This window comes from Bufo bufo, chromosome 7 (genome assembly GCF_905171765.1).
Source record: "Bufo bufo chromosome 7, aBufBuf1.1, whole genome shotgun sequence".
Classification (NCBI taxonomy): domain Eukaryota; kingdom Metazoa; phylum Chordata; class Amphibia; order Anura; family Bufonidae; genus Bufo; species Bufo bufo.
The window spans coordinates 3,726,436-3,798,524 of NC_053395.1; the positions used below are offsets into that span (position 1 = coordinate 3,726,436).

Below are 72,089 nucleotides of genomic sequence, written 5' to 3' on the forward strand. Positions count from 1 at the left end.
ATACACTACAGAGGACAGTATACTGTATATATACTACAGAGGACAGTATACTGTATATATATACTACAGAGGACAGTATACTGTATATATACTACAGAGGACAGTATACTGTGTATATACTACAGAGGACAGTGTACTGTATATATACTACAGAGGACAGTATACTGTATATATACTACAGAGAACAGTATACTGTATATATACTACAGAGGACAGTATACTGTATATATAGTACAGAGGACAGTATACTGTATATATATACTACAGAGGACAGTATACTGTATATATATATACTACATAGGACAGTATACTGTATATATACTACAGAGGACAGTATACTGTATATATATACTACAGAGGACAGTATACTGTATATATACTACAGAGGACAGTATAGTGTATATATACTACAAAGGACAGTATACTGTATATATAGATTACAGAGGACAGTATACTGTGTATATACTACAGAGGACAGTATACTGTATATACACTACAGAGGACAGTATACTGTACATATACACTACAGAGGACAGTATACTGTATATACACTACAGAGGACAGTATACTGTACATATACACTACAGAGGACAGTATACTGTATATACACTACAGAGGACAGTATACTGTATATATACTACAGAGGACAGTATACTGTATATATACTACAGAGGACAGTATACTGTATATATACTACAGAGGACAGTATACTACTACAGATGGATCTGGATAGATTGGAGTCTTGGGCAGATAAGTGGCAGATGAGGTTTAACACTGACAAATGTAAGGTTATGCACATGGGAAGGAATAATGCAAGTCACCCGTACATACTAAATGGTAAAACACTCGGTAACACTGACATGGAAAAGGATCTAGGAATTTAAATAAACAGCAAACTAAGGCTACTTTCACACCTGCGTTCGGGTGTCCGCTCGTGAGTTCCGTTTGAAGGCTCTCACAAGCGGCCCCGAACGCATCCGTCCAGCCCTAATGCATTCTGAGTGGACGCGGATCCACTCAGAATGCATCAGTCTGTCAGTGTTCAGCCTCCGCTCTGCTCAGCAAGCGGACACCTGAACGCTGCTTGCAGCGTTCGGGTGTCCGCCTGGCCGTGCGGAGGCAAGCGGATCCGTCCAGACTTAAAATGTAAGTCAATGGGGACGGATCCGTTTGAAGATGACACAATATGGCTCAATCTTCAAACGGATCCGTCCCCCATTGACTTTCAATGTAAAGTCTGGACGGATCCGTTTAGGCTACTTTCACACTTAGAATTTTTTCTACAATATAATGCAGACGGATCCGTTCTGAACGCTAGTGTGAAAGTAGCCTAAGCTGAAAAAACCAGTGTCAGGCAGCTGCTGCCAAGGCCAATAAGATAATGGGTTGCATCAAAAGGGGCATAGATGCTCGTGGTGAGAACATAGTCCTACCATTTTATAAATCACTAGTCAGACCACACATGGAGGACTGTGTACAGTTCTGGGCTCCTGTGAACAAGGCAGACATAGCAGAGCTGGAGAGGGTCCAGAGGAGGGCAACTAAAGTAATAACTGGAATGGGGCAACTACAGTACCCTGAAAGATTATCAGCATTAGGGTTATTCACTTTAGAAAAAAGACGACTGAGGTGAGATCTAATAACTATGTATAAATATGTCAGGGGTCAGTACAGAGATCACTCCCATCATCTATTTATCCCCAGGACTGTGACGAGGGGACATCCTCTGCGTCTGGAGGAAAGAAGGTTTGTACACAAACATAGAAAAGGATTCTTTACTGTAAGAGCAGTGAGACTATGGACTCTTTACTGTAAGAGCAGTGAGACTATGGACTCTTTACTGTAAGAGCAGTGAGACTATGGACTCTTTACTGTAAGAGCGGTGAGACTATGGGCTCTGTACTGTAAGAGCAGTGAGACTATGGACTCTTTACTGTAAGAGCAGTGAGACTATGGACTCTTTACTGTAAGAGCAGTGAGACTATGGACTCTTTACTGTAAGAGCAGTGAGACTATGGACTCTTTACTGTAAAAGCAGTGAGACTATGGACTCTATACTGTAAGAGCAGTGAGACTATGGATATTTTACTGTAAGAGCAGTGAGACTATGGACTCTTTACTGTAAGAGCAGTGAGACTATGGACTCTATACTGTAAGAGCAGTGAGACTATGGACTCTTTACTGTAAGAGCAGTGAGACTATGGACTCTTTACTGTAAGAGCAGTGAGACTATGGACTCTATACTGTAAGAGCAGTGAGACTATGGACTCTTTACTGTAAGAGCAGTGAGACTATGGACTCTTTACTGTAAGAGCGGTGAGACTATGGACTCTATACTGTAAGAGCAGTGAGACTATGGACTCTTTACTGTAAGAGCGGTGAGACTATGGGCTCTTTACTGTAAGAGCAGTGAGACTATGGACTCTATACTGTAAGAGCAGTGAGACTATGGACTCTTTACTGTAAGAGCAGTGAGACTATGGACTCTATACTGTAAGAGCAGTGAGACTATGGACTATTTACTGTAAGAGCAGTGAGACTATGGACTCTTTACTGTAAGAGCAGTGAGACTATGGACTCTTTACTGTAAGAGTGGCGAGACTATGGACTCTTTACTGTAAGAGCAGTGAGACTATGGACTCTTTACTGTAAGAGCAGTGAGACTATGGACTCTTTAAGAGCAGTGAGACTATGGACTCTGTACTGTAAGAGCAGTGAGACTATGGACTCTTTACGGTAAGAGCAGTGAGACTATGGACTCTTTACTGTAAGAGCAGTGAGACTATGGACTCTTTACTGTAAGAGCGGCGAGACTATGGACTCTTTACTGTAAGAGCAGTGAGACTATGGACTCTTTACTGTAAGAGCAGTGAGACTATGGACTCTTTAAGAGCAGTGAGACTATGGACTCTTTACTGTAAGAGCAGTGAGACTATGGACTCTTTACGGTAAGAGCAGTGAGACTATGGACTCTATACTGTAAGAGCAGTGAGACTATGGACTCTTTACGGTAAGAGCAGTGAGACTATGGACTCTTTACTGTAAGAGCAATGAGACTATGGACTCTATACTGTAAGAGCAGTGAGACTATGGACTCTTTACTGTAAGAGCAGTGAGACTATGGACTCTCTACTGTAAGAGCAGTGAGACTATGGACTCTTTACTGTAAGAGCAGTGAGACTATGGACTCTTTACTGTAAGAGCAGTCAGACTATGGACTCTTTACTGTAAGAGCAGTGAGACTATGGACTCTATACTGTAAGAGCAGTGAGACTATGGACTCTTTACTGTAAGAGCAGTGAGACTGTGGACTCTATACTGTAAGAGCAGTGAGACTATGGACTCTTTACTGTAAGAGCAGTGAGACTATGGACTCTTTACTGTAAGAGCAGTGAGACTATGGACTCTTTACTGTAAGAGCAGTGAGACTATGGACTCTTTACTGTAAGAGCAGTGAGACTATGGACTCTATACTGTAAGAGCAGTGAGACTATGGACTCTTTACTGTAAGAGCAGTGAGACTATGGACTCTATACTGTAAGAGCAGTGAGACTATGGACTCTTTACTGTAAGAGCAGTGAGACTATGGACTCTAAACTGTAAGAGCAGCGAGACTATGGACTCTTTACTGTAAGAGCAGTGAGACTATGGACTCTTTACTGTAAGATCAGTGAGACTATGGACTCTTTACGGTAAGAGCAGTGAGACTATGGACTCTATACTGTAAGAGCAGTGAGACTATGGATTCTTTACTGTAAGAGCAGTGAGACTATGGACTCTATACTGTAAGAGCAGTGAGACTATGGACTCTATACTGTAAGAGCAGTGAGACTATGGACTCTTTACTGTAAGAGCAGTGAGACTATGGACTCTATACTGTAAGAGCAGTGAGACTATGGAACTCTATACTGTAAGAGCAGTGAGACTATGGACTCTATACTGTAAGAGCAGTGAGACTATGGACTCTTTACGGTAAGAGCAGTGAGACTATGGGCTCTTTACTGTAAGAGCAGTGAGACTATGGACTCTTTACTGTAAGAGCAGTGAGACTATGGACTCTTTACGGTAAGAGCAGTGAGACTATGGGCTCTTTACTGTAAGAGCAGTGAGACTATGGACTCTTTACTGTAAGAGCAGTGAGACTATGGACTCTTTACAGTAAGAGCAGTGAGACTATGGACTCTATACTGTAAGAGCAGTGAGACTATGGACTCTTTACGGTAAGAGCAGTGAGACTATGGAGCTCTATACTGTAAGAGCAGTGAGACTATGGACTCTTTACTGTAAGAGCAGTGAGACTATGGACTCTTTACTGTAAGAGCAGTGAGACTATGGACTCTTTACAGTAAGAGCAGTGAGACTATGGACTCTATACTGTAGGAGCAGTGAGACTATGGACTCTTTACGGTAAGAGCAGTGAGACTATGGACTCTATACTGTAAGAGCAGTGAGACTATGGACTCTTTACGGTAAGGGCAGTGAGACTATGGGCTCTTTACGGTAAGAGCAGTGAGACTATGGACTATTTACTGTAAGAGCAGTGAGACTATGGAACTCTATACTGTAAGAGCAGTGAGACTATGGACTCTTTACTGTAAGGGCAGTGAGACTATGGACTCTTTACTGTAAGAGCAGTGAGACTATGGACTCTATACTGTAAGAGCAGTGAGACTATGGACTCTTTACTGTAAGAGCAGTGAGACTATGGACTCTTTACTGTAAGAGCAGTGAGACTATGGACTCTTTACTGTAAGAGCAGTGAGACTATGGACTCTGTACTGTAAGAGCGGTGAGACTATGGGCTCTTTACGGTATGAGCAGTGAGACTATGGACTCTTTACGGTAAGAGCAGTGAGACTATGGACTCTTTACAGTAAGAGCAGTGAGACTATGGACTCTATACTGTAAGAGCAGTGAGACTATGGACTCTTTACGGTAAGAGCAGTGAGACTATGGAGCTCTATACTGTAAGAGCAGTGAGACTATGGACTCTTTACGGTAAGAGCAGTGAGACTATGGGCTCTTTACGGTAAGAGCAGTAAGACTATAAACTATTTACTGTAAGAGCAGTGACACTATGGACTCTATACTGTAAGAGCAGTGAGACTATGGACTCTTTACTGTAAGAGCAGTGAGACTATGGACTCTTTACTGTAAGAGCAGTGAGACTATGGACTCTGTACTGTAAGAGCGGTGAGACAATGGGCTCTTTACGGTAAGAGCAGTGAGACTATGGACTCTTTACGGTAAGAGCAGTGAGACTATGGACTCTTTACTGTAAGAGCAGTGAGACTATGGACTCTATACTGTAAGAGCAGTGAGACTATGGACTCTTTACGGTAAGAGCAGTGAGACTATGGACTCTATACTGTAAGAGCAGTGAGACTATGGACTCTTTACTGTAAGAGCAGTGAGACTATGGACTCTTTACTGTAAGAGCAGTGAGACTATGGACTCTATACTGTAAGAACAGTGAGACTATGGACTCTTTACTGTAAGAGCAGTGAGACTATTGACTCTTTACTGTAAGAGCAGTGAGACTATGGACTCTTTACTGTAAGAGCAGTGAGACTATGGACTCTTTACTGTAAGAGCGGTGAGACTATGGACTCTTTACTGTAAGAGCGGTGAGACTATGGACTCTTTACTGTAAGAGCAGTGAGACTATGGACTCTTTACTGTAAGTACAGTGAGACTATGGACTCTTTACTGTAAGAGCAGTGAGACTATGGACTCTTTACTGTAAGAGCGGTGAGACTATGGACTCTTTACTGTAAGAGCGGTGAGACTATGGACTCTTTACTGTAAGAGCAGTGAGACTATGGACTCTTTACTGTAAGAGCAGTGAGACTATGGACTCTTTACTGTAAGAGCAGTGAAACTATGGACTCCTTACTGTAAGAGCAGTGAGACTATGGACTCTTTACTGTAAGAGCAGTGAGACTATGGACTCTATACTGTAAGAGCAGTGAGACTATGGACTCTACTGTAAGAGCAGTGAGACTATGGACTCTTTACTGTAAGAGCAGTGAGACTATGGACTCTTTACTGTAAGAGCGGTGAGACTATGGACTCTTTACTGTAAGAGCGGTGAGACTATGGACTCTTTACTGTATGAGCAGTGAGACTATGGACTCTTTACTGTAAGAGCAGTGAGACTATGGACTCTTTACTGTAAGAGCAGTGAGACTATGGACTCCTTACTGTAAGAGCAGTGAGACTATGGACTCTTTACTGTAAGAGCAGTGAGACTATGGACTCTTTACTGTAAGAGCAGTGAGACTATGGACTCTATACTGTAAGAGCAGTGAGACTATGGACTCTGTACTGTAAGAGCAGTGAGACTATGGATTCTTTACTGTAAGAGCAGTGAGACTATGGACTCTTTACTGTAAGAGCAGTGAGACTATGGACTCTATACTGTAAGAGCAGTGAGACTATGGACTCTTTACTGTAAGAGCAGTGAGACTATAGACTCTTTACTGTAAGAGCAGTGAGACTATGGACTCTATACTGTAAGAGCAGTAAGACTATGGACTCTTTACTGTAAGAGCAGTGAGACTATGGACTCTTTACTGTAAGAGCAGTGAGACTATAGACTCTTTACTGTAAGAGCAGTGAGACTATGGACTCTTTACTGTAAGAGCAGTGAGACTATGGACTCTTTACTGTAAGAGCAGTGAGACTATGGACTCTTTACTGTAAGAGCAGTGAGACTATGGACACTTTACGGTAAGAGCAGTGAGACTATGGACTCTTTACTGTAAGAGCGGCGAGACTATGGACTCTTTACTGTAAGAGCAGTGAGACTATGGACTCTTTACTGTAAGAGCAGTGAGACTATGGACTCTTTAAGAGCAGTGAGACTATGGACTCTGTACTGTAAGAGCAGTGAGAATATGGACTCTTTACGGTAAGAGCAGTGAGACTATGGACTCTTTACTGTAAGAGCAATGAGACTATGGACTCTATACTGTAAGAGCAGTGAGACTATGGACTCTTTAAGAGCAGTGAGACTATGGACTCTGTACTGTAAGAGCAGTGAGACTATGGACTCTTTACTGTAAGAGCAATGAGACTATGGACTCTATACTGTAAGAGCAGTGAGACTATGGACTCTTTAAGAGCAGTGAGACTATGGACTCTGTACTGTAAGAGCAGTGAGACTATGGACTCTTTACTGTAAGAGCAGTGAGACTATGGACTCTTTACTGTAAGAGCAGTGAGACTATGGACTCTTTACTGTAAGAGCAGTGAGACTATGGACTCTTTACTGTAAGAGCAGTGAGACTATGGACTCTTTACTGTAAGAGCAGTGAGACTATGGACTCTTTACGGTAAGAGCAGTGAGACTATGGACTCTATACTGTAAGAACAGTGAGACTATGGACTCTTTACTGTAAGAGCAATGAGACTATGGACTCTTTACGGTAAGAGCAGTGAGACTATGGACTCTTTACTGTAAGAGCAATGAGACTATGGACTCTTTACGGTAAGAGCAATGAGACTATGGACTCTTTACTGTAAGAGCAGTGAGACTATGGACTCTGTACTGTAAGAGCAGTGAGACTATGGACTCTTTACTGTAAGAGCAGTGAGACTATGGACTCTTTACTGTAAGAGCAGTGAGACTATGGACTCTTTACTGTAAGAGCAGTGAGACTATGGACTCTTCACTGTAAGAGCAGTGAGACTATGGACTCTTTACTGTAAGAACAGTGAGACTATGGACTCTTTACTGTAAGAGCAGTGAGACTATGGACTCTTTACTGTAAGAGCAGTGAGACTATGGACTCTTTACTGTAAGAGCAGTGAGACTATGGACTCTTTACTGTAAGAGCAGTGAGACTGTGGACTCTTTACTGTAAGAACAGTGAGACTATGGACTCTTTACTGTAAGAGCAGTGAGACTATGGACTCTTTACTGTAAGAGCAGTGAGACTATGGACTCTTTACTGTAAGAGCAGTGAGACTATGGACTCTATACTGTAAGAACAGTGAGACTATGGACTCTTTACTGTAAGAGCAGTGAGACTATGGACTCTATACTGTAAGAACAGTGAGACTATGGACTCTTTACTGTAAGAGCAGTGAGACTATGGACTCTGTACTGTAAGACCAGTGAGACTATGGACTCTATACTGTAAGAGCAGTGAGACTATGGACTCTTTACTGTAAGAGCAGTGAGACTATGGACTCTTTACTGTAAGAGCAGTGAGACTATGGACTCTTTACTGTAAGAGCAGTGAGACTGTGGACTCTTTACTGTAAGAACAGTGAGACTATGGACTCTTTACTGTAAGAGCAGTGAGACTATGGACTCTTTACTGTAAGAGCAGTGAGACTATGGACTCTGTACTGTAAGAGCAGTGAGACTATGGACTCTTTACTGTAAGAGCAGTGAGACTATGGACTCTATACTGTAAGAACAGTGAGACTATGGACTCTTTACTGTAAGAGCAGTGAGACTATGGACTCTATACTGTAAGAACAGTGAGACTATGGACTCTGTACTGTAAGACCAGTGAGACTATGGACTCTATACTGTAAGAGCAGTGAGACTATGGACTCTTTACTGTAAGAGAAGTGAGACTATGGACTCTTTACTGTAAGAGCAGTGAGACTATGGACTCTTTACTGTAAGAGCAGTGAGACTATGGACTCTATACTGTAAGAGCAGTGAGACTATGGACTCTTTACAGTAAGAGCAGTGAGACTATGGACTCTTTACAGTAGGAGCAGTGAGACTATGGACTCTATACTGTAAGAGCAGTGAGACTATGGACTCTATACTGTAAGAGCAGTGAGACTATGGATTCTTTACTGTAAGAGCAGTGAGACTATGGACTCTTTACTGTAAGAGCAGTGAGACTATGGAGCTCTCTGCCTGAGGAGGTGGTGATGGTGAGTACAATAAAGGAACTCAAGAGGGGCCTGGATGTATTTCTGGAGTGTAATAATATTACAGGCTATAGCTACTAGAGAGGGGTCGTTGATCCAGGGAGTTATTCTGATGCCTGATTGGAGTCGGGAAGGAATTTTTTATTCCCCTAAAGTGAGGAAAATTGGCTTCTACCCACAGAGTTTTTTTGCCTTCCTCTGGATCAACTTGCAGGATAACAGGCCGAACTGGATGGACAAATGTCTTTTTTCGGCCTTATGTACTATGTTACTATGTATCATAGCCGATGGCTATCCATTTTCTTTAGTCCCTCTATTTGATCTAAGGGATAGGAGGCGGAAAAATTGTAGTATTAAATATAGATCAATACATGAATGAAGATTACAGACAGCTCAGTGACATAACTACTTATTTGCCCCTTAAGGCAGATCCGACATTTAAATTACAACAATCTCTGCGTTCTCTGTTATGGAAATATGTCTCATGCCAAGTGCTATCTGAAAAAACGGCAGAAAAATTGTTTCCTTTATATCCAGTAAAACCAGTTTGGTATTACAGGCCGAAAATTCACAAATCATTGGTAAAACCACCCGGGCGACCGATAGTTGCAGGTATTGGGTCCCTTTCCGAACCTCTATCCCAGTACTTGGAGTGGTCACTCCGCCCTCTATTATCGGGTGCTCCTTCCTTTTTACAGGATACCAATGATTTTTTAGAAGCACTTGGTGAGACTACATGGCAAAAAGGTTTTTACTTGCAACAATTGATGTTGAAAGTTTATACACAAAGATTCCTCAAGATCTAGGTGTAACAATTGTTGGAGATTTACTAAGTAAGATAGGAAGAGACAAACTTTACACTGAATTTGTCACTGAGGCGCTGTCTTTTGTGCTTAAAAATAATACGTTCATGTTCAATAAGCAATGGTATATACCGCAATGGGGACGCCAGTTTCCTGCACCGTTGCAAATTTATTCCTAGCTCAATTCGAGGAGAGATATATAGTCACTAAACCCCTATGTACAAGAAATCAAAAGCTTTTTTAGATACATCGACGATGTGTTTATTATTTGGGGGGGTGATCGAGATCAATTCAGCTCTTTTGTTCAGTATCTAAATGATAACTACACGAATACGAGTTTCACAAGTAAAATAGAGGTACAAGCCATCGAGTTCCTAGATGTCCAAATTAGGGTCATTAACGAGGAACTAGACACTGCTATATATAGAAAACCCAGTTCGACGAGTTCTCTTTTCCATTATGACAGCTTTCACCCGCCACATGTAGCAGCAGCCGTCCCATATGGTCAATTTGTTAGACTAGCAAGAATAATCAAAAATGATGTGGAGTTTGAAAATCAGAGTTTAGACCTGATTTATACAGCGTGGATACCCGCCCCGTTTAATTGACAAAGCTTATGATAAAGCATATGCGCGCAGGCTTAATAAGGATGCATGGAAAAAGCAAACTATGGCGAAAGATCGCAAGATACTAGAGCAGTGTTCACATTTGAATATTCTCCCATGGCTCAAACTATCAAAAATGCCATTTTAAATAATTGGCATATGTTACAGCGAGATGAGCAATTAATCGACAAAGTGATCAACAAACCAATTGTTAGAGCAAAAACCATAGGGGACATGGTGACCAGCAGCAATCTCCCGGATACGAGTCCTACCTGGCTAGATAAATGGAGTCCCACGGGAAACGTCAAATGTGCACACTGCGCTGTGTGCAATGCTATGCCAACGGGTAAACAGATCCAGATTGGACACATAACACTATTAAGCAGTTCATTAATTGTAAGTCAGCTCACGTAGTATATGCGATTTTTTACCCATGCAAAAGATCTTACATCGGCAAAACCCATAGACCTTTATATGTGCGATTTAGAGAGCATAAAAGATCGATTGTTACAGGCGTTGGAGCTACACGCTTGATAGAACATGTCAAAGAGGAACATAAGAATAATAAGGAAGTGTTGAAATGTGCAGGGATTGAAAGAGTTAACCTGCCAATGAGAGGTGGAGACAGAAAGCGTATTCTATTGCAACATGAAGCACAATGGATGACAAAAAGCCTCAACGATAAAATGTATATGATTTTATGTTTTTATAACTACATGAAGGTGATCCGAATATTTGAATGATTGATGCACCTGTCCAGCAGTGACGTGCACGGAGGAGACAGGTATATTGGGCGCTCCCCTTTCACGTCACAGTAGGCTCGACAAAGCGCTGTTGGAGCGCGAAACGGCTGTTGACTTTCTTTCTGCTATGTGACCCGCACCCGCTATGTTTTAGACTACGATGTTATGAAGATTCGGTGAGTGCCGCCTTGTTTTTCCTTTTTCTTCTACTGTTGATGAGATTTGCCTTGTTACATTCACAATATTGACCCCGAAAGTGTTTGTCTGGTTCCTCTGTATATTAGACCAAACCTTCTATACTACAAACCGGATTCCAAAAAAGTTGGGACACTATACAAATCGTGAATAAAAACTGAATGCAATGATGTGGAGGAGCCAACTTCTAATATTTTATTCAGAATAGAACATAAATCACGGAACAAAAGTTTAAACTGAGAAAATGTACCATTTTAAGGGAAAAATATGTTGAATCAGAATTTCATGGTGTCAACAAATCCCCAAAAAGTTGGGACAAGGCCATTTTCCCCACTGTGTGGCATCTCCCCTTCGTCTTACAACAGACGTCTGGGGACCGAGGAGACCAGTTTCTCCAGTTTAGAAATAGGAATGCTCTCCCATTCTTGTCTAATACAGGCCTCTAACTGTTCAATCGTCTTGGGCCTTCTTTGTTGCACCTTCCTCTTTATGATGCGCCAAATGTTCTCTATAGGTGAAAGATCTGGACTGCAGACTGGCCATTTCAGTACCCGGACCCTTCTCCTACGCAGCCATGATGTTGTGATTGATGCAGAATGTGGTCTGCCATTATCTTGTTGAACGATGCAGGGTCTTCCCTGAAAGAGATGACGTCTGGATGGGAGCAGATGTTGTTCTAGAACCTGAATATATTTTTCTGCATTGATAGTGCCTTTCCAGACATGCAAGCTGCCCATGCCACACGCACTCATGCAACCCCATACCATCAGAGATGCAGGCTTCTGAACTGAGCGTTGATAACAACTTGGGTTGTCCTTGTCCTCTTTGGTCCGGATGACACGGCGTCCCAGATTTCCAAAAAGAACTTCGAATCGTGACTCGTCTGACCACAGAACAGTCTTCCATTTTGCCACACTCCATTGTAAATGATCCCTGGCCCAGTGAAAACGCCTGAGCTTGTGGATCTTGCTTAGAAATGGCTTCTTCTTTGCACTGTAGAGTTTCAGCTGGCAGCGGCGGATGGCCCGGTGGATTGAGTTCACTGACAATGGTTTCTGGAAGTATTCCTGAGCCCATTCTGTGATCTCCTTTACAGTAGCATTCCTGTTTGTGGTGCAGTGTCGTTTAAGGGCCCGGAGATCACGGGCATCCAGTATGGTTTTACGGCCTTGACCCTTACGCACAGAGATTGTTCCAGATTCTCTGAGTCTTCGGATGATGTTATGCACAGTTGATGATGATAGATGCAAAGTCTTTGCAATGTTTCGCTGGGTAACACCTTTCTGATATTGCTCCACTATCTTTCTGCACAACATTGTGTGAATTGGTGATCCTCTACCCATCTTGGCTTCTGAGAGACACTGCCACACTGAGAGGCTCTTTTTATACCCAATCATGTTGCCAATTGACCTAATTAGTGTTAATTGGTCTTCCAGCTCTTCGTTATGCTCAAATTTACTTTTTCCAGCCTCTTATTGCTACTTGTCCCAACTTTTTTGGGATTTGTTGACACCGTGAAAATGTTTTCCTTTAAAATGATACATTTACTCGGATTAAACGTTTGATCTGTCATCTACGTTCTATTACAAATAAAATATTGACATTTGCCATCTCCACATCATTGCATTCAGTTTTTATTCACAATTTGTTTAGTGTCCCAACTTTTTTGGAATCCGGTTTGTATTTCTTTATTTGATACAATTTGGATTTTAGAAATCTCTATATGAAATAAAACCATTGAAGTGTGTAGATATGCAGGGAAAAGGGATCTTTCAAACAATGAACCAGAGGTGTCCCTGTTTGACCATCCAAAAAGTTGAGAGGTATGATACCACCAGGAAGGAAAGGTGCGAATCCACTCCTCTAATCCTGAGAAATGCTGAATATTTATGCAAACAAGGAAATTGGTGCCCCGTGGCGGGGCTGATCCATTTGGTGCACCACCACCTCACCAGTAAGCTTCTCCTAATTGACTGACCGTCCTTGAGCCAGTAATAATGACACAAGGGAAGCCAGGTTCACCGAGCAGAGCGCCCCATACATAGTGCACCATCCCTGTGGTGCACCAAAAACCTATTTATTTCCATAAAAATACACATTTCTTAGGATCAGAGGAGCAGATTTTCTATGAACAGTATGGTTGCGTTTCGAGACACCTACCCTACATGGCGGTATGATTTCTTTCAGACTGATTTTGGAGGAGACACACTCATTCTAATATGTGATTAAATCCTTACAATAAATCTGACATATTAGCTCTACAGATAAAAATCTTTAGCTGGAAAAGGTCTTCTATGGCAGTGGAGGCTGTGCACGTGCTGGCCTCCACAGAGGACAATATAGTGGGGAAGAACAGGAACTCTCCATCCAGAGCTGAGGCTTCTGATCAGCGTGTTGCTTTCTCCTTCCAACTCTCTGATGCGTTCAGTAAGTCATCTATAAGTGCAGCCTGTGCCTCCAGGGCAGACACTTTCTGGTGGACTTCTGCTTTCAGCATCTGGATTTCTTCATCCTTCTGCTGTATTATATTTTTCAGCTGCTTGATCTGGTCATTTGCTAGGGTCAGGCTTTGTATCTCTTCAGATCTTTCCCGATGATTGAACCTTGCATCAATATTCCCCTTGGTTGTGTCCCATAGAAAGCCTTCATCCATCATCTCAGTTCTCCGTTTACATTGTCTGTGTTCATGCTGGGTCTTCTCCTCATCTTCTTGTCCAGGTACTGGGCTTCTCTCCTCATATCTGTTGGATTTTCTAGTTTCCATTTCTTGGTTCGGTTTATTTTCTATTTCATGGATGTAGCTCTTTCGCTGTTGAATAACCTGCTCCATATTCTGGATTGTGTTGTGCTCCACCTCTGTGGTCCTGTCCTTGTCATGCAGATTTTGTTGGAGATTCTCTTTTCTGGTCTGCATTTCATGTGCCTTTTTTTCTCTCAGTTCCTTCATCAGTTCTTCAATTTTCTGCTCCATATTCTGGATTCTTCCACGTTCCTGCTCTATGATCCTCTCCTTGTCACGCAGATCTTTGTGGAGCATCTCTATAGTGCCTTCTCTCTCTTTCATGATCTTGGTGCATGCCTCTACCACCTGTTTTTTAGCATCTTCATTTTCATTCTTCTCCCTAAGTAATCTTCTATTTTGACTTTGAAGCTCCTCGTTTTCGCTTTGAAGTTTTTGTATTTTTTGACTCATTTCTGTGAATCGTGCTTGTGTTATGTTCCGATGCTCCTGCCATTTAGCATTTGTTGTAATACTTTTTTTATAAACTAAGAAAGATGAAGAAACTTGATCTTGAAGTGCACTGTCCACCTCATGAAGGGTCGATATGCTGGGGTCTAGAATTATGTTTTTTGCTTCTGGTCCATTCAAATCATCAGCTCCTTTCCGAACCCGAGCAGCAGACAAATCACCTTCTTTAGTGGATTTTGTACTTGAAGTCCCTGAAGACGCAGGTTCATTGTCTACACTGCTGTCCTGGAAAGCCTCCTGCTGTAGACCCATAGCAGACATGTCTGGTTCACTGGGTTTTCTGCCAGAATCATCCTGTAGAAAATCTAAATGGAAGAAATAAAAAACAAGATGTAAACGTGAAGGAACCTTCTGATCTCTGAGAGTAAGTTCTTTCCAAAACCAATGAAAGCTGCAGATTGTCTGCTTTTTCTGTCACAACATCGACATCTCCGGTAGCTTTAGAGACCTGTCTGAATATGGGACCCTCAGGCAGGGGAGTAACTGCCATAGCGGCAGACCATGTGGCTGCTATGGGGCCCAGGACAAGAGGGGGCCCAGCCTAAGTTGGGATCATCTCCTCTTCTACTGGGGGTGAAAACTTGGTCAGGACTCTGCCTCCTAAAGGAACAACTTTTAGCAAATGCGACAGTGGAAAAATGGCCCAAGGGTCATTGAAAGGGGTTTAGGCAGAAACCCTTCTGTCCTGTGACGGGGCCCGGTCTGATCCTTGCTATGGGGCCCTTACTTCTCTATGTACGCCACTGGCCTCAGGTATTAAAGGAGTTTTACAGCTTCAACAGAAAGGTTACTCATTGAACAGTGAAACATTCCACAACTTCCATTGTACTTTCCACACAGCTGTTAGATCTCTGCTTGCTGTCATTCAGTAGGCATCATCTATTCCGATGGATAAAACCTCTCTGGTCGAGTGATGGTCACACGGTTGAACAGCTCCTTATAGCTCTGATAAGGGGACTGCAATGAGCCGTCTGCCTGTGTGACCATCACACAACCACTAGAAGAAATGCATCCATTGAATGACAGCAAGCAGAGATCTTCACAACCAGAAAGAGTTTAGATGATAAAGTACAGTGGATAACCTGTATTCACAGAAACTGGAACAATTATTTAATTACGTAGTCTATTATTTCTTCAGTTTGAAGAGACTTTTAATACTTAGAGACGTGGATTTGTGGCTTTAGTGGGACAGCAGAAGACATCCGCCACGTGCAATATCCTAGAATAAGACATGGTGGCTTTCATGTCCATCAATGACAGGACCTATAGCAAACTGGACCCTAATAGCAGCACTACCCCTGGCCTATCCGGGATTCAGACTCCATGACCGGAAGGAGGAGAAGCCAGAAAGTGACTCTGACCTCTAGGGCCACATGTCCACGTTCTGTAGGATTTTACGTGTAGATTTCCCGATGGTCAGTCCACAGTGTAATGCAGCAAAGCAGACAAGTCTACGTGAAGCAGAAAGTGACGTTTGTCTGGAGTTTAATGTCTGTAGCGTCCAGAGCGGATCTGGCCGTGTGCAGGCGCCATTAGGGAGTGTTCACACATGGGGGACACACCGCTGATTTACATAATGGAAAATCTACAACGTAAACCGATCCAGGAAAGTGGACGACAGTTTACAAAACCCCATTCACATGCTGCAGAAAAATATCTGTAGGGGAGACGAGCCTGCAAAATAATAATTTTAGCAGCAGATTTCCACAGCGGGGAAGGAAATGCAGCAAAATCTGCAACAAATCTGAATGTCAAGATTTATGTGGATATTAAAGAGGAATCAAAATCTGCTGCAAAAAATCCTCTGTGGCATAAGAGCCATGTGTCCATAGCAGCCAATCAGATTGCACCGGAAATCTGGCTCAGTGTCCATAGCAGCCAATCAGATTGCACCGGAAATCTGGCTCAGTGTCCATAGCAGCCAATCAGATTGCACCAATTTTTTTTCAGAGCTGCTTTGTTATATGAAAGCTGGAATCTGATAGCTTGCCAGGGGCCACTAATACAGTTTTCCTTTGCTCCAGTTTTGATAAATCTCCCTTAGAGTTTTCTGCGTGGACTTTGTCGTGCAGATTCCGCCTCTGACATCCTCCTGACAGCCCCATCGTCTTCAGTGGAGAACCTCTGCCCTAGTTCACATGCAGCAGTTTTTTTTCAAAGTTGTGGATTGACAATCCATGTTTCAGGAAAACCACATTCATTCCTGCTGGAAGATCCCATTAAAATTAATGGAAGGTGAAAAAACCCCATAAATAAAAGCGTTTTAAAGGTGTCCCTGAGTACATGTACCTGGGTCTGAACTACCTACCCTCAGTACATGTACCTGGGTCTGAACTATCTACCCTCAGTACATGTACCTGGGTCGAACTACCTACCCTTAGTACATGTACCTGGGTCTGAACTACCTACCCTCAGTACATGTACCTGGGTCTGAACTACCTACCCTCAGTACATGTACCTGGGTCTGAACTACCTACCCTCAGTACATGTACCTGGGTCTGAACTACCTACCCTCAGTACATGTACCTGGGTCTGAACTACCTACCCTCAGTACATGTACCTGGGTCTGAACTACCTACCCTCAGTACATGTACCTGGGTCTGAACTACCTACCCTCAGTACATGTACCTGGGTCTGAACTACCTACCCTCAGTACATGTACCTGGGTCTGAACTACCTACCCTCAGTACATGTACCTGGGTCTGAACTACCTACCCTCAGTACATGTACCTGGGTCTGAACTACCTACCCTCAGTACATGTACCTGGGTCTGAACTACCTACCCTCAGTACATGTTCTTGGGTCTGAACTACCTACCCTCAGTACATGTACCTGGGTCTGAACTACCTACACTCAGTATATGTACCTGGGTCTGAAATACCTACCCTCAGTACATGTACCTGGGTCTGAACTACCTACCCTCAGTACATGTACCGGGGTCTGAACTACCTACACTCAGTATATGTACCTGGGTCTGAACTACCTACCCTCAGTACATGTACCTTGGTCTGAACTACCTACCCTGAGTACATGCACCTGGGTCTGAACTACCTACCCTCAGTACATGTACCTGGGTCTGAACTTCCTACCCTCAGTACATGTACCTGGGTCTGAACTACCTACCCTCAGTACATGTACCTGGGTCTGAACTATCTACCCTCAGTACATGTACCTGGGTCTGAACTATCTACCCACAACACATGTAACCAGTTCTGCACAACATACCCCTAGCACATTTAACCAGTCATGCACAACCTACCCTCTGCTCATGTACCCAGGTCTGCACTATCTACCCTCAGTACATGTACACATTTCTGAACTACCTACCCCCAGCGCATGTACCCAGGCAAATATACATTGAATATACATTGCTGTGGGGCCAAGAGATAGAAGAATTCAAACCTGTGTCCATCACTGAACACTCCTCATCATCTTGTATTTTCTTTATTTTCCCCATCAGGATTCGTTGTATGTCTTTCAGGTTTTCAGGGTTCTTCTTTTTCTCGTTGAACAGATATAGGTCTCGGGTCAGTCTACTGATGCTGGGCTGGTGTCTCAGTATCTGGTTCTTTTTAGTATAGTCGGTATTCTGCAGATCATCGATCACCACAATGATATTCTCTCTACCTGTAGAAAAATACAAGAAAGCAGTCAAACTCGCATGAACTGCAGAAACTAAGGCAATCAGCAAAATGTACATGAGATTTCTTACACACCCAGAAAATCAGAGAGTTGTTTGAGCTCCTCATTGTACAAGGAGTCTGTGACATCTGTGACGTTGAGTCGTCCTTGCTTTTGTGTGTGATACAGGATGGCAAACGAGCAGTTTGGGAGCTCAGAGTAAAACCTTGTAGAATTATTGGTGATGCAGACAGCATGGACATCTATGGGTCTCATCACACACTTGGTCTTCAGCCATTCCATCAGCCACTCATAATTACTTTGTGCTGACCTCGAGAAGATGATGACTTTTAGTCTCGAAGAGCAATTCTGTTTGGAATCTAAAGATGTTTCTTTGCTTGTCTGAAAGTAAAATAAAGATTTATGACCTGTCCATCAAGTCCATCCATCCCACCAGCACAATACTGTCTACAGTGGGGGATCTCTACAGTGATATCAAGAGCAGTCAATGGGAATGTATATAATTGAGTTGTATGCAGCCCCACAGCTCTGTATGTATGCAGTCCTTCTGGATGAGTTCCCAGGTGCTGGTTCAGAAGACAGGTCAACCTATTATAGTATAAAGAGGAGAGCTGTGTCTTGGAGCCTCGGGCCGATGGGTGAAATCAGCTGAACATCCATCCATATTAAATGGAGCAGCACCGAAGATTAGATGAACCAGAGTTTCATTATAATAAGCATAGAAGACAGAAAGAAGGTCATGTTTCTAGGACTTACTTGACATGATAATATTGCGGGTTTGCCAGAAGAATAATCAGATGCGCCTGTGGAGAGAGTGAAAGTTACCAATAATCTACATGATTCCAGTCTCAATTAATGCTGCCATTAAACTATCGGCTATGTGGTCACTATGGACATCAATATATAGAATGAAAGATGTTTTGAAAACTGACAGTCTGTGGTTAAGGCTGATAACCGCTCTATTCACACATACACATCGCACACCTCATCTCAGATCTCTGCAGTTGCTATCAAGTCTGTTGAGTCTCATTTTTGATTTTTGTTTTTTACAAAATTCTGCATTTAGTGTTCATAATTTTGTTGACCACCCACATATATGCAAGAAGCCAAGAACATACAGGGAGGACAGGAGAAATCAGGATTAAAGCTTAAAGACCAAGAGTGGACAGGGGCGTCAAAGACCGGACATGAGAAACCAAGACTGAACACAGTAGATCAAAACTGTATTAACAAGACTAAAATTGGTTATAGGAGACCAAGCGTACATAGAGGAAACCAAGACTAGACATGGTAGACCTAGACTAGAAAGAGAACACCAATACTGGACAGGGGAGATCAAGAGTGGAAAGGAGAAACCAAGACTGTAAACAAAAGACCAAGACTGAATTAACAAGACCAAAATTGGTTATAGGAGACCAAGCGTACATAGAGGAAACCAAGACTAGACATGGTAGACCTAGACTAGAAAGAGAATACCAATACTGGACAGGAGAAACCAAGACTGTAAACAAAAGACCAAGACTGAATTAACAAGACCAAAATTGGTTATAGGAGACCAAGCGTACATAGAGGAAACCAAAACTAGACATGGTAGACCTAGACTAGAAAGAGAATACCAAACTGGACAGGAGAAACCAAGACTGTAAACAAAAGACCAAGACTGAATTAACAAGACCAAAATTGTACAGGGGAAACAAGAATTAGAGAGAGGAAACCTAGACTAGACAAGGGAGACTTAAACTGGACAGAGGAGACCACGACTGTAGATGAGGAATCCTAGATTGGACAGGTGAACTTACATTGGACAGAGAAGACCTAGACAGGATATGAATAACCACCACTACAGATGAGGGACCAAGATTTCTTTGAAGTTCTAGTCTGGGGAAGCAGTGTTTTCATGATTGGACGAGTAACTATACTATAGTTGAATATTGTCCTTATATCTTATCTGCCTATTCTACTGCTACTTAGCGAGGGTCATTTCATGCTTGCCAAGAGACACAAAATGTTTCTGCTGCCATGTATTCTCTCTTCAAGAATACAAACCAGTACCCCCAGCATATGTACCCCCCATGTAAGAGCTGGAAGCTGCCGGCCACTTAGTGTGCATCATGCTGCAGAATATACATTGCTGTGGGGCCAAGAGATAGAAGAATACAAACCAGTGTCCACCACTGCCCACTCCTCATCATCTTGTATTTTCTCTATTTTCCCCATCAGGATTCGTTGTATGTCTTTCAGGTTTTCAGGGTTCTTCTTTAGCTCGTTGAACAGATATAGGTCCCAAGCCAGTCTACTGATGCTGGGCTGGTTTCTCAGTATCTGGTTCTTCTTGGTATAGTCGGTATTCTGCAGATCATCGATCACCACAATGACGTTCTCTCTACCTGAAGAAAAATACAAGAAAGCAATCAAGCTCACATGAACTGCAGAAACGGAGGCAATCAGCAAAATGTACATGAGATTTCTTACACACCCAGGAAAGCAGAGAGTTCTTTGAGCTCCTCATTGTACAAGGAGTCTGTGACATCTGTGACGTTGAGTCGTCCTTGCTTTTGTGTGTGATACAGGATGGCAAACGAGCAGTTTGGGAGCTCAGAGTAAAACCTTGTAGAATTATTGGTGATGCAGAAAGCATGGACATCTATGGGTCTCATCACACACTTGGTCTTCAGCCATTCCATCAGCCACTCATAATTACTTTGTGCTGACCTCGAGAAGATGATGACTTTCAGTCTTGACTTACGTTTTCCTCCTAAGCCTTTTGAGAGGTAATTCTGTTTGGGATCTGAAGATGTTTCACGGCTATTCTGAAACTTAAATAAAATTCATGACTGTTCACCAAGTCCATCCATGCCACCAGCACAATACGGTCTACAGTGGGGGATGTCTACAGTGATATCAAGAGCAGTCAATAGGAATGTACGTACAGATGCAGCCAAGCTAAAATTAACTCTGATAACACATGTCATGATATTATCTCGGTTATCTTGTGACAAAAGCAATTGAAATCCACTAGTTAACCTTTTCTTGCCATTTTTTACTTACAGGAGTTGTCCCATGAAAAATATTTGCAACATGCAGCCCCCCAGGGCAGTTTGTGTCCCAGGTTTTTAAGAATGCCGAGTGGTGATGCGGCCCTATCAGATTGTGTGTCACGGTGCTCCTACCTGGATATCGTCACTCCTCAGGGATAGGCTCCGGAGCAATAAAGGGGAGAGTTGTAGTTGGTGGAGTAAGAGTCCAGACTCAGTAAAAGTTCAACTGCTTTACCTGAATAAACTTGTATCCAGACAATATTCAGTATTTCTCTTGGCTCCAGAGGTTTTTGGGTAAACTGGCAGGCACGCTTGGATACCTTGCTTTATCTTTCCCTACTGTGACTCTGGCTTCGGTCTGGTTACTGGACTTTCTGACAGTTCTGGTGCCTTTGGCTGTTGACCCCCTTGTCTATAAACTGGAAGGAGTCAGGGTGCTTTGCAAGCTGCTTCGCCATGTCTGGTCCTGTTCGACTCTAAAACTCAACTCCCCAACGTCCTGCAACCCTCCCTTGAAAGGAAGCAGGACTAGCCCACTTCTGCCCAAAAAGGGGAGAGAATGGAATGGTAAGTTCCATTCTATCTAATCGTACTCCCCCAGATACACTGCCACCTGCTGGTGAACAAGGCACAGTACATGTAATACCAATACATACATTACGTGGCCATGTTATTGAGGAGCCATAACCTGGAATCAAATACACAGATGACATTTTTTTGTTTGCCATTAGAGACAGTAGCAGGGTGTAGGAATGGTAGTGCCTGCTCTGGGGTACTACATATTCCACAGTTTTCAAACCAGCGCCTGGATCTGAATACTTTTGTAATTAAAAATTTAGCATCAGCACAATGTATCTGTAGAGCGCCACCTGCTGTTTGTTCTTTTTCTTATTTCTTTGTCCGTCCCACTGAGATGGCCGCACATGCTCAGTTTCAACCTTTAACTGCCTCCTGAGCTGTGATAGGGAAAGGTCTCCAGCACGCCCTCCTAAACTGCAGCAGAAAAGACACACCCCTTACCTGCAGCAGACAGGACACACTCCCTGAGCGGCAGCAGAAAAGACATACACCTTGAGCTGCAGCAGAAAAGACACACCCCTTACCTGCAGCAGACAGGACACACTCGCTGAGCGCCAGAAGAAAAGACATACACCCTGAGCTTCAGCAGAAAAGACATACACCCTGAGCTGCAGCAGAAAAGACACACCCCTTACCTGCAGCAGACAGGACACACTCCCTGAACTGCAGCAGAAAAGACATACACCCTGAGCTGCAGCAGAAAAGACACACCCCTTACCTGCAGCAGAAAAGACATACTCCCTGAGCGGCAACAGAAAAGACACACCCCTTACCTGCAGCAGACAGGACACACTCCCTGAACTGCAGCAGAAAAGACATACACCCTGAGCTGCAGCAGAAAAGACACACCCATTACCTGCAGCAGACAGGACACACTCCTTGAGCTGCAGCAGAAAAGACATACACCCTGAGCTGCAGCAGAAAAGACACACCCCTTACCTGCAGCAGACAGGACACACTCCCTGAGCGGCAGCAGAAAAGACATACACCTTGAGCTGCAGCAGAAAAGACACACCCCTTACCTGCAGCAGACAGGACACACTCCCTGAACTGCAGCAGAAAAGACATACACCTTGAGCTGCAGCAGAAAAGACACACCCCTTACCTGCAGCAGACAGGACACACTCCCTGAACTGCAGCAGAAAAGACATACTCCCTGAGCGGCAACAGAAAAGACACACCCCTTACCTGCAGCAGACAGGACACACTCCCTGAACTGCAGCAGAAAAGACATACACCCTGAGCTGCAGCAGAAAAGACACACCCCTTACCTGCAGCAGACAGGACACACTCCCTGAACTGCAGCAGAAAAGACATACACCCTGAGCTGCAGCAGAAAAGACACACCCCTTACCTGCAGCAGAAAAGACATACTCCCTGAGCGGCAACAGAAAAGACACACCCCTTACCTGCAGCAGACAGGACACACTCCCTGAACTGCAGCAGAAAAGACATACACCCTGAGCTGCAGCAGAAAAGACACACCCATTACCTGCAGCAGACAGGACACACTCCTTGAGCTGCAGCAGAAAAGACATACACCCTGAGCTGCAGCAGAAAAGACACACCCCTTACCTGCAGCAGACAGGACACACTCCCTGAGCGGCAGCAGAAAAGACATACACCTTGAGCTGCAGCAGAAAAGACACACCCCTTACCTGCAGCAGACAGGACACACTCCCTGAACTGCAGCAGAAAAGACATACACCTTGAGCTGCAGCAGAAAAGACACACCCCTTACCTGCAGCAGACAGGACACACTCCCTGAACTGCAGCAGAAAAGACATACTCCCTGAGCGGCAACAGAAAAGACACACCCCTTACCTGCAGCAGACAGGACACACTCCCTGAACTGCAGCAGAAAAGACATACACCCTGAGCTGCAGCAGAAAAGACACACCCCTTACCTGCAGCAGACAGGACTCACTCCCTGAGCGGCAGCAGAAAAGACATACACCTTGAGCTGCAGCAGAAAAGACACACCCCTTACCTGCAGCAGACAGGACACACTCCCTGAACTGCAGCAGAAAAGACATACACCCTGAGCTGCAGCAGAAAAGACACACCCATTACCTGCAGCAGACAGGACACACTCCTTGAGCTGCAGCAGAAAAGACATACACCCTGAGCTGCAGCAGAAAAGACACACCCCTTACCTGCAGCAGACAGGACACACTCCCTGAGCGGCAGCAGAAAAGACATACACCTTGAGCTGCAGCAGAAAAGACACACCCCTTACCTGCAGCAGACAGGACACACTCCCTGAACTGCAGCAGAAAAGACATACACCTTGAGCTGCAGCAGAAAAGACACACCCCTTACCTGCAGCAGACAGGACACACTCCCTGAACTGCAGCAGAAAAGACATACTCCCTGAGCGGCAACAGAAAAGACACACCCCTTACCTGCAGCAGACAGGACACACTCCCTGAGCGGCAGCAGAAAAGACATACACCTTGAGCTGCAGCAGAAAAGACACACCCCTTACCTGCAGCAGACAGGACACACTCCCTGAACTGCAGCAGAAAAGACATACACCTTGAGCCGCAGCAGAAAAGACACACCCCTTACCTGCAGCAGACAGGACACACTCCCTGAACTGCAGCAGAAAAGACATACACCCTGAGCTGCAGCAGAAAAGACACACCCCTTACCTGCAGCAGACAGGACACACTCCCTGAACTGCAGCAGAAAAGACATACACCCTGAGCTGCAGCAGAAAAGACACACCCCTTACCTGCAGCAGACAGGACTCACTCCCTGAGCGGCAGCAGAAAAGACATACACCTTGAGCTGCAGCAGAAAAGACATACACCCTGAGCTGCATCAGAAAAGACACACCCCTTACCTGCAGCAGAAAAGACATACACCCTGAGCTGCAGCAGAAAAGACACCCCCCTTTCCTGCAGCAGACAGGACACACTCCCTGAGTGGCAGCAGAAAAGACACACCCTTTACTTGCAGTAGACAGGACATACTCCCTGAACTGCAGCAGAAAAGACACACACCCCTTACCTGCAGCAGAAAAGATACACCCCTTACCTGCAGCAGACAGGACACACCCTTTACCTGCAGCAGACAGGACACACCCTTTACCTGCAGCAGACAGGACACACCCCTTACCTGCAGCAGACAGGACACACTCCCTGAGCGGCAGCAGAAAGCACACACTACCCTTGAGCTGCCAGCTTGATATAAAATTGGTTTTAATGTTTTACATTAATCATGGGATCACCCCTTTAACCCGTTAACCATCTAGTTTAGCTCGGCTGCTCCTGTAATTGAGTGCTTTGCATCCCCACAGCTCTGTATGTTTGCATCCCCTTCGTACAGACAGGTCAGCCTTATATAGTATAAAGGGGAGAGCTGTGTCCAGAAGCCTCAGTCCAGCCATAATATATGGAGCAGCTCCGAAGGTTGAATGAAGATGTCACCAACTTACCTGTCTGAGCTCCAGCACCGCGGTCTGGGGTTCAGGCACGGCAGAGCTGTGTCAGACAAACTGCCAAGCTGCGCCCCCGTGATGCGCCACCTAGGTCACGCCCCCCTGTGATACGTTACTTAGGTCACGCCCCCCTGTGATACGTTACTTAGGTCACACCCCCCTGTGATACGTTACTTAGGTCACACCCCCCTGTCATACGTTACTTAGGTCACGCCCCCTTGTGATACGTTACTTAGTTCACGCCCCCTCGTGATACGTTACTTAGTTCACGCCCCCTTGTGATACGTTACTTAAGTCACACCCCCCTGTGATACGTTACTTAGGTCACGCCCCCTTGTGATACGTTACTTAGGTCACACCCCCTGTGATACGTTACTTAGGTCACGCCCCCTTGTGATACGTTACTTAGGTCACGCCCCCTCGTGATACGTTACTTAGGTCACACACCCCTGTGATACGTTACTTAGGTCACGCCCCCTTGTGATACGTTACTTAGTTCACGCCCCCTCGTGATACGTTACTTAGTTCACGCCCCCTTGTGATACGTTACTTAGGTCACACCCCCCTGTGATACGTTACTTAGGTCACGCCCCCTTGTGATACGTTACTTAGGTCACACCCCCTGTGATACGTTACTTAGGTCACGCCCCCTTGTGATACGTTACTTAGGTCACGCCCCCTTGTGATACGTTACTTAGGTCACGCCTCCTTGTGATACGTTACTTAGGTCACGCCCCCTTGTGATACGTTACTTAGGTCACGCCCCCTTGTGATACGTTACATAGGTCACGCCCCCTTGTGATACGTTACATAGGTCACGCCCCCTTGTGATATGTTACTTAGGTCACGCCCCCTTGTGATACGTTACATAGGTCACGCCCCCTTGTGATACGTTACATAGGTCACGCCCCCTTGTGATACGTTACTTAGGTCACGCCCCCTTGTGATACGTTACTTAGGTCACGCCCCCTTGTGATACGTTACATAGGTCACGCCCCCTTGTGATACGTTACATAGGTCACGCCCCCTTGTGATATGTTACTTAGGTCACGCCCCCTCGTGCAGTCCTGCTTAAGCGCACGTGGTTGATGGGGGAGATTAGTGAGGTACTTGTATCACCCGTGTATGTTTGTGACGGGTGACAGGTCAGCCTGCCTATCTCAGGACCGCTTGTGTTCTGGTCCGATGGGGCGCTGAGTCCCTGGACTTGTCAGGTTCTGCTCCTGCTGGCAGTACAGCCTGGCCAGTTCTAGGTTTAACCCTTACTGTGCTCCTGTTGCTATTGGATCTGACTTGCCTCTGGCCTCTCTCTGCCCCCTGTTTTCCGTCTGGTTTTGACCTTTGGCTATGTTTGACTACTCCCCATTCTGTGATTTGGTTCCGTATTGACCTCCTGACTTTGAGCTTCTTCTGTATCACCCTTCTCGGTGTCTATGTTTTGGGTTCTGGCCGTGTGAACAGGTCCCTGCAGTTTTTACCGCGTGTGCTTGGCTTGTCTCCCTGCACTTACCAGCATAGGGACTGTCAACCAGTTGCGGACTTGCTGCTTAGTAGGCAGGGACAGCAGGTTGGGTTCAGGTTAGGGCTCACGGTGTGAGTGCGGTTCCCTGTCTACGGTTTCATTATAATGATCACAGACAGAAGTTCATGCTGCAAGGACTTACTTGATGTGAGGAAAATGGGGAAAAGCCAGAGGAGAAAAAAGATGCGCCTGTGGAGAAACTGAGAGTTACCAATAATCGACATAATTCCAGTCTCAAACGATGCTGCCATGAAATTATTGGTGGGCACTGTGGACATCTGCTGACCTCCTTGTGTGGCTTGTCTCTACCCATATCCACAGATAGGGAGTGTACATAGGACTTCAGGCTGAGAACCTGCACTGCTCTGAGACTGTCCATGGTGGGATAATTGTCACATGAGGGTCTTATCCGCTTGTATGTATTAAGGACAGACATGACATCTCCCATGTTCCTTTCATATTGAGGTCAGCTGTCCTATCACCCCACAACTAAAAATTTACAAAAAAAGATATCTAAAGTCATCAATGTCTACTCCGCCATTTACATCTCTACAAACTACCGGCATTGTGAGGGGGGCTGGGTGCCAGGTACTGGGGTGGGGGCATCAACCATCCACTCTGCCTTGCCGGTGGTCTTCGGGAACAGGATTAATGAAGCAAACAATCTTTGCCCTGGGTGAAGCCTGCTCCACCTCTGCTGTAGACATTAGACTTTTGGCTGAATGCACAATAATAATATTTCATGAGGAGGCCCTACTTTTATTTATACTCCTGTTTTAGCTGATTGAACAGATCTCATCAATACCGAGCTCTGATTGTTACAGTTCTCCTCTCGTTGTCCTCTACAGGGTCATGGATGGGTGATGGGTTCATCTTAGGTTTTCATTACTTTGTAATTATGGATTTATCAAAAACAGGGGCAACATCAAGGACCAACCCTGTAAATGGACTGTGGGGACATCTGAAGAATGTCTGACCCCTGTCGTATGATGGTTAGTAGCTGGTAAAGGCAGATTTATACACAAATAATATTTACCAGGTATCCTGTCCTTGATACTTTTCCATATTAGACCACCTTCAGGGTTTTTAGTGTTGACTTGGAGATCCTCACCTCCTGCATTGTTGCCAAGGAATTTCAGAAATTCTTCCTTCTTCTTCTTTGCTTCTTCAATTTTGCCTGTTTCAGGAAAGAGCAGGAGCTGAGAAGAGCGGTGCCTCAGGCTGGATTGTGTGTCCAGGATCCTCTCCCTCTCGCTGTCAGAGCAGTTCTCCAGATCATCCACTACCACCAGAACCTTACTTTTTCCTGTAAAGGCAAATGAAATGAAATGTTTCATCAGACAAAGACCTGGTGTTTTAATCACTTTTTTATGTTTTATATATTCTTTATAATTTTTGATGATATTTTTAATTTTCTGTCACTTTTTATATTTAAACTAAAACCAAGAATCCTGCAGTTTTTGCACCGGCCACTAATTTGTGCCACTTCTTGGTTTGTACAGATCTCTTTACTACAGTTAACTCATTCTAATCCTGCCTATAATGGTACCACCTCTGTGTATAGATAAGACAGGATCTACCATTCACAATAGGAGATTGTCAAATCTTATCTATTATTTCCTTGTACAGGTCACAGAGCATGCCTAGAAAACTCTCCCGTGTAAGTCAATGGGGTCCCCGCCAGACCATTGTGTCTATGGACCATGGGGTTGCCGTAAAGCTATTTCTAATGCTTTGTAAATGCTGTTAAGAACAGCTCAGGCAAGATGGCCGTCCCCATAATAATGTTCTCAAGTCAAAATTTAGCATATATAGTTAGAAACATAGAAACATAGAATGTGTCGGCAGATAAGAACCATTTGGCCCATCTAGTCTGCCCAATATACTGAATACTATGGATAGCCCCCGGCCCTATCTTATATGAAGGATGGCCTTATGCCTATCCCATGCATGCTTAAACCCCTTCACTGTATTTGCAGCTACCACTTCTGCAGGAAGGCTATTCCATGCATCCACTACTCTCTCAGTAAAGTAATACTTCCTGATATTACTTTTAAACCTTTGCCCCTCTAATTTAAAACTGTGTCCTCTTGTGGTAGTTTTTCTTCTTTTAAATATGCTCTCCTCCTTTACCGAGTTGATTCCCTTTATGTATTTAAAAGTTTCTATCATATCCCCTCTGTCTCTTCTTTCTTCCAAGCTATACATGTTAAGGTCCTTTAACCTTTCCTGGTAAGTTTTATCCTGCAATCCATGTACTAGTTTAGTAGCTCTTCTCTGAACTCTCTCCAGAGTATCTATATCCTTCTGGAGATATGGCCTCCAGTACTGAGCACAATACTCCAAGTGAGGTCTCACCAGTGCTCTGTAGAGCGGCATGAGCACTTCACTCTTTCTACTGCTTATACCTCTCCCTATACATCCAAGCATTCTGCTGGCATTTCGTTCTGCCCTATGACATGGTCTGCCTACCTTTAAGTCTTCTGAAATAATTACTCCTAAATCCCTTTCCTCAGATACTGAGGTCAGAACTGTGTCAAATATTGTATATTCTGCCCTTGGGTTTTTACGCCCTAGGTGCATTATCTTGCACTTATCCACATTAAATTTCAGTTTCCAGAGTTCTGACCATTCTTCTAGTTTTCCTAAATCCTTTTCCATTTGGCGTTTCCCTCCAGGAACATCAACTCTGTTACATATCTTTGTGTCATCAGCAAAAAGACAAACCTTACCATCGAGGCCTTTTGCAATATCACTTATGAAGATATTAAACAAAATCGGTCCCAGTACAGATCCCTGTGGAACCCCACTGGTAACATGACCTTGTTTTGAATGTTCTCCATTGACTACAACCCTCTGTTGTCTGTCACTCAGCCACTGCCTAATCCACTCAACAATATGGGAGTCCATGCTCAATGACTGCAGTTTATTGATAAGTCTTCTATGTGGGACAGTGTCAAAAGCCTTACTAAAATCTAGATATGCGATGTCTACTGCACCTCCACCGTCTATTATTTTAGTCACCCAGTCAAAAAAATCTATCGGATTAGTTTGACATGATCTCCCTGAAGTAAACCCATGTTGTTTTTCATCTTGCAATCCATGGGATTTTAGATGTTCCACAATCCTATAGTTCAATATTTTGTTGGTCACCCACATATTTAAAAGAAACCAATAATATACATGGAGGACAGGAGAAACCAGGATTGAAGACTAAAGACCAAGACTGGACAAGGGAGGCCAAGATCAGACATAAGAAACCAAGACTGGACAGGAGAGTCTAAGAGTGGTCAGGAGAAACCAAGACTGAACACAATAGACCAACACTGGATTAACAATAACAAAATTGGACTGAGAAGACCCAGGGCAGACAGAGGAACCTAAGACTGGACATGGTAGACCAAGACTGGACAGGGGAGACTAAGAGTGGCCAGGCGAAACCAAGGCTGAAGACAAAAGAACAAGACTGGATTAACAAGACAAAAACTGGACAGGGGAGACCAGTACTGAACAGAAGAAACCTAAACTGGACAAGGGAGGCTTTAGCTGGACAGAAGAGACCATGGAAACAACCAAGACTACACAGGAGAGAACAAGGTTTCTCTGAGGTTCTAGGCCGGAGAAGCAGCATTTTCAGTTTGGCACAAGTAACTTAAGCAAAGGTGAATATAATCCTTCCCTCTGATCTGCCTGTTCTGCTCCCACTTGGTAAGTGATGGCCATTACATGCTTGCTGAGGGGCCCACACTGGATTCGGCTGCAGTGCACTTTATTCTTGCTTCATTTATGATTTAAAGGCTTCTAGTACAATTTTAACAACATTTCATAAAATCAGCAAGTCATAATGTTTCATTAGTGGATAAGACCTGGTCACAGAGCCAGGTGAAGGCCACATATGATGAGGTGTCACCATTACCTAGAGTATTGTAGAGTGATTGAAGCTCGTCATGATATAACGCCCCATCTACGTCAACAATGTTAATCCGACCGTGACGTTTGGTGTGATACAGGATCCCGACCGAACATCTCCTCATTTCATCCTTCCATTCTAGGAAGTTATTGTTAGTGATTGGTAGATACTTCACATCGGATACAAGTTCCAAAAATGTCCCTCGGATGAACTCCATTAACCATCGCAAGTCTTCCTCTGAAGATCTGGAACTGATCCCTACAACAACCTTGTTACTGCAAAAGAAAATCACAAGTTCTTAAAGACAGAGCCTATGGTTAGTTCATTATGTAATAGCATCGGGGGGGCTAGGCCTAATGTGGGAGATTTACGAAGCTAAACTGGCTCAGATTGTGCTACAAAAAAGGGATGTAAATGTTGCGCCAGATTTACTATATAGATAGTCTTAATGGGGGTCATTTATGAACACTTTACCCAAGTTTTTGGTGCAAAAATATTGCCCAACCCCCTATTTATGAATTTTGGAATTTCTATGTGACAATGTTTTGTTGCACGGGTGTTTTAGTGCCACGTTCGACACATAGGATGTGGCGGGGGCGTGTCGAGGATGTGGCGGGGGCGTGCCTGGAAACAGGCGTAAATGTTGGCGAAAAACGACTCCAGCCAAGGACTGGTCTAGTTTTATTGCCAGGCACACAGACTATTGAAGGTGCCCTAATTAATGACGAGGTGCACGCCCCTGTTATAGATAAGGGGCTTCTTCTGCCGGCAAAGCCAGTTCAAAGGGGAAGTAAAAGATCGTTGTAGAAAGCTGTGATTGATTCTCATTCTTCGCTGCACTGGTCCGTTTTAAAGGCCATGGACACCTTTGGGGGAGTTTGTTTTTATTATTACATTGATATTCTTTTTGAGCTGAAAATCATTTTTTCAATTGCTCTTTATCTGAAATATGGCGCCCTTCTTTCTGTACAGAGCTGAGATGCTGTAGTGGCAGCCTAAACTTGGAACCGTTTTTGCCGGTCTGCTCTTGTTTGATGACAATTTTAGGACATGATCAGTAGATCTGCCCCGATGAATCACCAGCAATCAGAGTAGAGATCTGTGAAGTATTGAAAAATTCAATTTAGCTGCTTCGCCGAATTTCACAAAGAAATTTGCTTTGTGACAAAATACTTAATTGTATATAGCGGGCGCAATGGCGGGGAATGGCGATTGTGCCGCCTCCGTCATTGAATCCCTCAGATGTCGCGTTCATTGCCGATCACAGGATCTGTAAATAACATTGAGGCCTTTCAGGGGTTAATCCAGTAAAAAAAAAAAAAAAAAAACTCTTATCCATTTGATCGCGTAGAGGTCGCCGCAGCCATATTGATAGAAGACACCATGTGAAATCTCACTCGGTGATGTGATGACGTCATCACGCTAAGCAGCATGGTGATGTCATATGTCACCGCGGTATCTTCAATCATGATGGCTGTGGCGGCCTCTTTGCATGCGGTGAGTGTGTGTATTGTTTTCTGCCAGTTCAGGGATAATCGATTCGTTATCACAAAGCACAAGGAGATTCAGCTTCGTGGATATGACAGATGGTATCTGGTTACAGATACAAAGTGTCATCCAGCGCCTGAACAAGGTTTGATTTCAGATTGTTTCCTTGGTTTCAGGTAATTGTTTGTGGACCTTGCTCTGAAGAAGGCCGGTCAGGACAAGTAACACTGATTAGTTAGGCCGATTTTGTGGCAGAAAATTCTGTGACTGAGAATCAGTTCCATTCATTTTATTAGGGCAGGAAACACGTGGACTTCTGCGAGCTCCATAAAGGTGAATAGAAATGATTTTCAGTGGCGGAATTTTCTTCCACAAAATCTGCCACGTGTGAAAGCTCCCTTAAAACGCTTAATGCTGTAAATTCTGAAAATAAAAACAAGGAAGAAAATGAGAAAATCACATGCAAACTGCTGATAACGTGTCTCCAAACATTTCCCTACACTTTCCATAGGTGCATTAGTAATGAGGGAGATCAGCACAGAGGAATACACGGGACATTACCCAAAACTACGAAGGTTTTTCAAGAAAAAGAATATTGATGATGGCCTATTGTAATCTCCTGATAACTCCTCACTCATAACCTTCACTCCACAGCCTGTCCTCTCCATACATCTCTGACCTATTCTCACACATATGTGTACATCTATAAGTATCGTCTGTACATGTGACCATATATCTATAAGTATCGGCTGTATATGTGACTATATATCTATAAGTATCGGCTGTAAATGTGACTATATGTCTATAAGTATCGGCTGTACATGTGACTCTATATCTATAAGTACCGTCTGTACATGTGACCATATATCTATAAGTATCGGCTGTACATGTGACTATATATCTATAAGTATCGGCTGTACATGTGACTGTATGTCTATAAGTATCAGCTGTATATGTGACTATATATCTATAAGTATCGGCTGTATATGTGACTATATATCTATAAGTACCGGCTGTACATGTGACTATATATCTATAAGTATCGGCTGTATATGTGACTATATATCTATAAGTACCGGCTGTACATGTGACTATATATCTATAAGTATCAGCTGTACATGTGACTATATATCTATAAGTATCGGCTGTACATGTGACTATATATCTATAAGTATCGGCTGTACATGTGACTATATATCTATAAGTATCAGCTGTATATGTGACTATATATCTATAAGTATCGGCTGTATATGTGACTATATATCTATAAGTACCGGCTGTACATGTGACTATATATCTATAAGTATCGGCTGTATATGTGACTATATATCTATAAGTACCGGCTGTACATGTGACTATATATCTATAAGTATCGGCTGTATATGTGACTATATATCTATAAGTATCGGCTGTACATGTGACTATATATCTATAAGTACTGGCTGTAGATGTGACTATATATCTATAAGTATCGGCTGTACATGTGACTATATATCTATAAGTATCAGCTGTACATGTGACTATATATCTATAAGTACCGGCTGTACATGTGACTATATATCTATAAGTACCGGCTGTAGATGTGACTATATATCTATAAGTATCGGCTGTAGATGTGACTATATATCTATAAGTACCGGCTGTATATGTGACTATATATCTATAGGTACCGGCTGTACATGTGACTATATATCTATAAGTATCGGCTGTATATGTGACTATATATCTATAAGTATCGGCTGTACATGTGACTATATATCTATAAGTATCGGCTGTATATGTGACCATATATCTATAAGTATCGGCTGTACATGTGACTATATATCTATAAGTATCGGCTGTACATGTGACTATATATCTATAAGTATCGGCTGTATATGTGACTATATATCTATAAGTATCGGCTGTACATGTGACTATATATCTATAAGTATCGGCTGTATATGTGACTATATATCTATAAGTATCGGCTGTACATGTGATTATATATCTATAAGTACTGGCTGTAGATGTGACTATATATCTATAAGTATCGGCTGTACATGTGACTATATATCTATAAGTATCAGCTGTACATGTGACTATATATCTATAAGTACCGGCTGTACATGTGACTATATATCTATAAGTACCGGCTGTAGATGTGACTATATATCTATAAGTATCGGCTGTAGATGTGACTATATATCTATAAGTACCGGCTGTATATGTGACTATATATCTATAAGTACCGGCTGTATATGTGACTATATATCTATAGGTACCGGCTGTACATGTGACTATATATCTATAAGTATCGGCTGTATATGTGACTATATATCTATAAGTATCGGCTGTACATGTGACTATATATCTATAAGTATCGGCTGTATATGTGACCATATATCTATAAGTATCGGCTGTACATGTGACTATATATCTATAAGTATCGGCTGTACATGTGACTATATATCTATAAGTATCGGCTGTATATGTGACTATATATCTATAAGTATCGGCTGTACATGTGACTATATATCTATAAGTATCGGCTGTATATGTGACTATATATCTATAAGTATCGGCTGTACATGTGACTATATATCTATAAGTATCAGCTGTACATGTGACTATATATCTATAAGTATCGGCTGTACATGTGACTATATGTCTATAAGTACCAGCTGTAGATGTGACTATATATCTATAAGTATCGGCTGTACATGTGACTATATATCTATAAGTATCGGCTGTACATGTGACTATATATCTATAAGTATCGGCTGTATATGTGACTATATATCTATAAGTATCGGCTGTACATGTGACTATATATCTATAAGTATCGGCTGTATATGTGACTATATATCTATAAGTATCGGCTGTACATGTGACTATATATCTATAAGTATCAGCTGTACATGTGACTATATATCTATAAGTATCGGCTGTACATGTGACTATATATCTATAAGTATCGGCTGTAGATGTGACTATATATCTATAAGTACCAGCTGTACATGTGACTATATATCTATAAGTATCAGCTGTACATGTGACTATATATCTATAAGTATCAGCTGTACATGTGACTATATATCTATAAGTATCAGCTGTACATGTGACTATATATCTATAAGTATCGGCTGTACATGTGACTATATATCTATAAGTACCAGCTGTATATGTGACTATATATCTATAAGTATCAGCTGTACATGTGACTGTATATCTATAAGTACCGGCTGTAGATGTGACTGTATATCTATAAGTGCCAGCTGTATATGTGACTATATATCTATAAGTACCGGCTGTACATGTGACTATATATCTATAAGTACCTGCTGTACATGTGACTATATATCTATAAGTACCGGCTGTATATGTGACTATATATCTATAAGTATCGGCTGTACATGTGACTATATATCTATAAGTATCGGCTGTACATGTGACTATATATCTATAAGTATCGGCTGTACATGTGACTATATATCTATAAGTATCGGCTGTATATGTGACTATATATCTATAAGTATCGGCTGTATATGTGACTATATATCTATAAGTACCGGCTGTACATGTGACTATATATCTATAAGTACCAGCTGTAGATGTGACTATATATCTATAAGTACCGGCTGTACATGTGACTATATATATCTATAAGTATCGGCTGTATATGTGACTATATATCTATAAGTACCGGCTGTATATGTGACTATATATCTATAGGTACCGGCTGTATATGTGACTATACGTATATCTATAAGTACCGGCTCTACATGTGACTACGGTATATATCTTTATGTATCGGTTGCACATTTTTGCTCCGATTATAAATTCTCTGTCCCCCTGATACCGGAGAATGTAAAACAAAGATGAGAAAAAGAAAACAAATAAAACCAGGGGAAAGGGGATATAAGATGACGGTATGTAGGGGGATATAAGATGACGGTATGTAGGGGGATATAAGATGACGGTATGTAGGGGGGTATAAGATGACGGTATGTAGGGGATATAAGATGACGGTATGTAGGGGGATATAAGATGACGGTATGTAGAGGGATATAAGATGACGGTATGTAGGGGGATATAAGATGAAGGTATGTAGGTGGATATAAGATGACGCTATGTAGGGGGATATAAGATGACAGTATGTAGGGGGATATAAGATGACGGTATGTAGGGGGGTATAAGATGACGGTATGTAGGGGGATATAAGATGACGGTATGTAGAGTGATATGTGATGACGGTATGTAGGGGGTATAAGATGACGGTATGAAGGGGGATATAAGATGAAGGTATGTAGGGGGATATATGATGACGGTATGTAGGGGGTATAAGATGACGGTATGTAGGGGGATATATGATGACGGTATGTAGGGGGATATAAGATGAAGGTATGTAGGGGGATATATGATGACGGTATGTAGGGGGTATAAGATGACGGTATGTAGGGGGATATATGATGACGGTATGTAGAGGGGATATAAGATGACGGTATGTAGGGGGGTATAAGATGACAGTATGTAGGGGGATATAAGATGAAAGTATGTAGGGGGATATAAGATGACGGTATGTAGGGGGTTATAAGATGATGGTATGTAGGGGGATATCAGATGACGGTATGTAGGGGATATAAGATGACGGTATGTAGGTGGATATAAGATGACGGTATGTAGGGGGATATAAGATGACGGTATGTAGAGGGATATAAGATGACGGTATGTAGGGGGATATAAGATGAAGGTATGTAGGTGGATATAAGATGACGCTATGTAGGGGGATATAAGATGACAGTATGTAGGGGGATATAAGATGACGGTATGTAGGGGGGTATAAGATGACGGTATGTAGGGGGATATAAGATGACGGTATGTAGAGTGATATGTGATGACGGTATGTAGGGGGTATAAGATGACGGTATGAAGGGGGATATAAGATGAAGGTATGTAGGGGGATATATGATGACGGTATGTAGGGGGTATAAGATGACGGTATGTAGGGGGATATATGATGACGGTATGTAGGGGGATATAAGATGAAGGTATGTAGGGGGATATATGATGACGGTATGTAGGGGGTATAAGATGACGGTATGTAGGGGGATATATGATGACGGTATGTAGAGGGGATATAAGATGACGGTATGTAGGGGGGTATAAGATGACAGTATGTAGGGGGATATAAGATGAAAGTATGTAGGGGGATATAAGATGACGGTATGTAGGGGGTTATAAGATGATGGTATGTAGGGGGATATATGATGACGGTATGTAGAGGGGATATAAGATGACGGTATGTAGGGGGATATAAGATGACAGTATGTAGGGGGATATAAGATGAAAGTATGTAGGGGGATATAAGATGACGGTATGTAGGGGGTTATAAGATGATGGTATGTAGGGGGATATCAGATGACGGTATGTAGGGGATATAAGATGACGGTATGTAGGTGGATATAAGATGACGGTATGTAGGGGGATATAAGATGACGGTATGTAGGGGGGTATAAGATGACTGTATGTAGGGGATATAAGATGACGGTATGTAGGGGGATATAAGATGACGGTATGTAGGGGGGTATAAGATGACAGTATGTAGGGGGGTATAAGATGACGGTATGTAGGGGGGTATAAGATGACGGTATGTAGGGGGGTATAAGATGACGGTATGTAGGGGGGTATAAGATGACGGTATGTAGGGGATATAAGATGACGGTATGTAGGGGATATAAGATGACGGTATGTAGGGGATATAAGATGACTGTATGTAGGGGGATATAAGATGACGGTATGTAGGGGGGTATAAGATGACGGTATGTAGGGGATATAAGATGACGGTATGTAGGGGATATAAGATGACGGTATGTAGGGGATATAAGATGACGGTATGTAGGGGATATAAGATGACGGTATGTAGGGGATATAAGATGACGGTATGTAGGGGGATATAAGATGACGCTATGTAGCCAGAATTAGACTCACCGAGTTCTGAAGCTCATGTCTTCTTCCTGAGCAGTAATGAGTCCTCTCTGCTTCTCCTTCTCCTTCTCACTCTTTCTGTCTCTTTGATGTTTTCTCCTATTTCTAACTTTTTCTCTCTCTCTCTCTCTCTCTCTCTAGGTGGTTGTCTGTCTTTCTCTGTCTCTGGTGGTTGTCTGTCTTTGTCTCTTTCTCTGTCTCTCTTTCTCTCTCACTCTCGCTCACTCTCTGGACTTTCCTCTCCCTCGCAGTCTCCCCTCCTCCTTGCTCAGCTTCTGATCTACTTTCACTTTCCCTTTAGCTCACTCCCTCATTGGTCAGAGCTGAGTCTACGACTGTGACATGTGAGGACAGCAGAAGAAAGGTCCTGTGCCGAGGGGGCGCTGTCTACCCCGAGGAGTCCTTACAGCCCCCTGAGCCTCAGATCTTGTAAAGTTGAGATCACATCTTGTCTACTAAACCACGTATATAATCCTATAGTCTTTGATGTTGTCTGGTGCAGAGTGTATCTCAGCCTATGCTGTCTGATGCGGTATGTATCCACTTTCACACTTGCGGCAGAGTGATCCGGCAAGCAGTTCCGTCGCCGGCAATCTGCATGCAAACGGACAGCATTTGTAGACGGATCTGGATCTGTCTTACAAATCCATTGCAAGAACGGATCCGTCTCTCTGGATGTCTTCCAGAGAAACGGATCCATTATATATATTTTTCACATTTTTACCAGTCTGCGCATGCACAGACCAAAAGGACGGATCCGGCATTGTAGTATTTTTAATCCCGGATCTGGCACTTATACATTTCAATGTAAATTAATGCCGGATCCCGCATTCCGGCAACTGATCTGGAATTTTGGAGAGGGGTATAGGGGTGTAGAACACTGTGCCTGTATAGCGGTGTAGAACACTGTGCCTGTATAGCGGTCTAGAACACTGTGCCTGTATAGCGGTGTAGAACACTGTGCCTGTATAGTGGTGTAGAACACTGTGCCTGTATAGTGGTGTAGAACACTGTGCCTGTATAGCGGTGTAGAACACTGTGCCTGTATATCGGTGTAGAACACTGTGCCTGTATAGCTGTGTAGAACACTGTGCCTGTATAGTGGTGTAGAACACTGTGCCTGTATAGTGGTGTAGAACACTGTGCCTGTATAGCGGTGTAGAACACTGTGCCTTTATAGTGGTGTGGAACACTGTGCCTGTATTGTGGTGTAGAACACTGTGCCTGTATAGTGGTGTAGAACACTGTGCCTGTATAGCGGTGTAGAACACTGTGCCTTTATAGTGGTGTGGAACACTCTGCCTGTATAGTGGTGTAGAACACTGTGCCTGTATAGTGGTGTAGAACACTGTGCCTGTATAGTGGTGTAGAACACTGTGCCTGTATAGTGGTGTTGAACACTGTGCCTGTATAGTGGTGTAGAACACTGTGCCTGTATAGTGGTGTAGAACACTGTGCCTGTATAGCGGTGTAGAACACTGTGCCTGTATAGTGGTGTAGAACACTGTGCTTGTATAGTGGTGTAGAACACTGTGCCTGTATAGCGGTCTAGAACACTGTGCCTGTATAGCGGTCTAGAACACTGTGCCTGTATAGCGGTGTAGAACACTGTGCCTGTATAGTGGTGTAGAACACTGTGCCTGTATAGTGGTGTAGAACACTGTGCCTGTATAGCGGTGTAGAACACTGTGCCTGTATATCGGTGTAGAACACTGTGCCTGTATAGCTGTGTAGAACACTGTGCCTGTATAGTGGTGTAGAACACTGTGCCTGTATAGTGGTGTAGAACACTGTGCCTGTATAGCGGTGTAGAACACTGTGCCTTTATAGTGGTGTGGAACACTGTGCCTGTATTGTGGTGTAGAACACTGTGCCTGTATAGTGGTGTAGAACACTGTGCCTGTATAGCGGTGATAGCGGTGTAGAACACTGTGCCTTTATAGTGGTGTGGAACACTCTGCCTGTATAGTGGTGTAGAACACTGTGCCTGTATAGTGGTGTAGAACACTGTGCCTGTATAGTGGTGTAGAACACTGTGCCTGTATAGTGGTGTTGAACACTGTGCCTGTATAGTGGTGTAGAACACTGTGCCTGTATAGCGGTGTAGAACACTGTGCCTGTATAGCGGTGTAGAACACTGTGCCTGTATAGTGGTGTAGAACACTGTGCCTCTATAGTGGTGTAGAACACTGTGCCTGTATAGTGGTGTAGAACACTGTGCCTGTATAGCGGTGTAGAACACTGTGCCTGTATAGCGGTGTAGAACACTGTGCCTGTATAGCGGTGTAGAACACTGTGCCTGTATAGCGGTGTAGAACACTGTGCCTGTATAGCGGTGTAGAACACTGTGCCTGTATAGCGGTGTAGAACACTGTGCCTGTATATCGGTGTAGAACACTGTGCCTGTATAGCGGTGTAGAACACTCTGCCTGTATAGCGGTGTAGAACACTGTGCCTGTATAGTGGTGTAGAACACTGTGCCTGTATAGTGGTGTAGAACACTGTGCCTGTATAGGGGTGTAGAACACTGTGCCTGTATAGGGGTGTAGAACACTGTGCCTGTATAGCGGTGTAGAACACTGTGCCTGTATAGCGGTGTAGAACACTGTGCCTGTATAGTGGTGTAGAACACTGTGCCTGTATAGTGGTGTAGAACACTGTGCCTCTATAGTGGTGTAGAACACTGTGCCTGTATAGTGGTGTAGTACACTGTGCCTGTATAGTGGTGTAGAACACTGTGCATGTATAGTGGTGTAGAACACTGTGCCTGTATAGCGGTGTAGAACACTGTGCCTGTATAGTGGTGTAGAACACTGTGCCTGTATAGCGGTGTAGAACACTGTGCCTGTATAGCGGTGTAGAACACTGTGCCTGTATAGCGGTGTAGAACACTGTGCCTGTATAGCGGTGTAGAACACTGTGCCTGTATAGCAGTGTAGAACACTGTGCCTGTATAGCGGTGTAGAACACTGTGCCTGTATATCGGTGTAGAACACTGTGCCTGTATAGTGGTGTAGAACACAGTACATGTATAGTGGTGTAGAACAGTGTGCCTGTATATCGGTGTAGAACAGTGTGCCTGTATAGTGGTGTAGAACACTGTGCCTGTATAGCGGTGTAGAACACTGTGCCTGTATAGTGGTGTAGAACACTGTGCCTGTATAGTGGTGTAGAACACTGTGCCTGTATAGTGGTGTAGAACACTGTGCCTGTATAGTGGTGTAGAACACTGTGCCTGTATAGCGGTGTAGAACACTGTGCCTGTATAGCGGTGTAGAACACTGTGCCTGTATAGCGGTGTAGAACACTGTGCCTGTATAGCGGTGTAGAACACTGTGCCTGTATAGCGGTGTAGAACACTGTGCCTGTATAGTGGTGTAGAACACAGTACATGTATAGTGGTGTAGAACAGTGTGCCTGTATATCGGTGTAGAACACTGTGCCTGTATAGTGGTGTAGAACACTGTGCCTGTATAGGGGTGTAGAACACTGTGCCTGTATAGTGGTGTAGAACACTGTGCCTGTATATCGGTGTAGAACACTGTGCCTGTATAGTGGTGTAGAAGACTGTGCCTGTATAGCGGTGTAGAACACTGTGCCTGTATATCGGTGTAGAACACTGTGCCTGTATAGTGGTGTAGAAGACTGTGCCTGTATAGTGGTGTAGAACACTGTGCCTGTATAGTGGTGTAGAACACTGTGCCTGTATAGTGGTGTAGAACACTGTGCCTGTATAGCGGTGTAGAACAATGTAGAACACTGTGCCTGTATAGCGGTGTAGAACACTGTGTCTGTATAGCGGTGTAGAACACTGTGCCTGTATAGCGGTGTAGAGCACTGTGCCTGTATAGCGGTGTAGAACACTGTGCCTGTATATCGGTGTAGAACACTGTGCCTGTATAGTGGTGTAGAACACTGTGCCTGTATAGTGGTGTAGAACACTGTGCCTGTATAGTGGTGTAGAACACTGTGCCTTTATAGCGGTGTAGAACACTGTGCCTGTATAGCGGTGTAGAACACTGTGCCTGTATAGCGGTGTAGAACACTGTGCCTGTATAGCGGTGTAGAACACTGTGCCTGTATAGCGGTGTAGAACACTGTGCCTGTATAGCAGTGTAGAACACTGTGCCTGTATAGCGGTGTAGAACACTGTGCCTGTATATCGGTGTAGAACACTGTGCCTGTATAGTGGTGTAGAACACAGTACATGTATAGTGGTGTAGAACAGTGTGCCTGTATATCGGTGTAGAACAGTGTGCCTGTATAGTGGTGTAGAACACTGTGCCTGTAAAGCGGTGTAGAACACTGTGCCTGTATAGTGGTGTAGAACACTGTGCCTGTATAGTGGTGTAGAACACTGTGCCTGTATAGTGGTGTAGAACACTGTGCCTGTATAGTGGTGTAGAACAACTGTGCCTGTATAGCGGTGTAGAACACTGTGCCTGTATAGCGGTGTAGAACACTGTGCCTGTATATCGGTGTAGAACACTCTGCCTGTATAGTGGTGTAGAACACTGTGCCTGTATAGCGGTGTAGAACACTGTGCCTGTATAGCGGTGTAGAACACTCTGCCTGTATAGTGGTGTAGAACACTGTGCCTGTATAGTGGTGTAGAACACTGTGCCTGTATAGTGGTGTAGAACACTGTGCCTGTATAGTGGTGTAGAACACTATGCCTGTATAGCGGTGTAGAACACTGTGCCTGTATAGCGGTGTAGAACACTGTGCCTGTATAGCGGTGTAGAACACTGTGCCTGTATAGTGTTGTAGAACACTGTGCCTGTATAGCGGTGTAGAACACTGTGCCTGTATAGCGGTGTAGAACACTGTGCCTGTATATCGGTGTAGAACACTGTGCCTGTATAGTGGTGTAGAACACAGTACATGTATAGTGGTGTAGAACAGTGTGCCTGTATATCGGTGTAGAACAGTGTGCCTGTATAGTGGTGTAGAACACTGTGCCTGTATAGCGGTGTAGAACACTGTGCCTGTATAGTGGTGTAGAACACTGTGCCTGTATAGTGGTGTAGAACACTGTGCCTGTATAGTGGTGTAGAACACTGTGCCTGTATAGTGGTGTAGAACACTGTGCCTGTATAGCGGTGTAGAACACTGTGCCTGTATAGCGGTGTAGAACACTGTGCCTGTATAGCGGTGTAGAACACTGTGCCTGTATAGCGGTGTAGAACACTGTGCCTGTATAGCGGTGTAGAACACTGTGCCTGTATAGTGGTGTAGAACACAGTACATGTATAGTGGTGTAGAACAGTGTGCCTGTATATCGGTGTAGAACACTGTGCCTGTATAGTGGTGTAGAACACTGTGCCTGTATAGGGGTGTAGAACACTGTGCCTGTATAGTGGTGTAGAACACTGTGCCTGTATATCGGTGTAGAACACTGTGCCTGTATAGTGGTGTAGAAGACTGTGCCTGTATAGCGGTGTAGAACACTGTGCCTGTATATCGGTGTAGAACACTGTGCCAGTATAGTGGTGTAGAACACTGTGCCTGTATAGTGGTGTAGAACACTGTGCCTGTATAGTGGTGTAGAACACTGTGCCTGTATAGCGGTGTAGAACACTGTGCCTGTATAGTGGTGTAGAACACTGTGCCTGTATAGTGGTGTAGAACACTGTGCCTGTATAGTGGTGTAGAACACTGTACCTGTATATCGGTGTAGAACACTCTGCCTGTATAGTGGTGTAGAACACTGTGCCTGTATAGCGGTGTAGAACACTGTACCTGTATAGTGGTGTAGAACACTGTGCCTGTATAGTGGTGTAGAACACTGTGCCTGTATAGGGGTGTAGAACACTGTGCCTGTATAGTGGTGTAGAACACTGTGCCTGTATAGTGGTGTAGAAGACTGTGCCTGTATAGCGGTGTAGAACACTGTGCCTGTATATCGGTGTAGAACACTGTGCCAGTATAGTGGTGTAGAACACTGTGCCTGTATAGTGGTGTAGAAGACTGTGCCTGTATAGCGGTGTAGAACACTGTGCCTGTATATCGGTGTAGAACACTGTGCCAGTATAGTGGTGTAGAACACTGTGCCTGTATAGTGGTGTAGAACACTGTGCCTGTATAGTGGTGTAGAACACTGTGCCTGTATAGCGGTGTAGAACACTGTGCCTGTATAGTGGTGTAGAACACTGTGCCTGTATAGTGGTGTAGAACACTGTACCTGTATAGCGGTGTAGAACACTGTGCCTGTATAGCGGTGTAGAACACTGTGCCTGTATAGCGGTGTAGAACACTGTCCCTGTATAGCGGTGTAGAACACTGTGCCTGTATAGCGGTGTAGAACACTGTGCCTGTATAGTGGTGTAGAACACTGTGCCTGTATAGTGGTGTAGAACACTGTGCCTGTATAGTGGTGTTGAACACTGTGCCTGTATAGTGGTGTAGAACACTGTGCCTGTATAGCGGTGTAGAACACTGTGCCTGTATAGCGGTGTAGAACACTGTGCCTGTATAGTGGTGTAGAACACTGTGCCTCTATAGTGGTGTAGAACACTGTGCCTGTATAGTGGTGTAGAACATTGTGCCTGTATAGCGGTGTAGAACACTGTGCCTGTATAGCGGTGTAGAACACTGTGCCTGTATAGCGGTGTAGAACACTGTGCCTGTATAGCGGTGTAGAACACTGTGCCTGTATAGCGGTGTAGAACACTGTGCCTGTATATCGGTGTAGAACACTGTGCCTGTATAGCGGTGTAGAACACTCTGCCTGTATAGCGGTGTAGAACACTGTGCCTGTATAGTGGTGTAGAACACTGTGCCTGTATAGTGGTGTAGAACACTGTGCCTGTATAGGGGTGTAGAACACTGTGCCTGTATAGGGGTGTAGAACACTGTGCCTGTATAGCGGTGTAGAAAACTGTGCCTGTATAGCGGTGTAGAACACTGTGCCTGTATAGGGGTGTAGAACACTGTGCCTGTATAGGGGTGTAGAACACTGTGCCTGTATAGTGGTGTAGAACACTGTGCCTGTATAGCGGTGTAGAACACTGTGCCTGTATAGCGGTGTAGAACACTGTGCCTGTATAGCGGTGTAGAACACTATGCCTGTATAGCGGTGTAGAACACTGTGCCTGTATAGCGGTGTAGAACACTGTGCCTGTATAGCGGTGTAGAACACTGTGCCTGTATAGCGGTGTAGAACACTGTTCCTGTATAGCGGTGTAGAGCACTGTGCCTGTATAGCGGTGTAGAACACTGTGCCTGTATAGTGGTGTAGAACACTGAGCCTGTATATCGGTGTAGAACACTGTGCCTGTATAGCGGTGTAGAACACTGTGCCTGTATAGTGGTGTAGAACACTGTGCCTGTATAGGGGTGTAGAACACTGTGCCTGTATAGGGGTGTAGAACACTGTGCCTGTATAGGGGTGTAGAACACTGTGCCTGTATAGTGATGTAGAACACTGTGCCTGTATAGCGGTGTAGAACACTGTGCCTGTATGGTGGTGTAGAGCACTGTGCCTGTATAGTGGTGTAGAACACTGTGCCTGTATAGCGGTGTAGAGCACTGTGCCTGTATAGCGGTGTAGAACACTGTGCCTGTATAGTGGTGTAGAACACTGTGCCTGTATAGAGGTGTAGAACACTGTGCCTGTATAGTGGTGTAGAACACTGTGCCTGTATAGTGGTGTAGAACACTGTGCCTGTATAGGGGTGTAGAACACTGTGCCTGTATAGGGGTGTAGAACACTGTGCCTGTATAGCGGTGTAGAACACTGTGCCTGTATAGCGGTGTAGAACACTGTGCCTGTATAGGGGTGTAGAACACTGTGCCTGTATAGGGGTGTAGAACACTGTGCCTGTATAGCGGTGTAGAACACTGTGCCTGTATAGCGGTGTAGAACACTGTGCCTGTATAGCGGTGTAGAACACTATGCCTGTATAGCGGTGTGGAACACTGTGCCTGTATAGCGGTGTAGAACACTGTGCCTGTATAGCGGTGTAGAACTCTATGCCTGTATAGCGGTGTAGAACACTGTGCCTGTATAGCGGTGTAGAACACTGTGCCTGTATAGCGGTGTAGAACACTGTGCCTGTATAGTGGTGTAGAACACTGTGCCTGTATAGTGGTGTAGAACACTGTGCCTGTATAGTGGTGTAGAACACTGTGCCTCTATAGTGGTGTAGAACACTGTGCCTGTATAGTGGTGTAGTACACTGTGCCTGTATAGTGGTGTAGAACACTGTGCATGTATAGTGGTGTAGAACACTGTGCCTGTATAGCGGTGTAGAGCACTGTGCCTGTATAGTGGTGTAGAACCCTGTGCCTGTATAGCGGTGTAGAACACTGTGCCTGTATAGTGGTGTAGAACACTGTGCCTGTATAGCGGTGTAGAACACTGTGCCTGTATAGCGGTGTAGAACACTGTGCCTGTATAGCGGTGTAGAACACTGTGCCTGTATAGCGGTGTAGAACACTGTGCCTGTATAGTGGTGTAGAACACTGTGCCTGTATAGCGGTGTAGAACACTGTGCCTGTATAGGGGTGTAGAACACTGTGTCTGTATAGTGGTGTAGAACACTGTGCCTGTATAGTGGTGTAGAACACTGTGCCTGTATAGCGGTGTAGAACACTGTGCCTGTATAGCGGTGTAGAACACTGTGCCTGTATAGCGGTGTAGAACACTGTGCCTGTATAGCGGTGTAGAACACTGTGCCTGTATAGCGGTGTAGAACACTGTGCCTGTATAGCGGTGTAGAACACTGTGCCTGTATAGCGGTGTAGAACACTGTGCCTGTATAGCGGTGTAGAACACTGTGCCTGTATAGTGGTATAGAACACTGTGCCTGTATAGTGGTGTAGAACACTGTGCCTGTATAGCGGTGTAGAACACTGTGCCTGTATAGCGGTGTAGAACACTGTGCCTGTATAGGGGTGCAGAACACTGTGCCTGTATAGTGGTGTAGAACACTGTGCCTGTATAGTGGTATAGAACACTGTGCCTGTATAGTGGTGTAGAACACTGTGCCTGTATAGTGGTATAGAACACTGTGCCTGTATAGTGGTGTAGAACACTGTGCCTGTATAGCGGTGTAGAACACTGTGCCTGTATAGTGGTATAGAACACTGTGCCTGTATAGCGGTGTAGAACACTGTGCCTGTATAGCGGTGTAGAACACTGTGCCTGTATAGCGGTGTAGAACACTGTGCCTTGCAGTAACACACATAGGGAGTCTGCTGTGGTAGTGAAATAATACTGTGACTCCATATGACAGGTGACATACAGTATACTGATGTGCGCATCGGCGTGTGTCACTATTCACTCATTTGGTCATTTACGGGTCTGAAACACAGAACCGATGCAGAGCTTTCCATGATACCTAATCTGAGAGTAGGTTTGGCTCCTGATTTTGGCTCACCGTACAGTAACTGCTGAATTAACTGACCAAATAACTGAAGTGTGAACTCAGCCTTACAGGTCAATGTTTGTGTCAGGTATAAAGATCCTACTATAGAGCGGTCTTTTTTTACACCGCCTCCTGTTACACCACATAGATTGCTGTATCAGCGGCATACATATACAAGAATAGAACCGCGATGGATGTGTAATGCTCCAAAAAGTCCCTTCAATGAAATAGGCGCAGGCCAATACTGCACCCCCTACATGCTCTAATGCCTAGTGCAAAACATACAATACACAATTCATTGGGGAATAATCATAAAATACCGACCCGTGTGGCTGAGCCCCCGCTTCCTCAGGGGATGATTGACAGTGTGCTCCCTGTCTTTATATACCCGAAAATTAGAACTCATGAGGGAATACACTTACTGACATGAAAACACATGTGCTCCATAATGTGTTCATGGCTGGAGCGCTCGACCTCACATCCTCCTTGATATCGCTCTGCATACCTCCCACCTCATTCCTCATCCTACTTAAATAATATATCACCAGCCTACCAAATCCAATGCGTCTGCCTTCTTGTGGTTATGTTATACAAATATATATTAAAAATAAAAAAATGACTCGTACATAGACAGTAATATAATAAATATTAAACAGACAATTAAATAAAATACACATTAATGACAAATTATTAAAAAAATATACATAATCATTATTATTCTAAACAGGATTGCAACAAACTCTGCATATACCATCATCAAAAAGTTATTTCAAATATTTTACATAATTATTACATTATATAAAAATTGAACATGAATAAAAATTTAAAATATATGCCCAATAATCCGTGAATACATAATGACTTAATTTTTATAATCCTGATTGTACCTTCAATAACAGTTAATATTCTAATAAATTAACATGTGCCAAAACCTATAATTCTTAGAAAAGAGAAAAAAAAAAAAAAGCAGAAAATAATATAACATAATAAATCATAATTATTGATAATATATAATAAATAAATAATAATAACTAATAAAAACCATAATGATACAATTATTAATATGAACACTTCCTAGCTCATCAGTATAAAGGATGCCTAAAATCTATTTCCACCATAACTACATTCACACGTCCATACTCCTATACATTGAGATATCTTAAGAGGATGTAGATGTCATTCATATGAGTTTTCATGTCGGTCTAAAGCTCTGCTTCAAATGAAGAATCAGTTTGTTATAGTCGTCCACTTATTGGAGCCCCTAATGTTACCCCATTATAAAAACAAAAGTTCTATCAGAATACTGGAGCACCTTTAAGAAGTCGATTAGACATTCCGAAATAAAATAAACAATACGGAACATTTCAATCCCATGAATTACCGACTAATCTACAGAGATGAAGGATATCACAAAAAGGAGAAAAACCTCAAACCTTCATTAAGACCACGAGGGGTGACCGTATCCAGTTAGAAATCCCATATCGCTTCCCTCTGTACTAACTCCCACCCCTACTGTTTATTAATACTCTGTCAATACCCCTTACCTTCAAAAGGGTTCCATCAAGTGGTATGGGATGGTCTTCAACTTCGTCAGATCGTTTTCCACTTTAGCCGCATCAATCCCCAGGATATGCTCTGGTTCGTCTTTTCAGTTCCCGTGAGGTCATACCTACATGTAATAAAATAAAACTGGCCACATATATCACGCCGATCGTATTGCAAGATATAGTTATGCGTTATTTGGTATACGGTGGAACGTACATAGCGATTATCGCTATTGCTATATGTTTAGATGATAATAACCCTTTCCACAGGGAATACAGTGCAAATACCGTGATAATGAACAGAATATATATAAATATTGGGACATGGACACAATTCTAACATTTTTGGCTCTATACACCACCACAATGGATGTGAAATGAAACGGACAAGATGTGCTTTACCTGCAGACTGTCAGCTGTAATTTGAGGGGATTTACATCCAAATCAGGTGAATGGTGCAGGAATTACAGCAGTTACATATGTGCCTCCCACTTGTCAAGGGACCAAAAGTAATGGGACAGAATAATAATCATAAATCAAACTTTTTAATACTTGGTTGCAAATCCTTTGCAGTCAATTACAGCCTGAAGTCTGGAACGCATAGACATCACCAGACGCTGGGTCTCATCCCTGGTGATGCTCTGCTAGGCCTCTACTGCAACTGTCTTCAGGTCCTGCTTGTTCTTGGGGCATTTTCCCTTCAGTTTTGTCTTCAGCAAGTGAAATGCTCAATCGGATTCAGGTCCGGGGATTGACTCGGCCATTGCAGAACATTCCACTTCTTTCCCTTAACCGCCTCCGGACCGCCTAACGCAGGATCGCGTTCCGGAGGCGGCAGCCCTGCGCACAGTCACGCATATATGCGTCATCTCGCGAGACGCGAGATTTCCTGTGAATGCGCGCACAGGATCGGAAAGTAAGCGAGTTGATCTCCAGCCTGCCAGCGGCGATGGTTCGCTGGCAGGCTGGAGATGCGATTTTTTTAACCCCTAACAGGTATATTAGACGCTGTTTTGATAACAGCGTCTAATATACCTGGTCCTCTGGTGGTCCCTTTTGCTTGGATCGACCACCAGAGGACACAGGCAGCTCAGTAATAAGTAGCACCAAACACCACTACACTACACCCCCCCTGTCACTTATTAACCCCTTATTAACCCCTGATCACCCCTGATCACCCCATATAGACTCCCTGATCACCCCCCTGTCATTGATCACCCCCTTGTAAGGTTCCATTCAGACGTCCGTATGTTTTTTATGGATCCACGGATCCATGGATCGGATCCGCAAAACACATACAGACGTCTGAATGGAGCCTTACAGGGGGGTGATCAATGACAGGGGGGTGATCACCCCATATAGACTCCCTGATCACCCCCCTGTCATTGATCACCCTCCTGTCATTGATCACCCCCCTGTAAGGCTCCATTCAGACGTCCGTATGTTTTTTACGGATCCACGGATACATGGATCGGATCCGCAAAACACATACGGACATCTGAATGGAGCCTTACAGGGGGGTGATTAATGACAGGGGGGTGATCACCCCATATAGACTCCCTGATCACCCCCAAGTCATTGATCACCCCCCTGTCATTGATCACCCCCCTGTCATTGATCACCCCTCTGTAAGGCTCCATTCAGACATTTTTTTGGCCCAAGTTAGCGGAAATTATAATTTTTTTTCTTACAAAGTCTCATATTCCACTAACTTGTGTCAAAAAATAAAATCTCACATGAACTCACCATACCCCTCACGGAATCCAAATGCATACAATTTTTTAGACATTTATATTCCAGACTTCTTCTAACTCTTTAGGGCCCCTAAAATGCCAGGGCAGTATAAATACCCCACATGTGACCCCATTTCGGAATAAAATAACCCCAAGGTATTCCGTGAGGGGCATATTGAGTCCATGAAAGATTTAAATTTTTGTCCCAAGTTAGCGGAACGGGAGACTTTGTGAGAAAAGACTAAAAAAAAAAAAAATTCCGCTAACTTGTGCCAAAAAAAATATATTTCTATGAACTCGCCATGCCCCTCATTGAATACCTTGGGGTGTCTTCTTTCCAAAATAGGGTCACATGTGGGGTATTTATACTGCCCTGGCATTTTAGGGGCCCTAAAGCGTGAGAAGAAGTCTGGGATCCAAATGTCTAAAAATGCCCTCCTAAAATGAATATGGGCCCCTTTGCCCACCTAGGCTGCAAAAAAGTGTCACACATCTGGTATCGCCGTACTCAGGAGAAGTAGGGCAATGTGTTTTGGGGTGTCATTTTACATATACCCATGCTGGGTGAGATAAATATCTTGGTCAAATGCCAACTTTGTATAAAAAATGGGAAAAGTTGTCTTTGCCGAGATATTTCTCTCACCCAGCATGAGTATATGTAAAAAGACACCCCAAAACACATTGCCCAACTTCTCCTGAGTATGGAGAAACCACATGCGTGACACTTTTTTGCAGCCTAGGTGGGCAAAGGGGCCCACATTCCAAAGAGCACCTTTCGGATTTCACCGGCCATTTTTTACAGATTTTGATTTCAAACCACTTCTCACGCATTCGGGCCCCTAAAATGCCAGGGCAGTATAACTACCCCACAAGTGACCACATTTTGGAAAGAAGACACCCCCAGGTATTTTGTGATGGGCATAGTGAGTTCATGGAAGTTTTTATTTTTTATCATTTGGGTGGTAAGTTGCATGACTGAGCAATAAACGGTGAAAGTAGTGTAGTGCAGAAGTGTAAAAAGTGGCCTGGTCATTAAGGGTGTTTAAGCTATGGGGGCTGAGGTGGTTAAAAAACTCTTTGGTTGCTTTTGCAGTATGCTTTGGGTCATTGTCCATCTGCACTGTGAAGCGCCGTCCCATGAGTTCTGAAGCATTTGGCTGAATATGAGCAGATAATATTACCCGAAACCCTTCAGAATTCATCCTGCTGCTTTTGTCAGCAGTCACATCATCAATAAATACAAGAGAAGCAGTTCCATTGGCAGCCATACATGCCCACGCCATGACACTACCACCACCATGCTTCACTGATGAGGTGGTATGCTTAGGATCATGAGCAGCTCCTTTCCTTCTCCATACTCTTCTCTTCCCATCACTGGTACAAGTTGATCTTGGTCTCATCTGTCCATAGGATGTTGTTCCAGAACTGTGAAGGCTTTTTTAGATGTCGTTTGGCAAACTCTAATCTGGCCTTCCAGTTTTTGAGGCTCACCAATGGTTGACATCTTGTGGTGAACCCTCTGTATTCACTCTGGTGAAGTCTTCTCTTGACTGTTGACTCTGACACACATACACCTACCTCCTGGAGAGGGTTCTTGATCTGGCCAACTGTTGTGAAGGGCGTTTTCTTCACCAGGGAAAGAATTCTTCGGTCATCCACCACAGTTGTTTTCTGTGGTCTTCCGGGTCTTTTGGTGTTGCTGAGCTCACCGGTGCGTTCCTTCTTTTTAAGGATGTTCCAAACAGTTAATAAAAAGCAGAAGATAGACACTCGCGCTGCCGTCTGTATTGGGGAGAAAGGAAATTGAGCCCACACAATTGGAATATGCGTAGGCCCCGTCGCTGCAGGGTTCTACTGTAAGGTTAATTGCCAAAAAAACCACAGAGTAGGTGGAGACCTAATATCAAAAGCAGAGAAAAAGAATAAGAACCCGCGCTGACTTGTTTGTCACCTGCAAGAAATGGGTATTGTTGCACTAAATACAGAGGGTTACAACATATAATGTTAAATACCCATATATGTACCGCCGCAATAGGCAGAGTGTATACTGACACTCGAATTATACTCCTTTTGTGGTGCCAAACTCCTCTGTCTAGTTATATCTGGAGTTTCTATCTGGAGGATAAGTGGCAGAGTAAAATATGTTTTGCAAGCGATTTATTATTGGAACAAAGTGACAATTGTTTAACATGTGATTTATATTTAGAGCAATGCTGCATGCGGTCTATGTGGCAAAATTATTGTTTTACATGCGACTTGTTCTGAAAGCAGTGCTCTATGCGATCTGTTTGGGGAGCATGTGCTCAACACTTACTAGTATGTGTATAGTCCGGTACGTCTTCTGTTGTGATGCGAGTGTCAGCTCTCGGCAATGGTCCTCTTGTTGTCTGGTATGGTCCTGTCTTCAGCCTGCCTCGTGGTGCGTGCGCAGCTCCGGCCGGTAGCTAGCGCGCGCACAGGGCACTCGTGTTTGGATCGTCGTCCTGGAAACCTGAAGTGTGACGTCACACCCGAAGCTACGGAAGCCTCTAGGGTCCACAATTCCTCCGACGCGTTTCGGAATAAGCGTATTCCTTCCTCAGGGATAATTGTAGGGCCTGTTTAGCTGGTCTTTATGCATACAGGTTTCCATGGAGACGGCTTTTGTTTACTGAATGTTAAAGGGACAGTGCCAAGACTTCAGAGAGTACAAAAAAGTACCAAAAAAATAATAGAGAGGGGGATACAAAGTATTTTGTGGATTATTTGAATTGTTTTAAACAAGTTTTAAATTATTTTGAGCTGTTTCTCCCTGGATTTGTCAATCTGCTTATTATACTTGCAGTGTTTATTAGTTATTTATGGGAAGTGCCTAGTCATTTCTACAGCAACAAAGAATTATAAAAATGCGAATAGTTCGATTTCGTGGTTCAGCCCCATAGGGGCTAGGGTGTTTAAGTTGTAGATCCACTCGCTCTCCTTGCGGGACATGGCTTTTACATAGTCACCTCCTCTGGGATCCTGCCTCACCTGCTCTATACCTCCAAAGGATGAGCCTTCAAATTTACCCTTATGTTTCTCTGTAAAATGGCGTGACCTTAGTCACTAGGGATCTAAGGAAAATCAAGTCCAAGAAAAACAATAAATTATATAAGCATAACCTCAGCACACAAGAACAAATGAGTATTAAAAAATTACAGACAAATAATGATATTATCATCCGACCGGCCGATAAAGGAGGGAGTATAGTGGTACTGGATTACATAGATTACCAAAAAGAATCCAATAGAATACTTAAGGATGGGAAAACATACAGAACAATTAAGAAGGATCCCACAGAACAATATAAGTTGAGACTCAACAAATTGATATTAAAAGGAAGGCGGATAGGTATTTTAAGCAAAGAAGAAGCTGATTTTATAAATATAAGACATCCCCGTATATCGTGTTTTTATTATTTACCAAAGATCCACAAGTCAGATTCCCAGCCACCTGGGCGCCCAATAATTTCTGGTATTGGTAGCCTAACAAGCAATCTATCTAAATATGTGGATACCATCCTCCAAAAGCATGTCCAAGAACTTCCGGCCTACTTAAAAGACACTCAACATGTCCTACAAATTCTGGAAACAGTAAAATGGGAACCTGACTATATCTTGGGGACACTCGACGTTACCTCTCTTTATACGGTAATAGAAAATAATAAGGGGAAGGAAGCAGCCCAACACTTTTTAGACAAAGAGGGAAATACCCCACCAGAACAAATTGACTTCCTTGGGGAATGTATTTTATTTATCCTGAATCATAACTATTTTAAATTTGAGGAAAGTTTCTTTCTCCAGACATGGGGGACCGCTATGGGGACCAGGTTCGCGCCGAGCTTCGCTAATCTCTATATGGGAAGGTGGGAGGAGCTCACCATCTTCCCCACCGGCGAGCTCCGCGCGGGCCTGGTCCTCTGGCGGAGATTTATTGATGACATTGTTTTTATATGGAAAGGGAGGTTACCGTCCTTACAAATTTTTTTAAATGAAATAAATAAAAATGATTTTTATCTCCAGTTCACGTCAACCTACAGCACCCAGGAAATCAATTTCCTGGACTTAACTATCAAAATCCAGAATAATACAATACTAACCCAAACGTATTCAAAACCCACAGATAGCAACGGTTTTATCTCTCTTGATAGCTGCCACCTTCCAGTCTGGCTTACCAACATCCCACGCAGCCAGTATATCCGCTTGCGGAGGAATTGCACCTTGAATGAACAATTTGAACATGAGGCAAATAACCTACAGCTAAAATTTCTGGAAAAGGGATATAACGCCACCAAACTCGAGGAAATTAAAAACGAGGTTATGAAAATAGAGCGGGAATCACTCATCCAAAAAAACAAAAATAAAGAAAAAACTATTGTCATTGAAAAAAACATACTGAAGGATACCATTGATTTTGATGTACCAATAATAACCCAGTATCATGAAAAAGAATATCAGTTTAGACAAATCATAAAAAAACACTGGGATATTTTGAAGCACGACAAAATCATCGGGGAAAAATTACCAAAGGCACCTAAATTTATTTTTAGGAAATCAAAAAATCTGGGAAATATAATAGCCCCATCTATCAGAAATATAAATGGTGGAAATATCATCAAAAAAACATCTATACCCGATGACAAAAAGGGTTTTTTTCCTTGCAGAGCATGCAAGGCCTGCCTAGCGTCCAGACAAAAAGACAACGTCAAGGAAATTACTATGGGAAAAAACTCATATAAAATTAAAAATCACCTGACTTGCTACTCAAAGGGGGTCATTTATTATATTAAGTGCCCCTGTGGGAAGGTGTACGTAGGGAGAACGAAACGCGAGTTAAAGATTAGAATATGGGAACATGTAAAAAACATAAGTAAAAAATTTGCCGGTCACCCACTATCACGCCATTTTACAGAGAAACATAAGGGTAAATTTGAAGGCTCATCCTTTGGAGGTATAGAGCAGGTGAGGCAGGATCCCAGAGGAGGTGACTATGTAAAAGCCATGTCCCGCAAGGAGAGCGAGTGGATCTACAACTTAAACACCCTAGCCCCTATGGGGCTGAACCACGAAATCGAACTATTCGCATTTTTATAATTCTTTGTTGCTGTAGAAATGACTAGGCACTTCCCATAAATAACTAATAAACACTGCAAGTATAATAAGCAGATTGACAAATCCAGGGAGAAACAGCTCAAAATAATTTAAAACTTGTTTAAAACAATTCAAATAATCCACAAAATACTTTGTATCCCCCTCTCTATTATTTTTTTGGTACTTTTTTGTACTCTCTGAAGTCTTGGCACTGTCCCTTTAACATTCAGTAAACAAAAGCCGTCTCCATGGAAACCTGTATGCATAAAGACCAGCTAAACAGGCCCTACAATTATCCCTGAGGAAGGAATACGCTTATTCCGAAACGCGTCGGAGGAATTGTGGACCCTAGAGGCTTCCGTAGCTTCGGGTGTGACGTCACACTTCAGGTTTCCAGGACGACGATCCAAACACGAGTGCCCTGTGCGCGCGCTAGCTACCGGCCGGAGCTGCGCACGCACCACGAGGCAGGCTGAAGACAGGACCATACCAGACAACAAGAGGACCATTGCCGAGAGCTGACACTCGCATCACAACAGAAGACGTACCGGACTATACACATACTAGTAAGTGTTGAGCACATGCTCCCCAAACAGATCGCATAGAGCACTGCTTTCAGAACAAGTCGCATGTAAAACAATCATTTTGCCACATAGAACGCATGCAGCATTGCTCTAAATATAAATCACATGTTAAACAATTGTCACTTTGTTCCAATAATAAATCGCTTGCAAAACATATTTTACTCTGCCACTTATCCTCCAGATAGAAACTCCAGATATAACTAGACAGAGGAGTTTGGCACCACAAAAGGAGTATAATTCGAGTGTCAGTATACACTCTGCCTATTGCGGCAGTACATATATGGGTATTTAACATTATATGTTGTAACCCTCTGTATTTAGTGCAACAATACCCATTTCTTGCAGGTGACAAACAAGTCAGCGCGGGTTCTTATTCTTTTTCTCTGCTTTTTTTCTATGTTCCAGGCAGTTGTTTTGGCCAGGCCTAATGTTCTTGCTATCTCTCTGATGGGTTTGTGGTGTTTTTTCAGCCTAATGATGGCTTCACTGACAGTGACAGCTCTTTGGATCTCATCTTGAGAGTTGACAGCAACAGATTCCGAATGCAAACAGCAGACTGGAAATGACCTCTGGACCTTTTATCTGCTCATTGTAATTGGGATAATGAGGGAATAACACACACCGGCCATGGAACAGCCGAGAAGACAATTGTCCCATTACTTTTGGTCCCTTAACAAGTGGGAGGCACAGATGCAAACTGCTGTAATTCCTGCACCGTTCACCTGATTTGGATGTAAATCCCCTCAGATTACAGCTGACAGTCTGCAGGTAAAGCACATCTTGTTTGTTTAATTTCAAATGCTGGAGTCTGCAGGGGAGAAGGTTACTGTGTTGCCTAAATTGCCTGTGACAAAAGCTAGTTTTGGGATGGCAAAACTCTGAGATCCTATGCTAGCCCGGGTAAGAGGTAGCACGATAGTGAAACCTGAGACTGATAAGGTGATAATGTGCGGGACAGTCATGCGGATAATAAGGACTATCCGGTGGTTCTCACTCAGTGTGAGACTCCAGTGAGAACTGGGACTTGTATATGCTCATACATGAGGGAATGTTGGGCCGTGATTTCCCAATGTTCCGTGACTTGTAGGGAAATAGAAACACTTCTGCAGTCAGTGACGAAACTCCTGCAGAACTGGTACCTAATCCGTTAAGTGAAGTGACCATTAAAAACAATGGTGTGAATAAGGTGCAAGGTGATTGTGCCAAGTTGGTGGAATTGCATAATGAAAGGGGGATGTCATGTGAAATATCTGATGTTGATAACATGCCTTTTCCATTGCAGGTTGTGGTCAGGGGAGAAGCGCCCCCTGGTGGTAAAAATGTAAATGATGATGAAGCTTTATTTTCTTCATCTGCTATTTTTCATGAAGATCTATATGACTTGATCAAGAGATTTGAAGAAATGCATATAAGTAGTGTGGAGCAAAGCCCAGCTCCAACTCAGCGTTTGAATGTGCAGGAAAATATGGTAGGGCTAGAGGGTGTACCGCATGTACCGGAGGTGGATATGCAGTCTCCACAGTGTTTTATGGTTACTAAGGAAGTGTCCTAGGTGGGGATTAGCTCATCGGTGCCCCTAGAGGTCAGAATTAATAATGACATGAGAGATATATATGACGTATGTGCTGTGACTGATAGCAACTCAGAGAGTGAAGCCACCAGGTCAAGGTCCTGCAAAACTAAGGTGGTTACTAGTAGCGACCAGACAGTTATATCTGACGAGAGGAGAATTAAGTCAGGTGACGTCAGCCTAGTGTCTGAAGCCCATATCCAGACAGTTGTAGGTGACAGGACAGGACAGTGCAAACAGGAGGATGATCTCTCTCTCTTTCCACACTGTCCCTAGAAACGTTAGAGAAGGGTCTAGCTGTCTTCACAGAGCAACTGAAGAAGGTTTCAGAAAGGTCAAAGGAGGAACCACAGATTTAGAATGGTGATACTCCTACATCTGCTGCAGCAGAGCTGAGCAAGGAGCAGCTGGAACCGTAGGCCCAAAAGCGGGGCACTTCCCACAAGCTTGTGCAAAAAGCTGAGAAGAAACGGAAGAAGTTTGACCGGCTGCAGGCTGAAGAGAAATACATCTCGGCTCGATATGCCGAAGAACGTGACCGAGCGGAGACTGATGCTTGGGAGAAGGAGACCAAGGCCCTCTCCTTGGCTAGAGCCCTTGAAGAAGCGCTTTAAGAGCGAGGTGATTTTGAGAGGCTGAACAAGCAACTCAGAGCAGAGATAGAGGATCTTGTGAAGATGATGTCGGAAAGAATGTCTATGAGTTGGAGAAGTCTAAGCCAGAGCCTATTAAGAATGGGTCTGGAGATGGTGGCACTATGGTGCTGGCCAAGGCAGAGAAGATGGGAGATGCTTCTGCTGAACCAGTTGATGGGGCTGATGTATATTCCGAAGCCCACAGACTCGTGGTAGAGTATTGCCCAGTCCTGGAAGACGTTTCCTCTGCCTACAAGTCCTTCCAAATAGCCAGCAGCCTGCTGGTGAAGAAGTATGAGGACATGAACGATCCGTTTTCAGATCCTGACTATTATTATGGGCTGGCTCTCCAGACTCCTCCCCAAAAAGAGAACAGTGTCCTGGGTGAGCCTCTTGAGAAAATGCCAAAAGAAGAGGAGTCTGCTGAAGACCCCGGTGTCCCCCGTGCCTCCTGCCTCAATGAGAAAGAGGGGGAGGAGTTAAGAGCGCAAGTATATGGTGCCATGTCCGAAAAGGATGAGAAGGCTGTCAAAGAGACTGGAGACTCCAAGAAGACAAAGGCTGAAGAAGTTAAGGCCGTGAAGTCACCAGGTGCTGCAGAGTCCAAAGTTAAGACAAAGGGAGCGGCAGCCGAAGTGGAAAAAGACACTAAAGAAGCAGAGGTCTCTGAATCTGCCACCAAAGCTGGGGAAACAACTGCTGGAAAGAAGGAAGAAGTGAACCAGATGCACGTAAAAGAAGCGAGCAGGGGCAAGCATGCTCTGCTGAAGGAGCCCTGCAAAACAAAGGAGAAAGTGTCTGGACAAGTGCCTGGACAAGTGTCTGGACGCGACCATGACTGGGAACAGTTCAGTCAAGAGCGGCAGCAGTCCAAGAAAGGACATGAGGAGCATGTGCGGGAGCCAGAGGATCTAAAAAGAGAGAGAGATCAAAGAGTGCGAGAGCGCATCATCATCACCCTGGAAAGAGTAGAAAAAGAGTATCTGGCCATGAGATGGGCACAAGAGGCCTTTAGGCAGTTTCTATTGGGCAAGACCTCAGTTTTGGCAGAACAAAGGGAAGGTTATAGGCCAGGTGGATGCCCTCTCACCAGCCTCCCATGGTTATGCAGGTGTTCACCCTCACAGGCTTGAACAAAGTGGGGGGGTATGTGAGACAGTGACAGGTCTCACACAGGTTAGAGGCAAGGAAGGGGTGGATAGTGCGGCCCACACCCCTATTTCACCACAGGTGAGAGAAGCTGGAGGTACTCAGGGTGTCAGTAAGGGAGGAGTGTGCAAGCAGAGTCCTGCTGAGGATCTGTGAGTGTGGTCTCAGCTGGGAAAGTCTGAGAGACCACGAGGCTGGGAGATATTCTGACCGTGCTGCACAACATATAAAAGGCAGTTACACAGTATTAAACAGTGCAAGTTAACCTTTTCAAGTGAAAGAAAGTAAGAAGTTTATGACTTTGCATAGGGGAAACAGGGGAAATGTCCAAACGCTCCAGGGCACTATAGTCTCCCCTACTTTAACTGTGGCGTCCCTGACACAGTCAGGAATACTGAAGAAAGAAAATTTGTGCATTTTTGCGAGGCTTCAAACAGGATATTCTGAGACGGAAGTGGCCACTGAGCATAGAGTGTCACAGAGTGTCATCAGCAGGTTGTATCCGAGATACAGAGACTGGAACAGGCTTCCCACACAGGATGATGAATGCCTCACAATTCTAGGCACATTTAAGGGAGGTGAGAGGCACCAAAGTGTCACATCAGACCATTGGAAACCATTAACATCAGCGTGGTCTGCATGCTAAACAACCTGCAAGGGTACCTGACCACACCACCAGGCACAGGCATTATCATCTTGTATGGGCCAGGGAGCATCTACGCTGGACAAGGGACCAGTGGCCTCAGTGCTGTTCACGCTGAGCAGAAATGATGGCGCCAACGATGTTGGAGACGTCAAGGAGAGCGTTCTGCATCAGCCACTGCTGTCTAGTCAATACAGAACTGCCCCACACTTTGTGAATGGTCCAGTGACAAGCCTATACTAATGGAAGAACATCATTAATCCAGTCATTGTGCCTCTGCATGAACAACACAGGCCTAATGTCATCTTCATGGAGGACAATGTGCAAGTTCATCGAGTTTGCATCATTAGGGAACGGCTGCTGGAGACTGGAGTACCTCAAATAGAGTGGCCTTAACTTTCTCCAGACCTGAATCCCATTGAAAACCTATGGGATCAGCTGAGTCGCCGTATAGAAGTTTGTTAATCTGTACCCCAGAACCCTTTAAGAAGAGTGGGACGCCATGCCTCAGCAGACAATAGGTCAACTTGTAAACAGCAGAAGACGTAGTTGTCAAGCTGTAATTGATGCTCAGAGACCCTGACTATGTTTGTGGGGGTATACCCAGCACTGGTGGTGGCTTTTGTTTCAATAAATTGTTTGAGATGAGGACATCACCATTCCTGCTTCTACTTAATGCCCGACTTTCATTATATAATACCACTGTAGCATGAGCTTATCACATTTTCCATTAATTTCACCTGAAAGTCAAATATCCCTAACTTTTTGTGAGTAGTGTATGTATAAAACAATGTGGACACCCCTATAGTAGCATTAGACAGTTTTTTCACTCCAATTACAGAATTAATTACTGGAATTAATTATCTATAAAAGAAGGTAGAAAAAGAAATAATTGTAAAAATAGACCACTTTTACTTTCACCCCAATTACAGAATGAAGGCGTTATAGAATGACTTTTCTATAAAACAATGTGGGCACCCTTATAGCAGCAGTATTAGACGGCTTTTTCACCCCAATTAGTAAATCAAGGTGCAGTAGAATTGCTTATCTATTAACCAAGGTAGACACTGTTCAATTAGTCCCTGCACTCTCCCTATGCTCTCCCTATGCTCTCCCTATCCTGTGTTAAAAGTCTCCCTATGTTCTCCCTATACTGTCCCTGCGCTGTCCCTGAACGCTTCCTATCCAATATTTTACAATTAAAGGCTTTCTTAATCACTGTCCCTAGCGTTTGTCACTTCTCTCCCTATACTCCGTTCCCAGTGAAATCTCAGAGACCGGACGGGGTGAGGCTTTTTGTAGGGCTTTGACAGGGGCTGGCTAGATGCTGATTGGCTGTCTGCACGGCATTATGGGTGATCTTGCATTCCCGGGCTTCTTACTTTCACTTTGTAACACGTGTAGCCGCCATTCTAGGAATAAATTGATTCGTTACCACAAAGAGCCAGGAAATTCAGCTCAACACTAACGATGATGTTTGATAGCCTCGTGCTGGAAAATTCTATTTATTCTAGGATGTTCCTGACTCTTCTGTCTCTCTCCCAGAACATAAGAAAAATCACCAGCAGCACAATATGCAGGTAGGCAACGTGTACAGGGGAAGAAGCAAATCGGTGCCTGGAAGATTAAGGCTAGGGCTACACATTCATGCCGCACCAATGTCACAAGACATTTTTTATAATGATAGTCAGTCGTGACGCACTGCGACATGCGACATGCTGCGGCTGCAACACGACTGTCGCAATCCAACCCATCCAAGTTGGATTTCTGTGTTCCTGTTGAGTCGCAGTCGCAGTGTGACACCATTAACTATCATTACAACACATGTTGCTGTGTAGTTATACGCTGTAGCCCTAGCCTAACCCACAAACCTACTGACTGCCGCTAACATGATGCTGAGAGCTAAGCCTTGCGGGATGTACATTATTATAGATTGTGATGTTGTAGACGGCCATGGCAGCTGCATACGGGCATGACCTCTATATAAATATGACAGGTTGAACAGACATCATTGGGACCTGTAGATCAAGATCCATCCCATCACTAGTGCAGGAGCTTCCTCTTCTATCTTCTGTCTTCTGCTCTGGAGATATTGAACTTTCTACGAATCCACAAGCATTTCCATATTTATCATTTTTCTTCACTGTTGCTTCCTTATGACCTGCAGACTTGCAATCTCAGCATCTGCCGAGATGTCACATGGAATGTGCGGCGCGTTCCTGGACTGTGACCAGCTCTGAAATGTGATAAACCAGGAAGAGCAGATATAGGTAAGGAATGCTGTGTGCAGATCTGTCTAAAAATGTGAGCCCAGGAACGCAGCGTCCATAACTGACCCTCGATCAATGCCATCTAATCAACCACCCACAGGTATACGCCAAAGAAGTCTAATGGGTTGAGCCAGATGTTTTCTGCCTTTTTGTCATTGGAGCTTTGAAAACTCTTGACAATTTTTGCACCCCACTAGGTAGGCTTGAAAAGTGGCTAGGTGGAGTTGTGAAATGATTTATTAATGGTGCTGGCCATAATTTTACCACCAAATACAGGTCTAAGGTAAGTCAACCAAGAGATGGTGTCCATCGTGTCCAGCAAGATGTGTCAAATCTATCACATCGTACAATCTTCCGATCTAGTTATTCTCCTCCAATGTTATCACTCTCTTATAACAGAAGCCGCTGGTCCTCATGACAGATGGATGTTTGACATAGCTGCTGGTGAGGACTGTACAAGAAAACAGAAACACCATAGACGCTGTGCACAGGAGGTCCCCCGAGATTGCCCTTTATAGAATTCTGCAAGATCAAAATCTATTAATTTATATGCTCAGGGAGGTCCAACCCGCAGCCCTCCAGCTGTTGCAACAAAACTACAACTCCAAGCAAGTCCTGATAGCTGCTCACTGTCCGGGCATGATGGAAGTTGTACTTTTGTAATAGCTGGTGGCCCACAGGTTGGACGTCCCTGCTCTAGATAGATATGATCTATAGAACTGATGTCTTACAATCTCTCCATGTCATATGTTGCTGTGGGTTTATAAAATTATCCAGAAGTTGTAAGGTGATTTCACTGAATCGTGGCTTCTGTGCAAGTACTTCTAATAATACCATACCTGTAATAAACCTTGGGGTTCTTGTGTCCATCACTGTTGGTTGGTCCACCTGAGGAAAAGAGCCAGATGGGTATATGATGAGGAGTGACTGGAGAAGCAGATGAAAGGTATGGGGGGCCCGTCAAGGTATTCTCCTACCAGCATCTGGTTCTATACAATCGGCACATCCTCAATATATAAGTAATATCTTCCGACATGTACGGTAGATGGGAAAAAAACATGAAGAACCACAAAATATCAGGTTGAGTAAAGATGTCTCCTCCAGCCAGCAACATCCTGTGAAGAGTTCTAAGGGATAGAAACACAATTAAAGATTCTTCAGCATCCTAGGACAAGACCGTGGACATTTAGATGATGGAGGAAACATGGAAGATTTACTGAGCATCAGTATTACAGGTCAGTCTTATCGTCAGGTCTAATTTATCACTGTGGACCGTGCAGTGCATCAAGATTCAAGTAGTGGCTCCATGACAGATTGGAGAGAGTGGCAGTGACAGTAGTGGCTCCATGACAGATTGGAGAGGGTGGCAGTGAAAGTAGTGGCTCCATGACAGATTGGAGAGGGTGGCAGTGAAAGTAGTGGCTCCATGACAGATTGGAGAGAGTGGCAGTGACAGTAGTGGCTCCATGACAGATTGGAGAGGGTGGCAGTGACAGTAGTGGCTCCATGACAGATTGGAGAGGGTGGCAGTGACAGTAGTGGCTCCATGACAGAGTGGGAAGGGCGGCATCAGTGGCAGTAACAGGGACAATAGTGGCCCATGACAAAGTGGTCTGTTCTTCTGATTCATCGGAATAAGGCCTCCTGCACACAAACATGTGCGCCCCATGGTCGTGCTGCGGCCTGCAATGCACCAACACCGACCGTGGGGCAGCCGCAGCAGATCGCGAAACCATTCACTTTAATGGGTCCGCGATCCGCCCGTTCTGCAAAAAAATAGGAGATGTTCTATATTTTTGCGGAACGGAAGTACAGGACAAAACCCCACGGAAGCACTCTGTAGTGCTTCCATAGGGTTCCGTTCTGTGCTTCCGTTCCGCACCATTCCGCATATTTGCGGACCCATTGAAGTGTATGGGGGCTGTATTTATAGGATCTGATGTAGGGGCTGTATTTATAGGATCTGATGTAGGGGCTGTATTTATCTACGAGGTCTGGTCCGGGGCTGTATTTATAGGATCTGATATAGGGGCTGTATTTATAGGATCTTATTCAGGAGTCTGTATTTATTTACGTGGTCTGGTCCGGGTTCCTATTTAAAAGATCTGATTCACAGGTTTGTATTTATTTCGGGGATCTGCTCTGAGTCTGTATTCAAAGGATCTGATTCGAGAGTCTATATTTATTTAGGAGGTCTGGTCCAGGTCTGTATTAATGGGTCTGGTTTGGGGTCTGTATTAATGGGTCTGGTTGGGTGATACTTCACAGGACATTGCAGTTTTTGCTGCATATTTGCCACATAATTCACCTTTTTCATTGCAAAAGGTGAAATTCACAGTGAAAATCTGCAGAATAAATGTAAAATCCGCTCCGCAGGTCAAATTCTGAACGAGTTCTATGGATGAATTCCAACAATTTTTATTTATATATTTGTTGCAGCATATGGATGAGATTAAATTCCAATCCTCTTTTCTGCTACTGTAAATGCTACAGATTTTCAGCCTAGAAAATCCAGACAGGATGTGTGCAGCATACCTTCCCCACATGGACAAACTACTAGTTTGTGGAGTAGAGATTCATATTTATTTTTTGTGGGTCTGGACTTATTGTGAGATCTTAATTTATTTGTGTTGCCAGCGATCCCTGCAGATGCGAGGGGCCAACAATTTCTTGGCAGTGAACTCTGTTGTCATCAGAGGATTTGTCATGGTGGTCTGGACCAGATGGAGAAGAAAACTTCTGCAATCATATAAAATGTCACCATGTAGCCTGTGTGTCACGCTGTGTGGCCGGCGGGCATCCGGTTATCAGGGCAACTGAGCTAGGCGCTCCCCGTACACGAGAGACGGCCAATTACATGCTTTTTTCCCCATGATTGATGCACTGACATCACGGTTCACCTGATGCCAGCCACTTCACATGACCAGGAAGGGTGGCCTATTTGAACAGGCAACCTGCTGGCCACAGGTTGTGGTTACTCTTCCTGGAACACCTCACTAGCCCTGTTTTGTATATTGAATACTAGATCCTCGACCTCTGCCTTACGATTTAAACCCTGACGTTCCTTCCAGGTTTTGACCTTGACTTGGTATTGTATCGGATTTCCTATTTCTGGTTTCCCTGTCTGATATCCTGGTATTGGTTTTGGTAAGGTTCTGACTATGATTTACGTTTTCTGATATGGTCCGGTTTTGTCTCTCTTGGTTTTGACCCGTCTTGTCTGTTTCCGTCATACGTCTGTTTTTGTGGCTGATGACCACTCACTATTTTTTTTCCTCCTGTTCTTCTCTTCCCGTATAGACCCTGCACATATTTAGGAATGGACTGTTGACCAGTTGTGGGCCCCTGCTTAGAGAGGATCATGCAAAAAGATAGGGACAGTGGGACGGGCCAGTTAGAATCACTGTTCCGTACTGGGACAACTAGGTGCTGCCATTCCCTGCACAGTGTGGTCATTTCTCAGTGTGACACGACCCTTGACAAGGGGAATAGTTTTCACCAGGTGTCAAATGTAACACAGAAAGGATGTCTATAGGACATATTGTGACATGGGGAAATAGAGGCCATGGTCCACTGAACATGCCATTACCTCCACCAAGGAACCCCCATAATAGCAGAACCGCCATGCGGAGATCTGGCATCACCTGAGACCCGTAATCTACAGGAGATGGAAGATTATCATTAGTGTTGAGCACGAATATTTCGAATATTCCTCATTTTTTCCCTCTGAAGTTATGATTCCTCTTGTCAAGCAACTTGAGCAGGGAGGATCCATGACTTCAGATGGGAAAAATTGACGAATATTCTAAAAAACTATAGGGCTTTATATTAGTTTTTGACCCACGCCTGTATTGATCGCGTAATATTCACACGATCATTACCTTGAATGTAGAATATAATGAATATTTTAATTCATGAATATTCTACAAAATATTTGCGAAATATTGCAAATTCAAATATGACCCCTGCCGCTCATCACTAATTATCATCCTGCCATGCAACACCCAGGAATATGATGATGAGAGTAGTAGTAATAACAATGATGATGTGATGATGATGATGAGGGTAGTAGTTATGATAATGATGTGGGTAGTGGTTAGGACAGTGCTGATGAATATGGAGAAATCCTTGACGTGAGGCCACTATGACATAAAGGCTCTGTCCCTGTGATTGCAGGTCCTGGACGCGCTTCCTTCTGCGGATACATCACTCATCCTCTCCCTCCTGGATATTTTTGCAGGAATGTACTCTGTGACGTTGGAAAAGAAATGGTGGCTCTCTCACTGTACCACTTCTGGAATGGTGCACTACCCCTCAGCACTCCCAAATGCTGGTATATAAGAGTAAGTGTAAAATTTGGATAGGGGGTCACTCAATATTAGGCAAACACATGATAGTTAGGTATCCACATAAATTTTATAGGCTTAAAAATAGACACGCTACAATATTACATATAAAAACATTTCATAAAATACAGTTAAAAATATAAATACTGCACAAAAATCAATAGCACTAAAATCTAGAGTTCAATAGCGCTAAAATCCCTGAGAGGGGCTATTTCTCAATAGCATTAGAGCCCTTGGAGAGGCTAATTAGCCGTAGCTGTCATCAAGTAGCTCCAAGCAATATAGTCCAGAGACAGTTGTTGGAAAGTCATTAGTATATCCACATTATACAATATTTGGATAGATAATTATACAGTGTACTTTACCGCTCCTGTGGTCGGTCCGTTGGTACACCAAGGTTTTCAGGTGTAGTGCTCTGTTGTGGGTAGAGTCTGTATGTGAAGTTCCCCACGCTCCTGGATATTGCCGTTTAATATCACCGCTCTGACCTGCCAGGACCTGTGTGGCGTCCCACGTGATTTGCTGGGCGGTCAGGTGAGCTGTAGTTCCAGGCGGGGTTTTCAAATTTCTTTGGCGTAGATAGTTGCTTTCAATCCAAATGTAGATGCACAATTGTAGATATTTCTTCTTAGTAATGCCTCACTGTCATCACCAAACACGTTTCAGGGTAAAGAGACCCCTTCCTCAGTGGTTTAACAGTGGAGGTGTGATGTCCTCTTTTATATAGTGTCCATGATTAACAGCTGTGGGTTGGAACATGGGTTGGACCAGTGAGGGATATCCTGAAGACCAGGAAATCAAATCCAAATGTTGGGACATGTGCTTTTTTGTAACTGATTTGTATTTCATGTATTCTGGTTCTAAAATCTTTCTATTGACGAATTTATCATTCAATTTGACATTTCATGTGGTATATTTCACTTTAATATATATGTTGAACTTAAAACACTTAAAATCCCCAAAAAACGCATGAAATAAAAAAATAAAAAAATAATAATAAAAAAAAACATTGGCCGGGACTATTCGCAAAAGCGCGTTCACCATCAAATGTTCACAAACCGTGCATTTGCATCGCGCCCATTGACTTTAATAGCAGACGAACCTGAGAAACCTTCAGGTCATATTTGAAGTCACCAAATACAAACTATGAGTCCACAAATAGTCCCACAACATGGACAGTGACCAGAGGGGGGTCATTGGCAAAAATTCCCACAAAAAATAGGTATTTTAATCAGGGAAACTCAAAAATGTGCCCTGCTGGAGCCTAGAAGATGTTATTTCCTATCGGTTTGATGTATACACATGTGCAGCGCTCCACGTTTTTGTATCCTGCAGAATCCATTAAAAAATGCAGACGTTAACGTAAATGTTTTTTCTACCATGGAACGGCATGGTGACCGGACGCCACTGTACGGCATCAGTCTGAGGCATCTGGTAACGCAGACATTTTTGGTCTACATTAAATGGATGGCAATTATAGGATGTGAACCCAGTGTCAGAATAAGCCCCAGTACACAGCGGAGCAGCGGAGAGGGGAGGCCGCCATGTACTGACAGAGCGCTGCCTGGTCCTGGTGGTCAGGGGTGAGTACTGTGCTCCCCAAGGATCATTTTCTACTGGGAAATACAGGCACAGTATAATACACTAGAATCTATATAATATAAAGAGATTAGCCCTACCCCCGAATAATAATACAATCAGGGGGTCATTTATTATATAGAAAGACGTCTATATTAGGTGTATGTCTGACACAGATTGTGGCGCACAAGTCCTTAGCACCGCAATCTGCATATTTTTGTGACCGGATAACACCTCTATACAGTGACAGGATAACACCGCCATACAGTGACCGGATAACACCTCTGTACAGTGACAGGATAACACCGCCATACAGTGACCGGATGACACCTCTGTACAGTGACCGGATAACACCGCCATACAGTGACAGGATAACACCTCCATACAGTGACAGGATAACACCTCTATACAGTGACTGGATAACACCTCTGTACAGTGACCGGATAACACCTCTGTACAGTGACCGGATAACACCTCTGTACAGTGACCGGATAACACCTCTGTACAGTGACTGGATAACACCTCTGTACAGTGACCGGATAACACCTCTGTACAGTGACCGGATAACACCTCTGTACAGTGACTGGATAACACCTCTGTACAGTGACCGGATAACACCTCTATACAGTGACCGGATAACACCTCTATACAGTGACAGGATAACACCTCTGTACAGTGACCGGATAACACCTCTGTACAGTGACAGGATAACACCTCTGTACAGTGACCGGATAACACCTCTGTACAGTGACCGGATAACACCTCTGTACAGTGACCGGATAACACCTCTGTACAGTGACTGGATAACACCTCTGTACAGTGACTGGATAACACCTCTGTACAGTGACTGGATAACACCTCTGTACAGTGACCGGATAACACCTCGATACAGTGACTGGATAACACCTCTGTACAGTGACCGGATAACACCTCTATACAGTGACTGGATAACACCTCTGTACAGTGACCGGATAACACCGCCATACAGTGACAGGATAACACCTCCATACAGTGACAGGATAACACCTCTATACAGTGACTGGATAACACCTCTGTACAGTGACCGGATAACACCTCTGTACAGTGACCGGATAACACCTCTGTACAGTGACCGGATAACACCTCTGTACAGTGACTGGATAACACCTCTGTACAGTGACTGGATAACACCTCTGTACAGTGACCGGATAACACCTCTGTACAGTGACCGGATAACACCTCTGTACAGTGACCGGATAACACCTCTGTACAGTGACCGGATAACACCTCTATACAGTGACAGGATAACACCTCTGTACAGTGACCGGATAACACCTCTGTACAGTGACCGGATAACACCTCTGTACAGTGACCGGATAACACCTCTGTACAGTGACTGGATAACACCTCTATACAGTGACAGGATAACACCTCTGTACAGTGACTGGATAACACCTCTGTACAGTGACCGGATAACACCTCTGTACAGTGACCGGATAACACCTCTGTACAGTGACCGGATAACACCTCTGTACAGTGACAGGATAACACCTCTGTACAGTGACCGGATAACACCTCTGTACAGTGACTGGATAACACCTCTGTACAGTGACCGGATAACACCTCTATACAGTGACTGGATAACACCTCTGTACAGTGACCGGATAACACCTCTATACAGTGACAGGATAACACCTCCGTACAGCGACCGGATAACACCGCCGTACAGTGACAGGATAACACCTCTGTACAGTGACTGGATAACACCTCTGTACAGTGACCGGATAACACCTCTATACAGTGACAGGATAACACCTCTATACAGTGACTGGATAACACCTCTGTACAGTGACAGGATAACACCGCCATACAGTGACGGGATAACACCGCCATACAGTGACAGGATAACACCGCCATACAGTGACGGGATAACACCGCCATACAGTGACGGGATAACACCTCCATGCAGTGACCGGATAACACCTCCATACAGTGACCGGATAACACCTCTATACAGTGACACGATAACACCTCTATACAGTGACAGGATAACACCGCCATACAGTGACCGATTAACACCGCCATACTGTGACCGCATAAAAGGGTATAAGAGGGCCCAGTACAGGCAATGAGTAGGGGCACTGCACAGGGTGTGGTAAGAGGGCACAATGCAGGGCAGGGGCGTCGCTAGGTTAAAACATTTGGCCCCTGATGTTTTGTCCCAGGCCCCGAATGTCCTGCCTGCTAGATACAACTGTATTGCTGTACACAGAACGGCAATACAAGTGAATCTAATACACTGGGAAGAGCTGAAGGACCTGTGGTGATGACTGTGATAGGATGACCTGGATGATGTCACCATCATGTGACCAGTGTAGGATTGGACCGGAGTGAAGAGGAGAAGGAGCCTAATGCTGATGTCTGTACAGGAGAGGTAAGTGAAGGGAGAGGCAGAGCAATGCTGGGAGTTGTAGTTATTTGACTGGGATGTATGTTAGGGCTGAAGGGAGGGATGTTATTGACATGGAACTGTGTGCTTGAGGTGGCTGGGGGAGGGAGTGATGTTATTTACATGGGACTGTATGTTGAAAGTGGATGGTGGGGGGGAATGATGTTTATGTACATGGGACTTAATGTTTAGGCTACGTTCACACTTGGGTTTGGGGATCTGCTTGTGAGATCCGTTTCAAGGCTCTCACAAGCAGCCCCAAATGGATCAGTTTAACCCCAATGCATTCTGAATGGATGCGGATCCATTCAGAATGCATTCGTTCGGCTCCGTACGGCCCCCCGTTCCGTTTTGGAGGCGGACCCCAAAATGCTGCAAGCAGCGTTTTTGTGTCCGCCTGGCCGTGCGGAGCCAAACGGATCCATCCTGACTTACAATGTAAGTAAATGGGGACGGATCCCTTTGCATTGACACAAAATGGTGCAATTGTAAACGGATCCGTCCCCCATTGACTTTCAATGTAAGTCAGGACGGATCCGTATTGGGACTTAGAAATTCAAATCTAATACAAACGAATCGATCCTGAACGGATGCATTCATTTGTATTATCGGTGCAGATCCGTCCTGTACAAGTACAGGACAGATCCGCACGAACGCAAGTGTGAAAGTAGCCTTAGGGGTGATGTTTACATGGGACTGTGCGTTGGAGGCGGCTGATGTTATTTACATGGGACTGTATGGTGGAGGGAGGATTATAACTGCAGGGGGCACTGCAGATCCAGGGGACATTATAGGCGGTCTTATTACTACTGGGGGCTCTATAGGAGGGTCTTATAGATCCGCCTTATTTCTACTAAGCGCACTATGGGGGCCTTATTACTACTGAGGGGTCTGTAGGGAGCTTTATTACCACTGGGGGGACAATAGGGGGCCTTATTTCTACTGGGGACTCTGAGGGTATTATTAATATGGGAGGGCTCTGCTAATAATGGGGGCATTATTGAGGAGCATTATTACGGTTGGGGCAGTGTTACTAATGAGG

General features: G+C 44.0%; 1 protein-coding gene across 5 annotated transcripts; it reads right to left on the bottom strand.

Moving 5' to 3' along the window:
- Positions 1-13,451: 13,451 nt before the first annotated feature.
- On the bottom strand, positions 13,452-38,290 carry LOC121007666 (ERC protein 2-like). Of its 5 annotated transcripts, XM_040439766.1 has the most exons (11): positions 38,092-38,290; positions 30,640-30,908; positions 27,760-28,029; positions 26,866-26,912; positions 20,616-20,949; positions 20,302-20,526; positions 18,896-18,942; positions 18,214-18,520; positions 17,900-18,124; positions 14,496-14,802; positions 13,452-14,462 (listed from the first exon to the last, which is right to left on the bottom strand). In XM_040439766.1, the coding sequence occupies exons 1-11, from the start codon at positions 38,106-38,108 to the stop codon at positions 13,634-13,636; spliced, it is 2,877 nt and encodes a 958-aa protein (XP_040295700.1). In that variant the 5' UTR covers positions 38,109-38,290; the 3' UTR covers positions 13,452-13,633. The 5 variants fall into 5 exon arrangements, with proteins under 5 accessions (XP_040295700.1, XP_040295701.1, XP_040295699.1 ...); XM_040439767.1 differs by having other exon boundaries at positions 13,452-14,802; positions 27,835-28,029; XM_040439765.1 differs by having other exon boundaries at positions 13,452-14,802.
- Between the last annotated feature and the right edge of the window lie 33,799 nt (positions 38,291-72,089).

What these genes read in the sequence shown, in the direction of transcription:
- LOC121007666 (XM_040439765.1), bottom strand. An exon ending in GTGGGCAGTGGTGGACACTG is followed by an intron (nt 18,943 to 20,301) that starts GTTTGTATTCTT and finishes CTCTCTCCACAG; the next exon opens with GCGCATCTGATTATTCTTCT. An exon ending in ACAACTCTCTGATTTTCTGG is followed by an intron (nt 18,125 to 18,213) that starts GTGTGTAAGAAA and finishes ATTTTTCTACAG; the next exon opens with GTAGAGAGAATATCATTGTG.